General features: G+C 44.4%; 1 protein-coding gene across 1 annotated transcript; it reads right to left on the bottom strand.

The window, feature by feature from the left end:
- Positions 1-42799: 42799 nt before the first annotated feature.
- Positions 42800-52085, bottom strand: LOC110520498 (mid1-interacting protein 1-B). Its single transcript, XM_021597870.3, has one exon. The coding sequence runs from the start codon at positions 44061-44063 to the stop codon at positions 43596-43598; it is 468 nt and encodes a 155-aa protein (XP_021453545.1). The 5' UTR covers positions 44064-52085; the 3' UTR covers positions 42800-43595.
- Positions 52086-55912: the final 3827 nt, after the last annotated feature.

Here is a 55912-nt window from a genome sequence, read left to right as displayed (position 1 = left end):
AAGAGGAGGGAGACAGAAACTAAAAAGAAGAGATACAGACACACACAAACACGCCATCCTGCAGTTCAGGAACCTCTCTCCAGCTCTGCTGTGAAGTGATCGAGGAAGACAGATGAAAGTGCCACTCATTAAACACTTAAGAGAGAAGAGCAGGAGAGATGGCCGAAACACACACTGATAACACCTCAGCTACAGACATGCTAGCTTCACCTCTGACCTGGAAGATGCTGTCTCAGGCCAGGGGAAGGAGAGACCACTCCACATAGGCCGTAGAGAGAGCAGAGGGATGGCCCAGAGAGCAGAGAGAGAGGGACAGGGATGACAGGATGGAAGGATAAAAGACACACCCAGAGGCTGACTCACTTTCACAAACTCAAGGGAGGATTGATTGCCAGTCTGAAACACTGGAGTAAAAGACTCAAGAAGCAGTTCTTAGGAGCTGACATTTGAGTTCTATCAAAGACCAATCCCCCCCCCCCCCCCCCCCCCATGCACACACACACACAAGTTGGTTTTACTATCCTTGTGGGGACCAAACAATTGATTCACATTCAAATTCCTATTTTCCCTAACCCGAAACCTTAACATCTAACTCTAACTTCTAACCCTAACCCCTGACAATAATTCAAACCCGAAACCTTAACATCTAACTCTAACTTCTAACCCTAACCCCTGACAATAATTCTAACCCTAAACCTAACATCTAACTCTAACTTCTAACCCTAACCCCTGACAATAATTCTAACCCTAAACCTAACATCTAACTCTAACTTCTAACCCTAACCCCTGACAATAATTCTAACCCTAAACCTAACATCTAAAACAGCCTTTTTCCTTGTGGGGACTGGCGAAATGTCCCCACTTCTCTGAATGTTCCTTGTTTTACTATCCTTGTGAAGATAGTAAAATCCAAAACACACACACACACACAGTTTCAATTATGATATCCCTTCATGTCTGCCTCAATTATAGTGATCCAAGATGGTGGCACAGTAGGACATGTATAATCTGTCTTTGTCTTATACCGTGTCTCATCCCATGTAAATAGCCAGCCTTTTTTCGTATATATCTTAATCTCACTTTTATCTACGAACTAAATATACTTTCCTGCAACCCACCTCACCCAATGTGGTACGGATCTGCTATTTTTATTCCTTATAACTGTAACTTCCATCAGGAGCTAGCCAGCTAGCTAGTTACTAGTATTTGTTAGCCATGGCTAGCTGCCCTCGCTCTTTCGTCCCACCCCACACACATGCCTCCAGAGATGAAACCTTTCTCATCATCACGCAACGCATAGGTTTACCTCCACTGTACTCATATCCTACCGTACCCTTGTCTGTACATTACGCCTTGAGTCTATTCTGGGTGGCAGGGTAGCCTAGTGGTTAGAGCATTGGACTAGTAACGGTAAAGGTTCCAAGTTCAAATCCCTGAGCTGACAAGGTACAAAATTGGTCATTCTGCCCCTGAACAGGCAGTTAACCCACTGTTCCTAGGCCGTCAATGAAAATAAGAATTTGTTCTTAACTGACTTGCCTAGTTAAATTAAGGTAAAATTCTACCACAGCCAGAAATCTACTCCTTTTATTCTGTCCCCAATGTCCCTCATGACAATGACTTTGCATTGCTGTGTTTTTATAGCAAAGCCTCATCTTCAATCATTTGTTTTATTTGTTTGTTCCTCTTGGTGTTATTAGCAATATTAATAGATGTATTTTTTCAATATTTAAGTGATTAGCCGTACCCTTATCCTACTCCTCCTCTGTTCCTCTAGGGATGTGGAGGTTAACCCAGGCCCTGTAGCCCCAGCACCACTCCTATTCCCCATTAACTATTATTTGTTGAATTCTGTAACCGTAAAAAGCCTTGGTTTCATGCTTGTTAACATCAGAAACCTCCTGCCTAAGTTTGTTTTTTTCACTGCTTTAGCACACTCCGCCAATCCTGATGTCCTAGCTGTGTCTGAATCCTTCCTCAAACATACAAGTATTTTATACCATTTTAAAGATACACTTATTTTTAATCCTACCACAGTGTCCAATTTCAAAAAGGCTTTAAGACGAAAGCAAACCAAACGATTATGTTAGATCAGAGCCAAGTCACAGAAAAACACTAAATGAATCACTAACTTTGATGATCTTCATCAGATGACACTCATAGGACTTCATGTTACACAATACATGAATGTTTTGTTCGATAAAGTTCATATTTATATTTAAAAAAACTCAGTATACATTGGCACGTTACGTTCAGTAGTTCCAAAACATCCAGTGATTTTGCAGAGAGCCACATCAATTTACAGAAATACTCACAATAAACATCGATAAAAGATACAACTATTATGCACGGAATTATAGATACACTTCTCCTTAATGCAACCACTGTGTCAGATTTAAAAAAAGCTTTACCGAAAAAGCACACCATGCTATAATCTGAGTACAGTGATCAGAGACCAAAACCACCCAAATAGATATCCGCCATGATGTGTAGTCAACAGAAGTCAGAGAATGCATTATAAATAATCACTTACCTTTGATGATCTTTATCAGAATGCACTCTCAGGAATCCCAGTTCCCTCCAACACCACTTCCAGCAGCATCTGGTCTCCCATCCAGGTACTGACCAGAACCAACCCTGCTTAGCTTCAGAAGCAAGCCAGCAGTGGTATGCAGGGTGGTATACCAGATCATTGCACCTGTACATAGCCCATCTGTAAATAACCCATCCAACTACCTCATCCCCATATTGTTATTTATTTATTTTTGCTCCTTTGCACCCCAGTATCTCTACTTGCGCATCTATCACTCCAGTGTTTAATTGCTAAATTGTAATTATTTTGCCACTACGGCCTATTTATTGCCTTACCTCCCTAATCTTACTTCATTTGCACACACTGTATATAGACTCTTTCAATTGTGTTATTGACTATACTTTTGTTTATTCCATGTGTAAGTCTGTGTTGTTGTTTGTGTCACACTGCCTTGCTTTATCTTGGCCAGGTCACAGTTGTAAATGAGAACTTGTTCTCTGGACTGTACACCACCTCTCTCTCTCTCTCTCTCTCTCTCTCTCTCTCTCTCTCTCTCTCTCTCTCTCTCTCTCTCTCTCTCTCTCTCTCTCTCTCTCTCTCTCTCTCTCTCTCTCTCTCTCTCTCTCTCTCTCTCTCTCTCTCTCTCTCTCTCTCTCTCTCTCTCTCTCTCTCTCTCTCTCTCTCTCTCTGGTGTGTGTTTGTCTGACGTGCTTCGCCTGGGCCTCTAATCGTCTTGTTTGATGTAATTAGACTTAATGAAGATTCTCTGAGCAGCCCGTCCCCCAGGCGACCGACGGCACTATGGAAACTAGGAGAGGGAGGAGGGGGCTGATAAAAGAGAGGGAGAGAGGGAGCGGTAGCATTGCTGTCTGCGCTGATGGAAGACTATGTGTGGTATGTGTTTAGAGCCATTGATTCCTTGCTGCGAGCGCTAGCACGATTGCCTGGCTTGATAAGTGAATATGTGTGTGTGTATGAAAAATATATGAGAAGAGTAATGTAGGGTATGTAAGCATTATATAAAGTGGCATTGTTTAAAGTGGCTAGTGATGCATTACATCAAGATGGCTAGATGCAGTAGATGGTATAGAATACAGTACATACATATGAGATGAGTAATGTAGGGTATGTAGACATTAAGTGGCGTTATTTAAAGTGACTAGTGATACATTTAATTACATCAAGAGGCAAGATCCAGTAGATGGTATAGAGTACAGCATATACATATGAGATGAGTAATGTAGGGTATGTAAACATGATATAAAGTGGCATTGTTTAAAGTGGCTAGTGATAAACTGATTACATCAATTTTTCCATTATTAAAGTGGCTGGAGTTGAGTCAGTATGTTAGCAGCAGCCACTCAATGTTAGTGTTTAACAGTCTGATGGCCTTGAGATAGAAGCTGTTTTTCAGTCTCTCGGGCCCCGCTTTGATGCACCTGTACTGACCTCTCCTTCTGGATGATAGCGGGATGAACAGGCAGTGACTCGGATGATTGTTGTCCTTGATGATCTTTTTGGCCTTCCTGTGACATCGGGTGGTGTAGGTGTCCTGGAGGGCAGGTAGTTTGCACCCGGTGATGCGTTGTGCAGACCTCACTACCCTCTGGAGGGCCTTATGGTTGTGGGCGGAGCAGCTGCCGTACCAGGCGGTGATACAGCCCGACAGGATGCTCTCGTTTGTGCATCTGTAAAAGTTTGTGAGTGTTTTTGGTGACAAGATTAATTTCTTCAGCCTCCTGAGGTTGAAGAGGTGCTGCTGCGCCTTCTTCACCACGCTGTCTGTGTGGGTGGACCATTTCAGTTTGTCCTTGATGTGTACGCCGAGGAACTTAAAACTTTCCACCAACTCTACTACTGTCCCATCAATGTGGATAGGGGGGTGCTCCCTCTGCTGTTTCCTGAAGTCCACGATCATCTCCTTTGTTCTGTTGACATTAAGTGTGAGGTTATTTTCCTGACATCACACTCCGAGGGCCCTCACCTCATCCCTGTAGGCCGTCTCGTCGTTGTTGGTAATCAAGCCTACCACTGTTGTGTCGTCTGCAAACTTGATGATTGAGTTGGATGCGTGCATGACCACGCAGTCATGGGTGAACAGGGAGTACAGGAGAGGGCTGAGAACGCACCCTTGTGGGGCCCCAGTGTTGAGGATCAGTAGGGTGGAGATGTTGTTGCTGGGAGCAAGGCATCGTGGTCTGCGACGGGGCACACACACACTGTTAAGAATGCTTTTTTTAAGTGATTATTCCCTATTGGAATTTTGCCTCGAGGTACCCTCTCTCAGGCCAGTGGTCACCGTAAAGTAGGCCTCAGTAACTGGTATCTGGGCCCCTGGGCCATAAAATAGGCCATAGGTATCCTTAAGCGTTTAAGATGTTTCAAATGTATAGTCTTTTCAACCCCAAGGTCTCCACCCTGATTTGACGTTTTGGCACTGGGCACAGAAGGGTGAAACAGCTAACAGATAAGGTAAAAGTATTTAGGCCACCCCTCCCCGCTGGAGGGCGAGAGATTTGCTGCGAACCTCTTAGAGGAACGTGTCTGTCTTCCCATATGCAGTTGTCTGTCTGTGTCTATCTATGTCTGTCTATGTCTGTCTGTGTCCGTCTGTGTCCGTCTGTGTCTGTCTGTGTCTGTCTATGTCTGTCTGTGTCTGTCTGTGTCTATCTATGTCTGTCTACGTCTGTCTATGTCTGTCTATGTCTCTCTATGTCTGTCTGTGTCTATCTATGTCTCTCTATGTCTGTCTGTGTCTATCTATGTCTGTCTGTGTCTGTCTGTGTCTATCTATGTCTGTCTATGTCTGTCTGTGTCTATCTATGTCTGTCTATGTCTGTCTGTGTCTATCTATGTTTGTCGATGTCTGTCTGTGTCTATCTATGTCCGTCTGTGTCCGTCTGTGTCTGTCTGTGTCTGTCTACGTCTGTCTACGTCTGTCTACGTCTGTCTACGTCTGTCTATGTCTGTCTATGTTTTCATTATTAACATTACACACACAGGAACAAAAATCTGGCCTCCCAACACACAACCCCTTCCACTCTCTCTGCAGTGACCGACCCCCTCCTCTCTCCTTCCCTTCTACTCTCTTCCCTACATCCCTTTGTTGGCTGAGAGGTTTTCACTTAAATCCCAAATCTCCAGGCTACGTGGTCATCTGTGATTCAGCTGGAGAGAGAGAGAGAGAGAGTGAAAGAAAGAGAGAGGCAGGGAGAGAGAGATATTACAACGGGAGAGAGAGAGGCAGGGAGAGAGAGAGGCAGGGAGAGAGAGAGACAGGGAGAGAGAGAGGCAGGGAGAGAGAGAGGCAGGGAGAGAGAGAGAGGCAGCGAAAGAGAGAGGCAGGGAGAGAGAGAGAGAGAGAGAGAGAGTCAGGGAGAGAGAGAGGCAGGGAGAGAGAGAGAGGCAGGGAGAGAGAGATATTACAACGGGAGAGAGAGAGGCAGGGAGAGAGAGATATTACAACGGGAGAGAGAGAGGCAGGGAGAGAGAGAGAGGCAGGGAGAGAGAGATATTACAACGAGAGAGAGAGAGGCAGGGAGAGAGAGAGAGAGGCAGGGAGAGAGAGATATTACAACGGGAGAGAGAGAGGCAGAGAGGGAGAGAGAGAGGCAGGGAGAGAGATATTACAATGGGAGAGAGAGAGAGGCAGGGAGAGAGATATTACAACGGGAGAGAGAGAGAGGCAGGGAGAGAGAGAGAGAGAGGCAGGGAGAGAGAGATATTACAATGGGAGAGAGAGGCAGGGAGAGAGAGAGAGAGAGAGAGAGAGAGAGAGAGAGAGAGTGAAAGAAAGAGAGAGGCAGGGAGAGAGAGATATTACAGAGGGAGAGAGAGAGGCAGGGAGAGAGAGATATTACAAAGGGAGAGAGAGAGAGGCAGGGAGAGAGAGAGAGGAAGAGAATAATAAAGAGGGAATTCTGTGACTGTGGTGAGGAAAGGAGCACAGCTGTAGCTGTTAATAAACTCAGACTATAAAGAGAATGGAGCTTTGAGACTAAGGTTCTGTTCCCATTTGGATAAAAGCCCTTTGCCCCTCGTTTCCTTTCCTCATCTCTGTTCCACAATCAATCTCAAACAAAATGGATGACTAAAATCAAAGGCAAGTTGTTAGGCCGTCATTGTAAATAAGAAGGAAGGAAAAGGAAGAGGTGTCCCCAGGATTTTGTAACAAGGTGGTGCAGCTGAGTATGGCTAGAGATTTATTAGCATTTTTTAAAACACCTGTAAACACCATTTCCTGCAATCTATAGCAAAATAAATACCATATTAGGGTGTGGTGCCTGGCATTAAATGATAACAAATGACAGAGTGGCGTAGCCAGCGCCACTCTTACATTCTTTGGGAAGAACCCTGGATGAACATAGAGGAGTTGGTGGGAGCTCATTCAACTTAGATCAAAACCCAAGGCAAAAGAAAAGGACATTCAAAATATAAACAGAAATCCTGAATGAAAATGCTTTGTGAGCATGACAACAAATATTGTGAGAAACTCACCACCAAGCTCCTGCTGGGCCGTAGTAGCCACTGAACAGGGGCAGTGAAGCAATCACCAGGGACACCCCCCAGGCCAACAGTTGGTACAGTCTGGGAGAGGAAAAAAGAAGTGATTAGCTATAGACATGGCAACGGGAGAGGCCACAAACACACATCCCGTGGTCTCGATGCTGTGCCACAAATAAAGGGATGGAAATCCCTGTGGAGAGAGAGGAAACAAGAGTGGCTAATCACCCCCCCCCCCACACACACACACACACACACACACGCACACACACACATACACTCTTTTCTCTTTCTCTCCCTCATTCTTTCCCATGCGCTTCACTGAACACCAAAGAAAACAGACAACAGTGTCATTGGACAGGAGAGGAACCCATCTCTCTCCCCTGTCTCCAAGACACGGTCACACTGTCTGCTGGTGGGGAACCAATCTCTCTCCCCTGTCTCCCAGACACAGTCACACTGTCTGCTGGAGGGGAACCCATCTCTCTCCCCTGTCTCCCAGACACGGTCACACTGTCTGCTGGAGGGGAACCCATCTCTTTCCCCTGTCTCCCAGACACGGTCACACTGTCTGCTGGAGGGGAACCCATCTCTCTCCCGTCTCCCAGACACAGTCACACTGTCTGCTGGTGGGGAACCCATCTCTCTCCAATGTCTCCCAGACACGGTGACACTGTCTGCTGGAGGGGAACCCATCTCTCTCCCCTGTCTCCCAGACACAGTCACACTGTCTGCTGGAGGGGAACCCATCTCTCTCCCTGTCTCCCAGACACGGTCACACTGTCTGCTGGAGGGGAACCCCTCTCTCTCCCCTGTCTCCCAGACACGGTCACACTGTCTGCTGGAGGGGAACCCATCTCTCTCCCCTGTCTCCCAGACACGGTCACACTGTCTGCTGGAGGGGAACCCATCTCTCTCCCCTGTCTCCCAGACACGGTCACACTGTCTGCTGGAGGGGAACCCATCTCTCTCCCCTGTCTCCCAGACACAGTCACACTGTCTGCTGGAGGGGAACCCATCTCTCTCCCCTGTCTGCTGGAAGGGAACCCATCTCTCTCCCCTGTCTCCCAGACACAGTCACACTGTCTGCTGGAGGGGAACCCATCTCTCTCCCCTGTCCCCCAGACACAGTCACACTGTCTGCTGGAGGGGAACCCATCTCTCTCCCCTGTCTCCCAGACACAGTCACACTGTCTGCTGGAGGGGAACCCCTCTCTCTCCCCTGTCTCCCAGACACGGTCACGCTGTCTGCTGGAGGGGAACCCATCTCTCTCCCCTGTCTCCCAGACACGGTCACACTGTCTGCTGGAGGGGAACCCATCTCTCTCCCCTGTCTCCCAGACACAGTCACACTGTCTGTTGGAGGGGAACCCATCTCTCTCACCTGTCTGCTGGAGGGGAACCCATCTCTCTCCCCTGTCTCCCAGACACAGTCACACTGTCTGTTGGAGGGGAACCCATCTCTCTCCCCTGTCTGCTGGAGGGGAACCCCTCTCTCTCCCCTGTCTCCCAGACACGGTCACACTGTCTGCTGGTGGGGAACAGTGGGTAAAGGAGTGAGTGTCGTCGTCAACTCTTTGTGGACTGTACAGGGTTGATATGCCTTCAGTGTTATTATGACATGGTGGACATGCGGTCAATACTGCTCTGTTCCACTCTGATCCACTCTGATCCACTCTGTTCCACTCTGTTCCACTCTGATCCACACTTTTTATTTTACCTTTATTTAAATAGGCAAGTCAGGTAAGAACAAATTCTTATGTACAATGATGGCCTGTGAATAGTGGGTGAACTGCCTTGTTCCTGGGGCAGAATGACAGATCTAACCTGGAACCTGAATGCACCATCCAACCTGGAACCTGAAAACACCATCCAACCTGGAACCTGAAAACACCATCCAACCTGGAACCTGAAAACACCATCCAACCTGGAACCTGAAAACACCATCCAACCTGGAACTGAGTGAGTAATGTTAAAGTCTGAAGCTATTTTAAAGCTAAGAAGAAAAATATATTACAAGGATATATTTGACTTAATAAGAACTGAATGCAAATTTAATGCTACCAAGCTTGCTAGGACAGAACAGATACAACTTCATTTAGCACTGACGTGTGAAGTGAGAGGTGTCAAAGCCCTTCCCAGCCGACCCCGCCCAAATGCAGAGGCCTTTAAAGCCCCCTCCCGGTGTTCAGAGGTAATTACAATACAGTACCCGCTGGATGTAAAAAATGAGAAGGTACAAAAAAAGTACAAAAAGAAGGTCCTTATGGAAAATCCAGAGACACTTTTTGTTGACTATTATAAAAATGGAAACATAAGCAACTTAATCTTCCACACAGACCATCCCCTGGCATGGCACAGTGCTATATTAACACACTACCCCTCTGTTAAGAGGTTACCGATGGGTGGAAACTCAGGATAATAGACAACGAGGACTCTGAGTCAGCCAATGTGAACGTGCACAAATCTGGAACAGTAATGCCACAGGGCAACCCCAAACAGTTTCAGCTGGACTTTCACCTAACCAAAGAGATAGCTCAGCAGGATAAGCTCTCTTTGGAGAAAGATACCCCAACACCGAGCGTGTCAGACCAGACCTTTCCCAAACACACAGGGCCCTAGACCTTCTATCTCGGGTCACCCAGCCACATAATAATTCACACAGGTACAAACGACCTGAGAGCACAGCAGGATAGGGTGGCCTGGGCACTTGAGGGAGTGTTTGAAAAAGCTTCTCCCACTTCTATCTCCACCCTGCTACCACGAAAATACTTCCATCCTGCTGCCATACAGCGGGCAAATGCAAGTATTTCCTATGACTGCTTCTCAAAACCAAATGGTTTACCCGGCCCACCACTCCACCCTGAACAGCCTTTACGACCAGGTCAATCTATACAAGTTAGCAGTGCCCACCTTCGCCCGGACTCTAAAGGACATCGCTCTCAAACGCAGCCCCAACACCTCACACAGGAGCAACAGATCAATAGACACCCCACCCAGACCAGCGAGACACTCTCCTAGACCTGCGGGACCCCCCCCCCTGGACCTACACATAGAGGACCCATGCCGAGAGGACCTACATCCAGACCACAACACCACCAGCCACATACACACCCGCACCCCAACCAATAAACACCCCCCCAAGTCAACCGTACCTACACCCCATTTAGCCTCCCTCAGATCAGACCTATGCCACTCCTGCCCACCCCATACCCCCCACTCCTGCCTCAACATGAAAGTCACACATACGCCCAGGCAATAAGCAGGCAAACAGGCCCAACCCCCACTCTTACACTAGCCAAACCAATGGCATGTACCAGATGCTCAGCAGGCTCTGCTCACACTTACTGGCCTGAGGCCAAACCACACAACCAACAACATTGGACACGTTATGGAACACAAAGGCTTCACCATCTCATCCTGGAATATCCCAGGCCTGAGGTCATCTGCCTTTGGCCTAAAGAGCAGGAACCTGGACTTCATCAAAGTAGTAGCGGAAATACAGCTAATTTGGTTTTAGTCTGTGGTGACCTAAATGCCAGAACCGGACAAGAACCTGACACCCTCAGCACAAAGGGGGACAAACACCTACCTGGAGGTGACAGCATTCCCTCCCCCATATGCCCCCCCAAAGCACAACTACCACAACATAACCAACAAAAATGGGCCTCAACTCCTGCAGCTCTGTCACACGCTGGGTATTGTCATGACGTTGGCCTCTTTGGGTATAGCAACCCCATCCCCCTCAACCCTGACGCCCCTTTGCCTCCTTCAACTAGGCTGCTGTGGTCAGAGGTCGTAAATTCCTGAGAAGACCCTGCCACATGGCCACATAGTATAGAGAGAGTAAATTTTAATAGAGGACAAAGGAAATCCTTCCACCTCACAGAACTTGAGGTACGAACAAATGTCATGTTCCAGAGAATGTATAAAATATCTGTGAAGAATCCAGCTACGAATTGGTCCGTATGTCACAACTTGGGGAAGCTCATGGGAGACGGTGTGGCCACATTAGCATAACGCTGTTTATATAATAGCCTCAGATATGATTGTTGTATAAGATGAATAAGTGAGTATGATACTGTTTGTATAATTGTGTAATGTGATTTTGGACTGTTTAATGAAGGAAAACTCAAAAAGGGGATTGGAGTGAACTAAATCAAAAGACCGCCCCTGAGCCTAGTTAGGGTCAGACATGTTGGGACAGCCCTTTTCTGCCATTCCGAATAAAACCCAACTGAGAAATTATCAGCAGACCGAGCTTACCTCAATTACGAGATGGCTAAAGGTTGCAGACCATGTCTGCAGACCCCTGAAAATAAGAATTTGTTCTTAACTGACTTGCCTAGTTACAGTGCCTTGCGAAAGTATTCGGCCCCCTTGAACTTTGCGACCTTTTGCCACATTTCAGGCTTCAAACATAAAGATATAAAACTGTATTTTTTTGTGAAGAATCAACAACAAGTGGGACACAATCATGAAGTGGAACGACATTTATTGGATATTTCAAACTTTTTTAACAAATCAAAAACTGAAAAATTGGGCGTGCAAAATTATTCAGCCCCTTTACTTTCAGTGCAGCAAACTCTCTCCAGAAGTTCAGTGAGGATCTCTGAATGATCCAATGTTGACCTAAATGACTAATGATGATAAATACAATCCACCTGTGTGTAATCAAGTCTCCGTATAAATGCACCTGCACTGTGATAGTCTCAGAGGTCCGTTAAAAGCGCAGAGAGCATCATGAAGAACAAGGAACACACCAGGCAGGTCCGAGATACTGTTGTGAAGAAGTTTAAAGCCGGATTTGGATACAAAAATATTTTCCAAGCTTTAAACATCCCAAGGAGCACTGTGCAAGCGATAATATTGAAATGGAAGGAGTATCAGACCACTGCAAATCTAACAATCTACCAAGACCTGGCCGTCCCTCTAAACTTTCAGCTCATACAAGGAGAAGACTGATCAGAGATGCAGAAAAGAGGCCCATGATCACTCTGGATGAACTGCAGAGATCTACAGCTGAGGTGGGAGACTCTGTCCATAGGACAACAAATCTGGCCTTTATGGAAGAGTGGCAAGAAGAAAGCCATTTCTTAAAGATATCCATAAAAAGTGTCGTTTAAAGTTTGCCACAAGCCACCTGGGAGACACACCAAACATGTGGAAGAAGGTGCTCTGGTCAGATGAAACCAAAATGGAACTTTTTGGCAACAATGCAAAACGTTATGTTTGGCGTAAAAGCAACACAGCTGAACACACCATCCCCACTGTCAAACATGGTGGTGGCAGCATCATGGTTTGGGCCTGCTTTTCTTCAGCAGGGACAGGGAACATGGTTAAAATTGATGGGAAGATGGATGGAGCCAAATACAGGACCATTCTGGAAGAAAACCTGATGGAGTCTGCAAAAGACCTGAGACTGGGATGGAGATTTGTCTTCCAACAAGACAATGATCCAAAACATAAAGCAAAATCTACAATGGAATGGTTCAAAAATAAACATATCCAGGTGTTAGAATGGCCAAGTCAAAGTCCAGACCTGAATCCAATCGAGAATCTGTGGAAAGAACTGAAAACTGCTGTTCACAAATGCTCTCCATCCAACCTCACTGAGCTCGAGCTGTTTTGCAAGGAGGAATGGGGAAAGAATTTCTGTCTCTCGATGTGCAAAACTGATAGAGACATAACCCAAGCGACTTACAGCTGTAATCGCAGCAAAAGGTGGCGCTACAAAGTATTAACTTAAGGGGGCTGAATAATTTTGCACGCCCAATTTTTCAGTTTTTGATTTGTTAAAAAAGTTTGAAATATCCAATAAATGTCGTTCCACTTCATGATTGTGTCCCACTTGTTGTTGATTCTTCACAAAAAAATACAGTTTTATATCTTTATGTTTGAAGCCTGAAATGTGGCAAAAGGTCGCAAAGTTCAAGGGGGCCGAATACTTTCGCAAGGCACTGTAAATAAAGGTGAAAGAAAATATGTCCCCCATACATTGGAAGGAAGGAAGTGAGGGAGAGAATGAGGTTGTGGAGCTTAGAGTTTAACAGAGACAGATTGGTGGGTGGTCCCTGGGTTGTGAAGAGAAAGAAAGAAACGAAATAAAAAAAAACAAGAGAGAAGAGTGGGAACAGAGTGTCACGACTTCCACCAAAGGTGGCTCCTCCCCCTGTTCAGGCGGGGCCTACTAGCTGCCACCGATCCGTTTGTCTGTTTTGATTACATTAGTTGATTTCGGTGGGTTTTTTAACCTCCACTGCCTGCTAGTCTTTGTGCGGGATTGTTTGCTGTGGTTACTTTGTTAGGGGTACGTGTCTGTACCACAGGGTTTTCTTTCTCATGGCAGTTGTACCGGTTTGGTATGTGTAGCGTTTATTTCCCTGTGTGTGGCGACCTCGTTTGGGCGCGTGTGTGTGTGTGTTGTTTTTGAGTTGGGACTTCTGAATAAACGATAGTGCCACTGGGACTGGGACCTTGCTCTCCTGCTCCTGATTCCTGCACCTTCCTCCTTCTAGGAGGCATGTAACACAGAGAAAGAGAGATAAAAACAAGACGCAACAGAATCCAGCACCACTAATGGAATCAGCTGGAGCTGACACACTCTCCACTTCCATGGAGGAGCGCGTGCAACACCACACCACCGTTCTCCACTGTCTCAGGACCACCATGGATCAAAGGATGGCGACGATGGAGAGAGCAGGAAACCCTTCCACCAGCCACACTCCAACCGGCACCACCACCTTCTCCGGCGTCATCCGGCCCCAGCAGTATTTGGCTCGCGCTCCCGAGGGAGTAAGGTGGGACGGCTGCCGGGTGCAAGGGTTTCCTGCTCCAGCTGAATCTTTACCTGGCAACCGTGCACCCGGCTCCAACAGGAGATGAGAGCGTGAAGACCCTCGTCTCCTGCCTGTCAGGCAAAGTTCTGGAGTGGGCCAACGCGGTCTGGGATGGACCAGACTCGGCAAGGGACAACTACCCAGAGTTCAGCGCGTCTGTTCCATCTACGGCAGGAGACGAGGAACGCACAAGACTTCGCTCTGGAGTTCAGGACCTTGGCCGCCGGCGCAGGGTGGAACGACAGGGCCCTGATTGACCACTATAGGTGCAGCTTACGAGAGGACGTCCGCAGGGAGCTAGCATGCAGAGACGCTACCCTCACCCTGGACCAGCTAGTGGACATGTCCATCAGGTTGGACAACTTGCTGGCTATGCACGGGGGTCTGGATCTGGTCCTGTTGATTCCACCCCCCAGCACCTCCACTCCAACCCCCATGGAGTTAGGGGGTGCTACCACGAGGGCGATCAGAGGAGGTGCCTCCGACCGGTGCTGGAGGAGCTCGTCTGGAAGTCGAGACGGCAGGCCGAGTACTGTTCAGACACCCCAGGTGAGTCAGCACCAGGCTCACCCAGAGCCCACTGTTGGTCACATGTATGTGTTAATTTCTTTCCCTGAGTTTTCCCCCCATTCCCAGCATAAGCGCTAGTAGATTCAGGTGCTGCGGGGAATTGTATGGACCGCGGTTTCACGCAGAGGTTAGGGATTCCCCTGGTTCAGATGGACAAACCCTTCTATGTGCACTCCCTAGATAGGAAACCATTAGGGTCAGGTGGGGTCGGGGAGGCCACGGCTCCGTTGGACATGGTTACGCAGTGGGGTCATGAGGAGAGAATTAGTCTCTTCCTCATTGATTCTCCTGCGTTTCCAGTGGTGCTGGGGATTCCCTGGTGGGCCTTTCACAACCCCACTATTTCGTGGCAACAGAGAGCTCTAAAGGCGTGGTCAGAGGAGTGCTCATGTAGGTGTGTGGGAGTTTCCATCTGTGCAACGACAGTGGAGAGTCCAGACCAAATCTCCACCGTGCGCATTCCCCCCGAATATGCCAATTTGGCTATCGCCTTCTGTAAAAAGAGGGCGACCCAATTACCACCTCATCGACGAGGGGATTGTGCGATAAGCCTCCAGGTTAACGCCACACTTTCACGTGTACCCATTGTCACAGGAAGAGACAGTGGCTATGGAGACATATGTCTCTGAATCTCTGAGGCAGGGATACATTCGGCCCTCTATGTCGCCCACCTCCTCAAGTTTCTTTTTTGTGAAGAAGGAGGAGGGAGGTCTGCGTCCGTGCATTGATTATAGAGGTCTAAATTCTATTACGGTGGGGTACAGTTACCCGCTCGCTACCTCTTATCGCTATGGTGACTGAGTCATTTCACAGAGCACGTTTCTTCACAAAACCGGATCTCAGGAGCGCGTATAACTTGGTGCGTATCCGGGAGGTAGATGAGTGGAAGACAGCGTTTAGTACCACATCTGAAGAATGAAGAATGCCCCAGCCGTCTTCCAATCCTTTGTAGACGAGATTCTCAGGGACCTGCACGGGCAGGCTGTGGCGAGTTATATCGATGACATTCTGAAATATTGCGCATATTTCTCTGGTGCGCAGAGTACTTGGGCGACTGATGGAGCATGACCTATACGTCAAGGCTGAGAAATGCGTGTTCTTCCTGGGTTATCGCATTTCCACATCAGGGTGGGTGATCGAGTGTGACCACATTGCAGCCGTGCGTAATTGGCCGACTCCCACCACGGTAAAGAAGGTGCAGCGGTTTTTAGGGTTTGCCAATTACTACCAGAGGTTTATCCGGGGTTTGGTCAGGTGGCTGCTCCCATTACCTCACTGCTGAAGGGGGGACCAGTGCGTTTGCGGTGGTCGGCTGAGGCGGACAGAGCTTTTTGTCGCTTGAGGACTGTTTATCGAGGCTCCCGTGTTGGCTCATCCGGATCCCTCTTTGGCGTTCATAGTGGAGGTGGACGCATCTGAGGCTGGGATTGGAGCCGTGCTCTCACAACGCTCGGGCGCGTCACTGAAGCTCCGCCCCAGCACTTTCTTTTCGAGGAAGCTTAGCCCGGCGGAACGAAACTATGACGTGGGGACCAGGAGTTGTAAAAGCTCTGAAGGTGTGGAGACATTGGCTTGACGGGGCTCAACACCCTTTCCTAATCTGGACTGACCACTGTAATCTGGAGTACATCCGGGCGGCGAGGAGACTGAACCCTCGTCAGGCAAGATGGGCCGTGTTTTTCACCCGATTCAGATTTACGATATCGTATAGACCAGGTTCCCAGAACGCTAAGGCAGACTCACTGTCCCGTCTGTATGATACAGAGGAGCGGTCCATCAATCCCACCCCCATACTTCCGGCCTCTTTTCTGGTGGCGCCCGGTGGTGTGGGAGGTGGATGCGGACATCGAGCAGGCATCTCGGTCAGAGCCTACTCCACCTCAGTGTCCAGCTGGACGGAGGTATGTCCCGCTTGGTGTCCGTGATAGGTTGAGTCGGTAGGCGCACACATTACCCTCCTCTGGTCATCCGGGTATCGATAGGACGGTGCGAAGCCTTAGGGGGAAGTACCGGTGGCCCACTTTAGCTAAGGACTTGAGGGTTTATGTCTTCTCCTGTTAAGTGTGCGCTCAGTGCAAGGCTCCTAGACACCTGCCTAGAGGGAAGTTACAACCCCTCCCCGTTTCACAGCGGCCTTGGTCACACCTGTCGGTAGACTTCCTGACCGATCTTCCTCCGTCCCAGGGTAACACCACGATCCTGGTCGTTGTGGACCGGTTTTCTAAGTCCTGTCGTCTCCTCCCTTTGCCCGTTCTCCCTACGGCCCTACAGACTGCGGAGGCCCTGTTTACTCACGTCTTCCGGCACTACTGGGTGCCTGAGGACATATTTTCTGATCGGGGTCCCCAGTTCATGTCCCGGGTTTGGAGGGCATTCATGGAGCGTCTGGGGTTCTCGGTCAGCCTGACCTCTGGTTTTCACCCCGAGAGTAATGGGCAGGTGGAGAGAGTAAACCAGGATGTGGGTAGGTTTCTGCGGTCGTCTTGCCAGGACCGGCCAGGGGAGTGGCGAGGTATATTCCTTGGGCAGAGATGGCCCAGAACTCAATCCGCTACGCCCTTTCAGTGCGTGTTGGAGTATCAGCCCCGGGTCTGGCTCTCGACCTGAAACCTGCCCCTCCGCCTGCCCTGCCGGATGCTGGGTCCGCGGTTTGTGGGGCCATTTAAAGTCCTGAGGAGAATAAACGAGGTGTGTTATAGGTTACACCTCCCCTCTTGATTACCATATTAACCCCTCGTTTCATGTGTCTCTCCTCAGGCAGGTGGTAGCTGGTCCACTTCAAGAAGCTGAGGTGCGGGAGGTCCCTCCACCCCCCCGGATATTGACGGGGCCCCAGCGTACGCAGTGCGATCCATTCTGGATTCCAGGTGTCGGGTGAGGGGCCTGCAGTACCTCGTGGATTGGGAGGGGTACGGTCCGGAGGAGAGATGCTGGGTACCGGTGGAGGTCGTCTTGGACCCATCTCTGCTGAGTAAGTTTCACTGCCTCCATCCAGATCGCCCTGCGCCTCGTCCTCCGGGTCCTCGCCCTGCTCGGGCGGTGCTCGGCGGCCGTCAACGCCGGCCTACTAGCTGCCACGATCTGTTTTTCCTTTTCATTTGTGTCTGTCTGTTTTGTTTACACCTTTGTCCTATTAGTTGATTTCGGTGGGTTTATTAACCTCCGCTGCCTGCTAGTCTTTGTGCGGGATTGTTTGCTGTGGTTACTTTGTTAGGGGTGCGTGTCTGCACCACAGAGTTTTCTTTCTCACGGTAGTTGTACCGGTTTGGTATGTGTTTAGGAGTAGAGGTTTCTCCTCGGTGTGTAGCGTTTATTTCCCTGTGTGGCGACCTCGTTTGGGCGTGTTCCCCGCCCCATGTTGTTGTTGAGTTGGGACTTTTGAATAAACAATTGTGCCACTGGGACTTCCTTGCTCTCCTGCTCCTGATTCCTGCACCTCCCTCCTTCTAGGAGGCACGTAACACAGAGCAAGAGAGGTACAGGGAGAGAGAGAGGTTTAGGGAGAGAGAAAAATAAGAAGAAAAAGTGAAAGGGGAGAATGGAGGGAGATATAGATCTTGAGAGAGAGAGGGAGAGAGAGAGAAAGAAATAAAGAGGAAGAGAGATGGAGGGAGTGAGATGGTGGGAGGAGATGACACAAATTGTGAAATCAGCCACTCTACGCTGTATCTGCATGGGGGGGCAGTCAGAAAATCGATGCACACGCATACATACACACACATTAGAGAGATGACGAGGTCCGCAGCACAACATGGGCATAATGAGCCACAGCAGGACTGCTATGCTCTGGCTAACACACACACAAACACTTAACTCCTGGTAAATAAATATAATAGTCAGCCACACAGCAACAGAGAGAACAGACACATGAACACACAGAGATACACCAGGGACAATCTGACCAACGAGCACACAGAGATACACCAGGGACAATCTGACCAACGAGCACACAGAGATACACCAGGGACAATCTGACCAACGAGCACACAGAGATACACCAGGGACAATCTGACCAACGAGCACACAGAGATACACCAGGGACAATCTGACCAACGAGCACACAGAGATACACCAGGGACAATCTGACCAACGAGCACACAGAGATACACCAGGGACAATCTGACCAACGAGCACACAGAGATACACCAGGGACAATCTGACCAACGAGCACACAGAGATACACCAGGGACAATCTGACCAACGAGCACACAGAGATACACCAGGGACAATCTGACCAACGAGCACACAGAGATACACCAGGGACAATCTGACCAACGAGCACACAGAGATACACCAGGGACAATCTGACACACACACACACACACACACACACAAACACACACTGCCTATAGATGAGGATATTGGTGGAGTACTCACAGCTGGTAGTGGCTGGCGCTCTTCTCACTTTGACCAGGTTAGGGTAGAGGTTCATTGTGATCAGGCACACCCAGGCCAGGGCACTCCAGTCTGGAGGGAGGAAGAAGGGAGGAAGAAAAAAGGTCATATTGCATACCTGTAATGGTGTGCGTGCGTGTGTGTGTGTGACTCCTCTGTGATAAATTAGGGCCCATTCTGCAGTAATATGAGGGAAACTTGCGGCTGATGGTGATGGATGAGTAGAAGAACTGAGAGAGAAATAATGGTGACCTATGGAGAGAGAGAGAGGGATATAGACAGAGACGGGAGGAGAAGAAACAGATTAACTACAGAGACAATGGAAAGAGAGATAAGAGATGATGAACAATAGCCTCTCCTTAAATCTTTCTCTCAACCACTTGCCCTCTCTCTCTCCAAAAGTGAGATAAGAAAACACACACGCACTTGGATTCTTGTAATTTCGTGTTTGAGTTCGTGTTGTGTTTGTGTGCGCACAGAGTGTGTGTGTGTGTGTATACACCTTACATAATCACACACCTTGGCCCTGTACATCAACAATACTGTGTTGGTGTCATTGAAGAGGAACTTCCTTATCCTCTCCCCTGTATATCTATGAACAGAATGCACTTGCATACCTGTTGCAAGTGAGGAAGAAAAGAGAGACACCCACACACACACACACGCAGACACACACACACACACGTACACACACACACACAGTATCTTTCTCAGGGGGAGTTATATAGTTTACAGTCCTCTCTCGCCACTCTTCCTCTCCCTCTTCCTTTCCCTCTTCCTTTCCCTCTCCCTCTTCCTCTCACTCTCTCCTTTCATGATAAACAGAAGGGACATGCAGCCAGCCACTGACCCTGCCTCTATAGCTCGCTGCCCTTCTCCCAGTCATCCCTGTAGCATGTGTGTGTGTGTGTGTGTGTGTGTGTGTATGTTCATGTGTGTGTGTGCATGTTTGTGTGTGTGTGTGTGCGCATGTTTGTGTGTGTGTGTGTGTCTGCATGTTTGTTTTTGTGTGTGTGTGTGTGTGTGTGTGTGTGTGTGTGTGTGTCAGGTTCTGAGGCTGATAGGTCAGAGTGAAGCAGTGTTTAGTGAACTGTACAGTCATGCTTCAGGGCTGGAACCAGAGTTATATAATGCCAGAGGGAGCTGCAGAGTAGGGTGAGGTTAAGTCGAAATATGGAGAAGCTTTTCAGTAACTTAGAAGGTCATCAGAAAAGAAGATCTTACTTGACATAGTTTAAGAAGGCCCATTGAAGGTCATGAAGAGATTAGATTGTCATCACTGTCTTTTAAGGTAATCTGTAAGTTAGAAGTTCATTAGTAATTTAAGACAAGGTTGAGAACAATTCAGGAATAGAGCCTGGATTAGAAGCAGTATACTGGGAGGTAGGTCATAGGTTAGGGTACGAAGGTGATGTCAGCTGAATGGACAGTGTTAGGAAGGGGTCAGGAGGTGATGTCAGCTGTATGGAAGGTGTTAGGAAGGGGTCAGGAGGTGATGTCAGCTGTATGGAAGGTGTTAGGAAGGGGTCAGGAGGTGATGTCAGCTGTATGGAAGGTGTTAGGAAGGGGTCAGGAGGTGATGTCAGCTGTATGGAAGGTGTTAGGAAGGGGTCAGGAGGTGATGTCAGCTGTATGGAAGGTGTTAGGAAGGGGTCAGGAGGTGATGTCAGCTGTATGGAAGGTGTTAATAAGGGGTCAGGAGGTGATGTCAGCTGTATGGAAGGTGTTAGGAAGAGGTCAGGAGGTGATGTCAGCTGTATGGAAGGTGTTAGGAAGGGGTCAGGAGGTGATGTCAGCTGTATGGAAGGTGTTAGGAAGGGGTCAGGAGGTGATGTCAGCTGTATGGAAGGTGTTAGTAAGCAATCAGGATTTGATGTCAGCTGTATGGAAGGTGTTAGGAAGGGGTCAGGAGGTGATGTCAGCTGTATGGAAGGTGTTAGGAAGGGGTCAGGAGGTGATGTCAGCTGTATGGAAGGTGTTAGGAAGGGGTCAGGAGGTGATGTCAGCTGTATGGAAGGTGTTAGGAAGGGGTCAGGAGGTGATGTCAGCTGTATGGAAGGTGTTAGGAAGGGGTCAGGAGGTGATGTCAGCTGTATGGAAGGTGTTAGGAAGGGGTCAGGAGGTGATGTCAGCTGTATGGAAGGTGTTAGGAAGGGGTCAGGAGGTGATGTCAGCTGTATGGAAGGTGTTAGTAAGGGGTCAGGAGGTGATGTCAGCTGTATGGAAGGTGTTAGGAAGGGGTCAGGAGGTGATGTCAGCTGTATGGAAGGTGTTAGTAAGCAATCAGGAGTTGATGTCAGCTGTATGGAAGGTGTTAGGAAGGGGTCAGGAGGTGATGTCAGCTGTATGGAAGGTGTTAGGAAGGGGTCAGGAGGTGATGTCAGCTGTATGGAAGGTGTTAGGAAGGGGTCAGGAGGTGATGTCAGCTGTATAAAAGGTGTTAGTAAGGGGTCAGGAAGTGATGTCAGCTGTATGGAAGGTGTTAATAAGGGGTCAGGAGGTGATGTCAGCTGTATGGAAGGTGTTAATAAGGGGTCAGGAGGTGATGTCAGCTGTATGGAAGGTGTTTGTAAGGGGTCAGGAGGTGATGTCAGCTGTATGGAAGGTGTTAGGAAGGGGTCAGGAGGTGATGTCTGCTGTATGGAAGGTGTTAGGAAGGGGTCAGGAGGTGATGTCAGCTGTATGGAAGGTGTTAGGAAGGGGTCAGGAGGTGATGTCAGCTGTATGGAAGGTGTTAGGAAGGGGTCAGGAGGTGATGTCTGCTGTATGGAAGGTGTTAGTAAGGGGTCAGGGGATGATGTCAGTATTATGGAAGGTGTTAGTAAGATGTCTGTAAGATGTCTGTTGGTGATGTCAGCGTTATGGAAGGTGTGTGTGTGTGTGTGTGTGTGTAACTAGTGACAGTGACTCACTATGATGTACGTTACACTGTCAAAGAAGGCTGCTACAGTCAGACTAAAAATCATTTCTGTAGAGAAGGGGAGATGGCGAGATAGAAAAGACAGAGAGGGAGGCAGAGAGACATGGCGAGATAGTAAAGAAAGACAGGGCGATAGGGAGGGAAGGAGAGATAGTAAAGAGAGACAGGGCGAGAGGGAGGGAAGGAGAGATAGTAAAGAGAGACAGGGCGAGAGGGAGGGAAGGAGAGATAGTAAAGAGAGACAGGGCGAGAGAGAGGGAAGGAGAGATAGTAAAGAGATATAGGGCGAGAGGGAGGGAAGGAGAGAGATAACAGAGTGAGAGGCCAGATGATCCACTTATCCTGTGGTCTTGGGGATCGATCCCCATCTCCAGCCTGACCCACATTAATCTCATTACCTACAATAGAGCTGAGAGCCTCACCTCACACACACGCACGCACACACACACACACACACACACACACACACACGCACGCTGCACAAACACACACACTTCAGAGCCTCACACTGAATGTTTTGTGACAAAACAGTTTATGTGACAAAACACACAATCTATAGTGTAGAGAACCATGTAAAACGCTGTGAAATGTATTTTCGATAACCCAAAATATACGTAAGGTTAACTCTAGGTTGGGAACCATAGAAATAGTGCTTGTATAACGGATCTAGGTCTACCACTTATCAGACTTGCTTTCAATGACAATGACACTCACAGTTCAATGTAAATTTGGTCACGTCGCCCACAATGCTACAGATTGTGCATTTAATTAACTCAGAGAAGCTTGACAAAATGACAATCCTGCAGTCAAATGACCTAGTGGCCTCATGGGTGGCATTGTCTACTAGGAGTGGTGGGTTGAAGTCAGGCGCAGAGAGCAGAGGGTTCGGTAAATCGTAATTTATTATCCGGCACAAAACGGTCCACGAGGTACTGTAGGCCCCTCACCCGGCGTCTACAGTCCAGAATGGCACGTACTGTGTACGCCGGGGACCCCCCTCGATGTCCAGAGGGGGCACCTTCCTGCAGCGGACCAGCCACCACCGGCCTGAGGAGAGACACATGAAACAAGGGGTTAATGCGATAGTAAGGAGGAAGCTGTGACCTATAACACACCTCGTTTATCCTCCTCAGGACTTTAAAAGGCCCCACACACTGCGGCCCCCTGCCCGTGAAGGTCTCTGAGAATCTCGTCTACGAAGGATTGGAAAACGGCTGGAGCATTCTTCAACTCATACGGCATGACGAGGTACTCATAATGGCCAGATGTGTTACTAAACGCGGTCTTCTACTCATCTCCCTCCCGGATACGCACCAAATTATACGTACTCCTAAGGTCCAGTTTTGTGAAGAAACGTGACCCTTGAAACGATTCCACCGCCGTGGCGATGAGAGGTAGTGGGTAACTAAACTACACTGTGATGGAATTTAGACCTCTATAATCAATGCACGGACGCAGACCTCCCTCCTTTTTCTTCACAAAAAAGAAGCTTGAGGAGACGGGTGACGTGGAGGGCCGAATGTACCCCTGTCCCAGAGATTCAGTGACCTATGTCTCCATCGGCACCGTCTCCTCATGGGACAACGGGTACACGTGAATCCTGGGAAGTCCAGCGTTTTCCAGGAGGTTTATCTCGCAATCCCCCACTCCTCTGACCACCCCTGGAGAACCCCCTGTCTCCATGAAATGTCAGGATTGTGAATAGCCAGCCAGGGAAACCCCAGCACCACTGGAAACGCAGACAAATCAATAAGGAAGAGACTGATCCGCTCCTTATGATCAACCTGATCACCCTGAGTTACCATGTCCAGTGGCACCGTAGCCTCCCCGACCAGCCCTGACCCTAATGGTTGGCTATCTAAGGAGTGCACGGGAAAGGTTGGTCTAATGACACCAGGGGAATCCCTAAACTTAATGTGAGCCCACAATCCATAAAGTTCCCAGCTGCGCCTGAATCGACTAGCGCCTAATGCTGTAGAGAGGGAGAAAACTCAGAAAAGTTCATTAGTTAGAACATATGGCTAACAGGGAGCTCTGGGTGAGTTTGGTGCTGACTCACCTGGGGTGAACGAGGAGTGCTCTGCCTGCCATCCCGACTCCCAGACAAGCTCCTCCAGCACCAGTCCTCTCTGATCACACCTGGTGCAGGAGGAGCCTCCTCCTCCTGTCACCCTCGATGCAGCTCCCCCGAACTCCATGGGGATAGGCGCGGGAGGGCCTGGAGGTGGAACCAACAGGGCCCATTCTGGACACCCACGGGCAGCCAGCAGATTGTCCAGTCGGATGGACATGTCGATAAGTTCGTCGAGTGAGAGGGCGGTGTCCCGACAAGCTAGGTCCCTCCTCCCGGAGGCTACAGCGATAGTGGTCCATCAGGGCCCTGTCGTTCCATGCGCCCCTGCGGCCAAGGTCCGGAACTCCAGCGCATCGTCCTTTGCGCTCCCCGTCTCCTGTCGCAGGTGAAACAGCCGTTCACCCGAACGGACACGGCCCGGAACCGGCGGGTGAACACGGGGTAGTGATCCCTCGCCGAGTCTGGGCCATTCCACACTGTGTTGGCCCACTCCAGGGCTCGACCCGTCAGACAGGAGACGAGGATGCTCACGCTCTCCTCGCCCGAGGGAGTCGGACAAACGGTAGCCAGGTACAACTCCAACTGTAGCAGGAACCCCTGGCACCCAGCCGCCATTCCATCGTACTCCCTGGGGAGACGCAGACGCAGGGCACCAGATCCGGATGCCGGAGGAGGGGTAGGTGGTGCTGGAGGTGAGGTAAGGAGGCCACTCCTCTCCCATCGGTCCATCCTCTCCATCATCTGGTCCATTGCCGACCCAATCCGGTGGAGAATAGCCATATGATGAAGGACTCCTCCATCGATGGGAGAGGAGGTGCGGCTGCTCCTGCTGACTCCATTCAAACAGGTGTGGGATTCTGCCAGAGTTTACTAGGAGTGGTGGGTTGGAATCAGGCACAGAGAGCAGAGGGTTCGGTAAATCGTAATTTATTCTCCGGCACAAAACGGTCATGCCAAAACACAGGGCGTATAAAACAGACCAGCCCAAACACAGGACCAAACAGTCTGGAGAAAACAAACACGAAAACACATCCACAACCAACAGAGTAACATTCCCGCACAAACCTAGACGGACCTAACAGGCTTAAATAGACATAAATCAAGAAAGGAAACAGGGAACAGGTGCAACCAATAAGACGAAACGAAACAAGAAGGAAAAAGGGATCGTGGCGGCTAGTAGACCGGCGACGACGAACACCGAGCACCACCCGATCAGGCAGGGGAGCCACCTTCAGTGGGAGTCGTGACAGGCATGTTATTAATAAAGGTTAAAAAATCCTATGTTTCATGAAAGGACAGACGCTGGAGACGAGAAGCAGGTACAGACAGTGAACATTTAATCACCAACAGACAGGAACAGAATACGGACAGCATCTGGACAGGGGAAACGTAAACGACAATAATGCTGACATAGGAAACCAACAGACATATATAGCTGGGGCAATCAACAAGGTGAAGGAGGGAAGGTAAATCCAATGAGTGCTGGTGCTGTCACGATCGTTACAATGGGTGGACCAAGATGCAGTGTGGTATGGTTCCATCCTCTTTATGAAGTGAAACTCAAAGAAAACAATAAATGCAAAACTAAATGTGAAGCTGCTATAGTGCTCACAGGCTATAGTGCTCACATACATAGTCAAGATCCCACAAAGCACAAAGGAGAAATGGCTGCCTAAATATGATCCCCAATCAGAGACAACGATAAACAGCTGCCTCTGATTGGGAACCATACCAGGCCAACATAGAAATATAATCACCTAGATGACCCACCCTAGTCACACCCCGACCTAACATAGAGAATAAAAAGCTCTCTATGGTCAGGGTGTGACAGATGCACGTAATGATGGTGACAGGAGTACGTAATGAAGGGCAGCCTGGCGCCCTCGAGTGCCAGAGAGGGGAAGCGGGAGAAGGCTTGACAGTTTCTATATCAAAACGTTTTGTTATATTTCAGTCTTCTGGATGTATATAAAGTGTCATTTTGGGATGTGAACTCAAAATATAATACATTTCACCTCTATATCTATAGTTGTTTTTATGATGCGAAAGCAACCAAAAACCAGATTCCTTTAGTAATGGAAGGCACAAGTTGAAGCCAGGATTAGATGTTGTGGTCTTCTTAATAACTTAATAACACCCTTCAATTGAAGAAGCTGGAAACAAGCGAAAGCCACATCCCTCACAAAAACGGACTAAAAAAGGAAATCACTGGTAATTAAAAGGGCCAGGAGAACTAATAAATTGGCTACAATAATTACAAGGACTTTTCAACCACTAAATTTAGTAAGTGTCTGATTTTCAAGGTAGGCCTATTCCAGTACTTGCATTTCTGAGCTCCAAATTCAATTTTAAGTAGGTTACTTCAAGTCCCTTGTATTGTTAAAAATCCATTCGCTAGGGATATTAGAGCCAAAGTCGAACCAGGCACAACTGTCTTCACCTGCGTAAAGTATGAGACACCAAAATATTTTGGACAATCCTCTCAAACACCTTTTTCCAGCATTTTGGCTGTTGTCCCATCGCATGCGCTTTCACAACAGCTCTTTGTCACTTGACAATCATTGACTGAAAATCCCAATGACGTGGTGCACAAACAGTATCTGCACATATGTGACATAGTACGCAATTTTCCAGGACCACTTTTGACACGTGTGGACTACTTTCAGAACTACTGGCTAAAACAACATAAAAATACCAGAGAAATGATTTTATGTCTGGATTCTGTGATTTTGGCCCAACAGATGTCAAAATGTAGATGCACTCCTAAACACACACAGAGGCAGACATAGACACACACAAACAAATGACCTGGGCCAAGGAGTGATACCGGCACAGCAGCCAGATTACAAACAGCATGAAAAAACTGAGGAGAGAGTAAAGAGATAATTGTTCATTTGACACATTCCTGCATAGCTGTCACAATGTCCTCCAAAGTCAGTCCCTCTCCTTGCGTCACCGGTCTTCTAGCCATCGCTGATCCACCTTTCATTTTCCATTAGTTTTGTCTTTGTTTTCTACACACCTGGTTTCATTCCCCAATTACATGTTCATGTATTTAACCCTCTGTTTCCCCCATGTTTTTGTGTGTGATTGTTTCTATGTTCATTCCGTACGTTGTTCATTCGGTACGTTATGGCTGGTTTTCCACCGGTGCTGTTTTCACCTGTACGTAATTGATTACCGTTTATTGTTGGTCAAGTGTTTTGTTACCTTGTGCCTTCATTTTGAGTAAAGTACATTGCTCACTCATTCTGCTCTCCTGCGCCTGACTTCATGCACCAGCTACACCCACCATCTAACAATAGCTGTGCAATCCTTCAATATTCATGTATAGCCTGGCTTACTTTGCTATATAATTCAGTAAGTGTGGGTATAGCCTCACTTAGCTCAACATATCACATCTATTGCAATGAAAGTGCAGTGGCCTTGCCTTGGATCTACGTGGATTATTTTCAAATGCAATAATCTGAAACTCTTGACCCTTAATCCTAACCCAGCCACCAACAACTACAGATTACACTCCTCCCTGCTTGATCAAATCATCAGCGAATAGCATAATCCATGCAGGACAAATCCTTTAACACAGGGTTCTTTAATGGGGGTCCTGGGAAACCACAGGGGGTGCAGGCTTTTGACCTTGCCCAGCTATAACACACCTTATTAATTTCACGCCCTTGCCAAGGAGAGGCATTTATTCTCTATTTTGGTTAGGCCAGGGTGTGACTAGGTTCTTTATTTCTTTGTTTTATATTTCTTTGGTTTTGGCCGAGTGTGGTTCCCAATCAGAGGCAGCTGTCTATCGTTGTCTCTGATTGGGAATCATACTTAGGCAGCCTTTTTCCCACCTGTGTTTTGTGTGTAGTTGGTTTCTGTTTAGTGTCTGCACCTGACATAACTGTTTTGGTTTTTTACTTTGTTATTTTGTTCGAGTGTTTTATGACAAATAAAAATATCATGAACACTTACCACGCTACGCTTTGGTCCGATCCTCATTCCGACGAGAGCCGTGACAGAACTACCCACCAAAAAAAGACCAAGCAGCGTGGCCAGGCGGCCGGAGAGAAGGGAGTTTAGGACATCATGGACATGGGAGGAGATCATGGTAGGCGACAAAAGCCTGCCATGGAAACAGGCGGAGGCAGATAAAGAGACGGGAGCACGAGAGGCAACCCAAAAAAACATTTTTGGAGGGGGCACACGGGTTGGCAAGCGGTTCCAGTGCCATGTTTTCCGGTTTTACGCACCGTGCCTTCAGTGCACAGTCGCAGCCCAGTGCGTGCAGTACTTGCTCTCCTTACCAGCCTCGTAAAGAGGGGTATCCAGCCAGGAAGGGTGGTGCCGGCTCAGCGCTCCTGGTCTCCAGTGCGCCTCCTCAGACCAGTGTATCCTTCTTGTTAACTTCTTGGTGACAGGAGGCAGTATTTTCACGTCCAGATGAAATGCATGCCCAAATTCAACTGCCTGCTACTCATCCCCAGAAGATAAGATATGCATATATGCATATATTTGGATAGAAATCACTCTGAAGTTTCTAAAACTGTTTGAATCATGTCTGTGAGTATAACAGAACTTATTTAGCAGGCAAAACCCCGGAGACAAACCATTCAGATTCTTTTTTCTTGAGGTCACTCTCTTTTCAATGTGGTTTCATTGGGAATCCAGATTTCTAAGGGACCTTCTTGCAGTTCCTACCGCTTCCACTGGATGTCAACAGTCTTTAGAAATTGATTGAGGTTTTTACTTTGTGTAATGAAGAAGTAGCCCTGTTCAGAACGAGGGTCATTTGTAGTGTACTGTTAGATAGAGGCGCGTGACCAGAAAGCTAGCTACATTTGTTTTCCTCCTGTATTGAACACAGATTATCCCGTCTTCAATTGTATCGATTATTTACGTTAAAAATACCTAAAGTTGTATTACAAAAGTAGTTTGAAATGTTTTGGCAAAGTTTACAGGTAACTTTTGAGATATTTTGCAGTTATGTTGCGCAAGTTGGAACCGGTGTTTTTCTGGATCAAACGTGATCAAATGCGCCGTTTTATTTTGGATATATATCAACGGAATTAATCGAACAAAATGACCATTTGTGATGTTCATGGGACATATTGGAGGGCCAACAAAAGAAGCTTGTCAAAGGTAAGGCATGAATTATATTGCATGAATTATATTTTTATTTCTGCATTTTGTGTCGCTCCTGCAGGGTTGAAATATGCTTTTCTCTCTTTGTTTACGGAGGTGCTATCCTCAGATAATAGCATTGTTTGCTGTCGCCAAAAAGCGTTTTTGAAATCTGACATGTTGGCTGGATTCACAACAAGTTTAATTTGGTATCTTACATGTGTGATTTAATGAAAGTTATATCTTATAGTAATTTATTTGAATTTGGCGCTCTGCATTATCACTGGCTTTTGGCCAGGTGGGACGCGTCCCACATATCCCAGAGAGGTTTAACAAACTATAGTTTTGGCAAGTTGGTTGGGACATCTACTTTGTGCATGACACAAGTAATTTTGCACGCCCAATTTTTCAGTTTTTGATTTGTTAAAAAAGTTTGAAATATCCAATAAATGTCGTTCCACTTCATGATTGTGTCCCACTTGTTGTTAGTTCTTCACAAAAAAATACAGTTTTATATCTTTATGTTTGAAGCCTGAAATGTGGCAAAAGGTCGCAAAGTTCAAGGGGGCCGAATACTTTCGCAAGGCACTGTACTTCCAAAGTCAAGGACAACAAAGTCAAGGTATTGGAGGGGCCATCACGAAGCCCTGACCTCAATCCCATAGAACATTTGTGGGCCGAACTGAAAAAGTGTGTGCGAGCATGGAGGCCTACAAACCTGACTCAGTTACATCAGCTGTCAGGAGGTATTGGCCAAAATTCAACCAATTTATTGTGGGAAGCTTGTGGAAGGCTACCCAAAATATCTGACCCTAGTTAAAACCTGTTACGGCTAGATGTGCCGCTAGCGGGACACCTCGACAACATCCGGTGAAATTGCAGAGAAATTCAAACTACAGAAATATAAATATTTAACATTCATGAAAATACATGTGTAATACATCAAAATAAAGATTAACTTCTTGTTAATCCAGCCGCTGTGTAAGATTTCGAAAAGGCTTTACGGCGAAAGCACAACATTTTTTCAACCAGGCTGGTGCGACATGAAAGTCAGAAATAGCAATATAATAAATGCCTTACCTTTGAAGATCTTCTTGTGTTGGCACTCCAAAAGGTCCTAGTTACATCACAAATGGTCCTTTTGTTCGATAAAGTCCTTCTTTATATCCATAAAAACTCAGTTAACCTGTTATGGCTGCAATCCCCCTATCGGGATAAGTGTCATCAACAACCGCTGAATAGCATAGCGCTACATGCAATAACTATTACGATAAATATTTATATTTATGAAATCACAAGTGCAATATAGGAAAATACAGTTTAGCCTTTTGTTAATCCACCTGTCACGTCAGATTTTGAAATTATGCTTTACAGCGAAAGCAATCCAAGCGTTTGTGTAAGTTTATCGATCGCACAATAAAATATTAAGTACACTTAGCATCAGGTAGCTCGGTCAGGAAAATCAGAAAAGCAATCAAATTAATAGTTTACCTTTGATCTTCAGATGTTTTCACTCACGACTCCCAGTTACACAACAAATGTTCCGTTTGTTCCATAAAGATGATTTTTATATCCAAAATACCTCCTTTTGTTTGTCGCGTTATGTTCAGAAATCCACAGGAAAGAGCTGTCACGACAACGCAGACGAAAATTCCAAATAGTTTCCATAATGTCCACAGAAACATGTCAAATGGTTTTCGTAATCAATCCTCAGGTTGTTTTTAAAATATATAATCGATAATATATCAACCGCAAATGTCTTTCACATTAGGAGAGGGGAAAACAATGGCTGTCCAAATTCTGTTGCGGAAGCAAAACTCATGTGACCACTTGATGCGATGTTATCGTTCTGGCTCATTTTTCAAAATAAAAGCCTGAAGGGTTACGTCCGGGTTACGTCCAGACTGTTGACACCTTGAGGAAGCGATAGGAAAAGGAATCTGGTTCATATCCCTTTAAATGGAGCAAAGGGAGGCTATGGAACATGGAGTTTTCAAAATAGAAGCCACTTCCTGCTTTGATTTTCCTCAGGGTTTCGCCTGCAATATCAGTTCTGTTATACTCACAGATAATATTTTGACAGTTTTGGAAACTTTAGAGTGTTTTCTATCCAATACTAATAATAATATGCATATATTAGCAAGTGAGACTGAGGAGCTGGCCGTTTACAATGGGCACCTTTTCATCCAAGCTACTCAATACTGCCCCTGCAGCCATATGAAGTTAAGCTGGCGCGCTTCAGTCAATAATCCACCGGTTTCCCTCTATCAAAATGCATACAAAATGAATCCCAAACGTTACAAATAAACTTCTACAACCAAGTTAAACAACGTTTATAATCAAACCTCAGGTACCCTAATACGTAAATAAAGAAAAACATTTAAGACAGAGAATCGTTATTGTCTTTACCAGAGATAAATAACAAAGAACGCGCTTCCATCCACGAGCATGGAAACACTACAGCCAAAATGGGAGCCACTTAGAAAATCTACAACTTCTAACTCATTTTTCCAAAAACCAGCCTGAAACTTTTTCTAAAGACTGTTGACAGCTAGTGAAAGCCCTAGGAACTGCAATCTGGGAGGATTTCGCCTTATAATAAAAGTGACAGCCATTGAAAATAGTGGTGGGATTCTTTTTTTTTTGGGGGGGGGGGGGGGGGGTGGTTTGTCCTCTGGGCTTCGTCTGCCATATCAGTTCCGCTATACTCACAGACGTTATTTTAATAGTTTTAGAAACTTTAGAGTGTTTTCTATCCAAATCTACCAATTATATGCATATCCTAGCTTCTGGGCCTGAGTACCAGGCAGGTTTCTTTGGGCACGCTTGTCATCCAGACGTCAAAGTACTGCCCCCTAGCCCAAAGAGGGTTTACAATTTAAAGGCAATGCAACCAAATACTAATTGAGTGTATGTAAACTTCTGACCCCCTGGGAATGTTGAAATAAATCATTCTCTCTACCATTATACTGACATTTGACATTCTTAAAATAAAGTGGTGATCCTAACTGATCTAAGACAGAGAATTTTTACTAGGAATAAATGTCAGGAATTGTGAAAAGAGTTAAAATATATTTGGCTAAGGTGTATGTAAACTTCTGACTTCAACTGTACTTACATGATATTTACAAATATTAGCCTATGTGTTGATAGACCAATGAGAAAATTATGCTATTTAGGTTACTTTCTGCTATTTAGGTTTCGGTCAAACATTCAACAATATTGATAACTAAATGGAACACAATGGAGATTACTTCACTGAATCCCAAAGAAACCAAAAGCTTTTATTGTTAAATAATTAATAGGTAGGCTAATTACTATTTTACCATGTGAGTAAATACCATATTTGAAACGTAGATTGTTCTCAATTCAACTTTAAAAAAACATTTGGCCTCCCGAGTAGCACAGCGATCTAAGGCACTGCATCTCAATGCTAGAGGTGTCACTACAGTCCCTGGTTCGATTCCAGGCTGTATCACAGCTGACTGAGAATGAGGGTCCCATAGGACAGCGCACAATTGGCCCAGCGTCATTAGGGCTTGGCTGGGGTAGGCCATCATTGTAAATAAGAATTTGACTTGCCTAGTTAAATATTTTTTTTAATACAAATTCAAGACATAGGCCTAGTTAATACTATAGTGAGATCTAAGTAATGTTGTTGACTTAACCTATAGTAAACCACTTTAAATCACCCTCAGCTGTTACTCTGCAGGAAGCTTTTTTTCATAGGCATGCATGGCTATTATAACCTAGGGCCTAGGTGGGACTATGTCCTTTGGCTAGCATACAAACTATAACTATAGATGTAACAGTTTAGCTCCCGTCCCTCTCCTCGCCCCTACTTGGGCTCGAACCTGGGACCCTCTGTACACATCGACAACAGCCACCCTCGAAGCATCGTTACCCATCGCTCCACAAAAGCTGTGGCCCTTGCAGAGCAAGGGGAACAACTACTTCAAGGTCTCAGAGCGAGTGACGTCACAGATTGAAATGCTATTAGCGAGCACCCCGCTAACTAGCTAGCCATTTCAAATTGGTTACTTAGACATGAGAGAGGAAGAGAGTGAGTAGAGAGTGGAAGAGAGAGAGACAGACAGACAAACAGACAGACAAAAAGAGACAGTGAGGGGGAGACAAACAGAGTAAGAGGGGGAGGCATAGAGAGATACAAAGAGAGGGGGAGGGAGGTGAGAATGTTTAACATGCATAACAGCTAACACTAATACTAAATAGCACCCTTGAGCGTGTTGAGGGGCCATCCATTCAGGGCTGAGATAATCACGCATACAACACACAGAATAAAGATGCAAACACGAACACACACAGGGACACACACATAAAGGAACACACACAGGGACACACACATAAAGGAACACACAGAGAGACACGTCTGCACCACAGTCAGCAGAACAGGGCTTCTGCGAGTGACATTCCACAGTGAAGGTGTTCCCCATGGAAGAATGAGGCACAATAAAGACCAGGACTGCTGGAATTCAATCACACCCATCATAGCAATGTTTACACCCTGTCTTCGTTAACAAACTAATAACCCCACACACACTCGCAAACTTCTTATCCTGAAAACTTAAAGCCTTTACCTGTGGGAGACTACCTGGTTTCAGGACTTTAGTTTTGTTTCACAGTACTTGATTTTATTTGACCTAGGCCTACTGGTTAAACCACCACAACACGGGATCAATCACAGGTTCCCGAGAGGAGCAGCGGTCTAAGGCACTGCATCTCAGTGCAGTCCCTGGTTTGAATCCAGGCTGCATCACATCCGGACGTAATTGGGTTGTCCCATAGGGCGGCGTACAATTGGCCCAGCGTTGTCTGGGTAGGCCGTCATTGTAAATAAGAATTTGTTCTTAACTGAGTTAAACAGGACATATTTACATGTTTGCATTTGTGCAAAATAATCATCAGGGTTTGTTGATTCAATTTCAATTCAGTCAATTCAGGAAGAAAATTCAAATTCAACAATTGAAAAATCTAATGCCCTGTATATGGGTTAGGTTTATATTAAAAAATCTAATGCCCTGTATATGGGTTAGGTTTATCTGACCCACTTTCATCTCTGACAAAAGACCTGTTCCATCATATCTGTAATAAAATGAGGTCTAGGCCTACGTGTCAACGGGGCGTCTTCACACTGTGCTGGCTGAATGGGAAGGCAGCTTCCCATGTTAGATGTGAGCAAATGCATGTCTGGACAACATTGGTAAACATTACTGCAGGTTTTCCTGTGTAAAGTAGGCTACTGCGCTGTCTTTCTGTACACACCTGATGACAACTTGGATCTGGGGGTTTGGTGCGAGATGCTGTTTCGATAGCCTACAAACAAAGGCAGACATTACAACACAGACACAGAGATAATATTGTGTGTGTAGCGTTATATTGGTGCTCTGATAGTAAGAAAGGTGACCACTGCTGCTGTGATTCTGTACAGCCAGAGGTGCTGAGAGAACTCTACCAGGAAAACACCCTAACAAACATAACAGACACCCATCCACACACACAAACTAAAACAAGTTAAACAAATAAAGTTGTGATTCTAAATGACCTAAAACAGGGATTTTTTTCCTGGGATTAAATGTCAGGAATTGTGAAAAACTGAAAAGGTGTATGTAAACTTCCCATTTCAACTGTAAATGTACCATGTTATTTTACTATAGGCTACCATGCTTCACATTCACCCAACTGGTTATTACTGTGTATTACTGTGTAATTATTTCCTTTCCTTGTCCCTGAAACAAAACATCCTTCAAAGTGTGGGTGTTTTCCAGGACCTGCCAGTGTAAAATACAACTGATTAGATAGCCCATACATTTTATATAAGAGACTTCCTATCGCTGCAAGTGTAGATAATGATGAGTTGTTACTGTATCATTATCACTGACAATGTGTTTCAAAATCAAAGATAAACATTTTATAATCAAACACAAACAGAGCAATTGAGATATACCTTTGGCCTGAATATAAGTGACAGAGAAGTAACAAAATGATAAGCAAAGTGAAGGAGAACATAACCCACATCTTTTGTTAAACTACATGTTGCAACATTAATTAGAGAGAGTGTACGAGGAAGAACACAGGGGGGTGTGACTGCTGTAAAGGTACAGTGTATGTCTTCAGGTATTACCCACAAGCCTAAAGGTGTTGTTCTTGGCATCTAGACTTTAACCTGTTCTGTCTGTTCAATCCCACACTCTTGGCTGTCCCCATAGGAGACCCCTTTGGAGAACCCTTATTAGTTCCAGGTAGAACCTTTTGTGTTCCATGTAAAAACCCTTTCCACAGAGGGTTCTACATGGAACGCAAAATTGTTCTACCTGGAACCAAAAAGGGTTCTCCTATGGGGACAGCTGAAGAACCCTTATGGAACCATTTTTTCTAAAAGTGAATTGTGCTTCACCACAATGGAATCTGCTGAAGGGATGGGACTCAAAATATGAGTTGGTGCTTACCTCATGTCAAATTCCTTGAAACTTTTAATGAATGTTGTGCAGTCTTTCAGTCATTCACTATGCATAGGTCTGTGTGTTGTATGTAAGTACTGTTTTGCCCCATTGTAACCCCGTCTCCAGTGTGCGTGTGTGTTGTTGTATGTGAGTACTGTTTTGCCCCATTGTAACCCCGTCTCCAGTGTGCGTGTGCGTGCGTGCGTGTGTGTGTGTGTGTGTGAAATAGGTGTGTAGAAAGGCCCATTGTTGCCGCTAAGCCCCAGCTGGACTCATCAACAATGGTGGCTTCAGAGAATGTCACAGTCGTCCATGGCAACGATGAGGCAACACTGCCATGCCTCAGAGTCATGTATTTAGAGAGTTGGGCCAATACGGTTTCTGAATTATGATGCGTTCACATGACATTTCAACATTCTATGGCAGCCATGTTAGCTCCCTATTAACATTACATGGAGAATTTTAAAAAATATAATCAAATGTAACGTCTAGAATGAGCATTATGATGCATTTATACAATGATTGGATCTAATCCTGATCGCTGATTGGTTAAAAGCACATTCCAGACGGTCTATTCCACAAGTTACCACCGGAAAAACCTATGACGTTAAAATGCCTATTTACTCTGTTCCATCTGACTGCGCAATCCACTGTCTCATCAGACCTGCCAGGCAATTTATAAACTTGATCTCCACTATAAAAAGCATCTAGAAATTATCTCACATTTCTTTTAGACTAACATTTAGTTTTCACCAGCGGAGATTTGCATAAACCTTGCTGTTTGTCTCTCTGACATATGCATTGTTTCAATATTCTAATTCTATCTCCAGCTGTCCCGTAGTAATGAACGTGTAGGGGTCAGGAGTTGGGACGAGACAGACAGGCAGGCAGAATTTCTCATCCAATCTAAATCATGAATCAGCTGGCAACATTTTTATGGATGTATACAAAGCAATGTCAATTGAAAAAAAAGTCAAACAAAACATAGTGCAGCTAGTTTACAGTCTTTACAAATTCAGTGTTTGAAGCGATTGTTAGCTGTGTTGTTGGCATGCTCCTCTGAACAACAGTGTCCTGACGAGAGCACATTTCTATGCTCGGCGAAATCGCGCCTCATTAGCTCATTGTTATGGATGTATCAAAATACATGTCACTAGAAAACAGCTTAAACAAATGCAAACGCAGCTACTGTTGTTATTCTTTTTGACGTTTGACGTGACTGTAAATTACCCGTAGTTGGCTAGCTAGCAAGCAAGGGATAAGAACGTTAACAGCCAGTACGGCAATAGAACATTTAGAACGAACGACTGTGTCGCATCCATAGATACAGAACAAAAAGACTGAACCCACTGGGTCTGGCAACCAAACCAATAGAACAAATGATCAGCCGGCTTGGGTAGCAACCCTAGATTTGTGTCGGGACTATATATTGTGGAAGGAAATAGTATGAATAAATTAATCAAAATAATATTTTTTATGAAAATATGTCAATAAAAATTTGAATATGTTGGTAACCTGTTGTATGAAAAATGATAATGCCTTCGAAGCCAGTGTTTGGAGCATATATTGATTTCGTCTCGGGCCTAACAACACCCTTGCCAACATATCCTCCAAACACAGGTTTACTGGGCATTATCACTTAATTACATGACACTTCAACATTCTATGACAGCCATCTTAACATGACATGGGGAATATTTAAACAATGCTATGTAACTGGATGTCTAGAATTAGAGGGTTGTCAGAGACTGGGAGCATGAGGTGCTTCTTATGCAAATCAAGTTGTTGCCAACACCTAATGCTCGTATAACACTTACTCAACAAAAGCTTAGCTAGCTGAACATTTGACATACACACAATATGTCCAGTAGATTATACAAGGGTCACAAGTCATTTTCAACAATAAAGATAGTCCCTTTGTGTTTCTTAAATATACAACAACAAAAAAATGTTTATACAGTAGCAGTCAAAAGTTTGGACACACCTGCTCATTCAAGTTTTTTTTTGTTATTTTACTATTTTCTACATTGTAGAATAATAGTGAATACATCAAACTATGAAACAACACATATGGAATCAAGTAGTAACCAAAAAAGTGTTAAACAAATCAAATATATTTTATATTTATGGCAAGAACAGCTCAAATAAGCAAAGAAAGGAAAGGAAGACCCAGAGTTACCTCTGTTGCAGAAGATACGTTCATTGGAGTTACCAGCCTCAGAAATTGCAGCCCAAATAAATGCTTCACAGAGTTCAAGTAACAGACACATCTCAACATCAACTGTTCAGAGGAGACTGCGTGAATCAGGCCTTCATGGTCGAATTGCAGCAAAGAAACCACTACTAAAGGACACCAATAAGAAGAAGAGACTTGCTTGGGCCAAGAAACACGACCAAATTTGAGATTTTTGGTACCAACCGCTGTGTCTTTGTGAGACGCAGAGTAGGTGAACGGATGATCTCTGTATGTGTGCTTCCACTGTGAAGCATGGAGGAGGAGGTGTAATGATGTGGGGGAGCTTTGCTGTTGACACTGTCAGTGATGTATGTATAATTCAAGGCATTCTGCAGCATTCTGCAACGATATGCTATCTTATTTGGTTTGCACTTAGTGGGACTATCATTTGTTTTTCAACAGGACAATGACCCAAAACACACCTCCAGGCTGTGTAAGAGCTATTTGACCAAGAAGGAGAGTGTTGCAGTGCTGCATCAGATGACCTGGCCTCCACCATCACCCGACCTCAAAGCAGTTGAGATAGTTTGGGATGAGTTGGACCGCAGAGTTAAGGGAAAGCAGCCAAGTGCTCAGCATATGTGGGAACTGCTTCAAGACTGTTGGAAAAGCATTCCAGGTGACTACCCCATGGAGCTGGTTGAAAGAATGCCAAAAGTGTGCAAAGCTGTCACCAAGGGAAAGGGTGGCTACTTCAAAGAATTCAAAATATAAAATACATTTTGATTTGTTAAACACTTTTTTGGTTACTACATGATTCCATATGTGTGATATCGTAGTTTTGATGTCTTCAATATTATTCTACATTGTAGAAAATAATAAAAATAAAGAAAAACCCTTGAATGAGTAGGTGTGTCCAAACTTTCAACTGGTACTATATATATATATATATATATATATATATATATATATATATATATATATATATATATATATATATATATGTTGCTTAATTCTTTGCATTGATAAGAATATTAAACAAAAGGGATGACAGTATAACAAATATATGGACCTTTTGGGGGGATGCCTATCATAAAAAGCAGATGTTTTTCCCAAATAAAAATATTATGAATACACCTGGCCCTAACATGTATCACAAAAAATATAAGAAAGAAAAGGTTAACTTCTAATACCTCACAGCTGAAGTCGAGGCTGGACAGAGAACGCTACATTAAACTGGTTGTTTATTCTTCTTATAAGACATTGTGTAAACTAAACATCCCAATATCCCAAAAGCAAAGACCTACTATTTGCTCTTGGCAGCTGTATTTACATGGTCCTAATAGTCAGTGGCTGGTTGCATGACCTATGCTTGATGGATGCAGAATACACTGAGAGCAGACTCATACTATGAATGAAATGATAACTCATTCTTACTTGGCTGGATGAAAAGCCATGAGTGGCAATGTCAAATTACATGATTACTATATTACCTCAATATGAGCATATTGAACCCATGTTTACCAAAATATGTTTGGTTTGTATCATTACTGTATCCTACGAGTATTTATGTGTGCTTTAAATGTAATTATGTTAATCAAGTGGATAAACTGCATGTATTTAGTGCATTCAGAAACTATTCAGACCTCTCCACCTTTTCCACATTTTGTTACGTTACAGCCTAATTCTAAAATTCATTAAATGTTTTTATTCATACAATACCACATACAGTGCCTTGCGAAAGTATTCGGCCCCCTTGAACTTTGCGACCTTTTGCCACATTTCAGGCTTCAAACATAAAGATATAAAACTGTATTTTTTTGTGAAGAATCAACAACAAATGGGACACAATCATGAAGTGGAACGACATTTATTGGATATTTCAAACTTTTTTAACAAATCAAAAACTGAAAAATTGGGCGTGCAAAATTATTCAGCCCCCTTAAGTTAATACTTTGTAGCGCCACCTTTTGCTGCGATTACAGCTGTAAGTCGCTTGGGGTATGTCTCTATCAGTTTTGCACATCGAGAGACTGACATTTTTTCCCATTCCTCCTTGCAAAACAGCTCAAGCTCAGTGAGGTTGGATGGAGAGCATTTGTGAACAGCAGTTTTCAGTTCTTTCCACAGATTCTCGATTGGATTCAGGTCTGGACTTTGACTTGGCCATTCTAACACCTGGATATGTTTATTTTTGAACCATTCCATTGTAGATTTTGCTTTATGTTTTGGATCATTGTCTTGTTGGAAGACAAATCTCCGTCCCAGTCTCAGGTCTTTTGCAGACTCCATCAGGTTTTCTTCCAGAATGGTCCTGTATTTGGCTCCATCCATCTTCCCATCAATTTTAACCATCTCCCCTGTCCCTGCTTAAGAAAAGCAGGCCCAAACCATGATGCTGCCACCACCATGTTTGACAGTGGGGATGGTGTGTTCAGGGTGATGAGCTGTGTTGCTTTTACGCCAAACATAACGTTTTGCATTGTTGCCAAAAAGTTCAATTTTGGTTTCATCTGACCAGAGCACCTTCTTCCACATGTTTGGTGTGTCTCCCAGGTGGCTTGTGGCAAACTTTAAATGACACTTTTTATGGATATCTTTAAGAAATGGCTTTCTTCTTGCCACTCTTCCATAAAGGCCAAATTTGTGCAATATACGACTGATTGTTGTCCTATGGACAGTCTCCCACCTCAGCTGTAGATCTCTGCAGTTCATCCAGAGTGATCATGGGCCTCTTGGCTGCATCTCTGATCAGTCTTCTCCTTGTATGAGCTGAAAGTTTAGAGGGACGGCCAGGTCTTGGTAGATTTGCCGTGGTCTGATACTCCTACCATTTCAATATTATCGCTTGCACAGTGCTCCTTGGGATGTTTAAAGCTTGGGAAATCTTTTTGTATCCAAATCCGGCTTTAAACTTCTTCACAACAGTATCTCGGACCTGCCTGGTGTGTTCCTTGTTCTTCATGATGCTCTCTGCGCTTTTAACGGACCTCTGAGACTATCACAGTGCAGGTGCATTCATACGGAGACTTGATTACACACAGGTGGATTGTATTTATCATCATTAGTCATTTAGGTCAACATTGTATCATTCAGAGATCCTCACTGAACTTCTGGAGAGAGTTTGCTGCACTGAAAGTAAAGGGGCTGAATAATTTTGCACGCCCAATTTTTCAGTTTTTGATTTGTTAAAAAAGTTTGAAATATCCAATAAATGTCGTTCCACTTCATGATTGTGTCCCACTTGTTGTTGATTCTTCACAAAAAAATACAGTTTTATATCTTTATGTTTGAAGCCTGAAATGTGGCAAAAGGTCGCAAAGTTCAAGGGGGCCGAATACTTTCGCAAGGCACTGTAATGACAAAGCGAAAACAGGTTTTAAGAAATACCTTATTTACATAAGCATTCAGACCCTTTGCTCTGAGACTCGAAATTGAGCTCAGGTGCATCCTGTTACCATTGATCATCCTTGAGATGTATTTACAAAGTGATTTGAGTCCAGCTGTTCGTAAATTGAATTGACTGGACATGATTTGGAAAGGTACACACCTGTCTATATAAGATGCCATATTTGACAGTGCAGGTCAAAGGAATTGTCCATAGAACTCCGAGACAGGATTGTGTCGAGGCACAGATCTGGAGAAGGGTACCAAAACATGTCTGCAGCATTGAAGGTCCCCAAAAACACAGTGGCCTCCATTATTCTTAAATGGAAGAAGTTTGGAACCACCAAGACTCATCCTAGAGCTGGCCGCCTGGCCAAACTGAGCAATCGGGGGAGAAGAGCCTTGGACAGGGAGGTGACCAAGAACCCGATGGTCACTCTGACAGAGCTCCCGAGTTCATCTGTGGAGATGGGAGAACCTACAACACTCTACAACCATCTCTACAACACTCCACCGATCAGGCCTTTATGGTAGAGTGGCCAGACGGAAGCCACTTCTTAGTAAAAGGCACATGACAGCCCGCTTGGAGTTTGCCAAAAGTCACCTAAAGGACTCCCAGACCATGAGAAAGAAGATTCTCTGGTCTGATGAAACCAACATTGAACTCTTTGGCCTGAATGCCAAGCGTCATGTCTGGAGGAAACACACTGCTCATCACCTGGCCATTACCATCCCTACGGTGAAGCATGGTGGTGGCAGCATCATGCTGTGGAGATGTTTTTCAGTGGCAGCAACTGGGAGACTAGTCAGGATCGAGAGAAAGATGAACAAAGCAAAGTACAGAGAAATCCTTGATGAAAACCTGCTCCAGACTGCTCAGGACCTCAAACTGGGACGAATGTTCACCTTCCAACAGGACAACGACCCTAAGCGCACAGCCAAGACAACGCAGGAGTGGCTTCGGGACAAGTCTCTGAATGTCTTTCAATGGCCCAGCCAAAGTCCGGACTTGAACCCAATCTAACATCTCTGGAGCGACCTGAAAATAGCTGTGCACTGACGCTCCCCATCCAACCTGACAGAGCTTGAGAGGATCTGTAGAGACGAATGGGGGAAACTCTATCCATATACAGGTGTGCCAAGCTTGTAACGTCAAACCCAAGAAGACTAGCGGCTGTAATCGCTGCCAGTGGTGCTTCAACATAGTACTGAGTAAAGGTTCTGAATACTTATGTAAATGTGATATTTTCATTTTTAATTTGTAATACATTTGCTAAAAAATATAAAAACATATTTTTGCCTTGTCATTATGTGTGTGTAGATTGATGGGGGAAAAACAATGTTTCCTTTATTTTGGCAGTTACCTGTCCGTTACAGGTTATTTTTTTATTTAACTAGGCAAGTCAGTTAAGAACAAATTCTTATTTCCAATGAGGGCCTACCCCAGCCAAACCCTAACCCAGACGACGCTGGGCCAATTGTGCGCCGCCCAATGGGATTCCCAATCACGTCTGGTTGTGATACAGCCTGGAATCGAACCAGGGTCTATAGTGTCACTTCTAGCACTGAGATGCTGTGCCTTAGACCGCTGCACCACTCTTGGAACGTAGGGTGAATAGAGTTTGGTTTGAACAGAAATGGGTACATATTGAGTACCAGATGGATTGGTCCCTGGACAAACATGAAATGTTAGGGATATACGATATCAAACACTTGTTGAAATGTATTGGGGTCAATTGGAGGACGGTATCTGTTTGAAATATAATCCTGTTCCACAACATTCTAGGTGATGTGTTGATAGGCAAAGAACATAAATAACAAATTACTTTCAGTTATAAAAACAAGTTTATTTCTCCATACAAATATATTCAATACGAAGCATAAAATACTACATTAAATAGCTGGTCTTAGAGTTTCACCTCTCCATAATTACCATGGCAATAACACCATAATAACATGATCTCTTTGAATCATTCATTATTTCAGAAGAACCATCTGTTGATTCCAGTTCATTGATCATATAGGGTAGCATTGGGATCATAGGCAAGAATCTGTCAAGCCTCCTCCATTTAGCTAAGCACATAATAAAGACACAATAGGAAGAAGTACAAAATCTGTACAGACTATTTGACACATTGGCATCATTAGACATGCTATATCCTATGCGCATTTATCCCTTATTGGGATGTTCAAAATGTAGCCAAATGTCTGCGGTCATGCACTTCTTCAACCAGGAAATATACAGCTCTCAAACATACAGTATGAGGTAATAAGTTATACATCAATATTAAATAAAAGTATAAATATGCATTATATGTGTACCACTTGAACTGAACGCATGGGTCAAGGTTGAACACGGCTCATAAAACATAGACAGTGCGAAAAACCGAGTGCAAAACAGGGGGTAATGGAACCCAGGTATACCACATTGCAGTTCAACCACACCATTTCTTTGGATCAACAAAGGTTAAATATTACATCTCTTTTTTTCTTTCTCTCTCCATCTATTCAAAAGAATGTCATAAGTAATAGACTATTCAGTTCAGTTCAACTCCTTTGCGCTAAATAATACAACATCGATCATCAGGGAATGCGGGTTCGCTCGGGTCAATACGCTACACTTTAGTAGCATCCAATGCCGATCTCCTGCTTGTAGCGGTTGGTGAGAGTGTTGGCCTGTTGCGTCAGCTTGGACAGCACCCCGTGAAGCCCTGTCATGTGGAACTGGAACTGCTTTTGCAGGTTAACCTCGTCTTCCTCGGACGACACCTCCGATTCTTCTTCCTCGGAATCAATCCGAGAGCTGGGACCCCGGCTCTCCTTGAGCTTCTCGGCGCGCATCACTCCCCACTCGATGTCGCAGCGGATGGACTTCAGGAGCTGGTAGTAGCTGTACATGTCGCCGTCCTCGATGTCGCTGTTTCCCGAGCTTTTGAGGGCGGCCATCTCCCTCTCTTCTTCCAGTGGGACGTCCCGCAGCAGGCTGGGCACCATCACCGTCTGGTCCATGTTATTGACGGCTCCAATGAAGCGATTCATGGAGTTGAACAGGGAGTTCTTCTGCAGGTGGGATTCTGAGATTTGCATCATTTTCTCGACTCTGTTGTTGATTCTCAAACTTATTTCAGAAATAACAGTTGTAACTGTCAATCGGAGCTGGATAGTTTGTTTATCTATTTGTGCAACCCTTCTCTAATTATTTTCTAATCGCTTTGGAAAGTGGCCCCTCCTTTTTTAATGCTGCAGTAGAGACTGATTGATGTTTTTTCGTGTCAGTGCAGCTTCCCGTGTTCCAAGCTGTGGGAGAGTTCGGCAGTTATCTTGTTTGTTCTTGTGCCTGTTCCTTTTCGTTTTTGTTTTGACTCTCTCTGGTCCTCTGTCGGATCTTTATAAAGCAGGTGGTTTCGTGTCCAAGGGCGTTCCCAGCAGCTCAGAACCTGTTTGTAAGGAGTGTTCTTCCTCCACAGTTGTAACCGGACTCCAATGACCTATAATAGCACATGTTTTGCATGGTTTGCATGAAGGGGAGCGGCCTCCAAATAGAGATACTAGTCAACCCCGACCCTGCCTGTCCCCAATAGCAAGGAAATGCATCTTCTACAGACTAAATTATATGAGTTTAACTTCTTTCAATGCCCTGCAGTAAAATGTGTTAAATGTATCCAATATCTATGTGCGCATAATTGTCATTGTTGCCCATCAACCTCTGAAACGCAACACAATGGTAGGCTATGTACTCTCTGAAAACATTCACACATCAAGCACACTAAAAACTAATTATAGTTTGCCTTGCAATCAAATGCGAACTTCATTCCAACCTGGTCTCAGAACATTTCGTATTCATCTGTATTATCCGAGACACTTCATTTTGTATATGTTACGTTTTGTGTGGTATGTATTAATTTGTGGATGTCCAGCATTCAATTCTTATGGTAAATTACAAATTTCAATTCGTATTATATGTTAAGAATTTGGAAAATGCCAAGGGATGCCAAGCTTCCCCCAACAATTGACAAAAAAACGAATAAAAACAGACAAAATTATTTATCTTTAATCTCGCAGTGCTTCATACATTTCCTTCAATTCGCAAGAGGCTGAATGTATCTCACCAGAGAAAGCATCCAAGTGAAGGAAACAGCGTCCCTCTGTCTCAGTATGTGTAGCTTATCTATCGAATGCTGTCCGGTCAAAACGAGTATGACAATGTTGCCATCAGTAGCATTGAATTCAAGGGAAGCCAGCGAGCATTTGGCCTCCCTTTATTAAAAAAGTATAAAATAACAGACAATCAGCGTTGAGCTAAACAGATGAGCTCAACTGTGAATGGTCCTGGCTCAGGACCATTCACAGTTCTCACTGTAGTAGACTAATAAGCATATGTGATTGGATGATGTTGAAATGTTGAAGTTGAAATGGTGCTGGAATAGTGGGAGCAGCGCCTGTTTTCTTTGTGACTTGTGGTGGTTCTCCATGGTTCTAAATCAATAGTTGTTTAGTATTCAGAAAATGTCAGAAACATTACCTTCCTTGACCATGCTGTAGGTCAGTGGTTCCTAACCTTTTTTGGTCACTTCACAAGCAACTGAATGTTGCTTTGCCCGGATTACCCCTGAAGTACCCCCTCATGTGCGTTTTCCTAGTAAGCTTATGTTCTCATGAGTCCTCTCAAGTACCCTCTGTGGATAGGCCAAGGACTCCCAGGTGTTCTTGTACCCCTGGTTGAGAACCACTGCTGTAGGTCATGTTTGTTATAAGCAATATGTTTTGTGGATCTCACTGGACAAATGTTGCTGTCTGTTTTTTTATGAAACAAATGTGTGGTTGAATTTATTCTGTCACTGTGTCTTCTTATTGTATTGGCCTCAGGCCTATATATCAGTGTCGAGGCATATGAACAAACAGGTTGTAGATTAAACAACACAATTAACACAACAGATTGGTTGTAACATGTTGTTGTTTTTTTTTTGGGGGGGGGGGGGGGGGGGGGGCTTCGGCGGTGATTTTACCCAAACACCGCTACTGCCCGCTGGCTGTCTCTGCACTTATGAGCTATGTTTGACAAATCAGTGAGTGACTGGGAGAAGCGAAATGCTGGATTCCTGTCATTTGGACAACAGATGATTAATTAACCCAATATATTTCACTTTACCCTTTAAGAGAGACTTTCTAGTCCCCATGGGTTGTAATGTTGGGGTATAGGACAGAGTATAGATCTGAAATCTATTCATCCATCTCCTGGATCAGTGAATCTCCAGATTCCGCTCAAATCATATGCTTCACAGTCAGATGAAGTTTAAAAACAAAGTTATTCAATTGTATTTGGTATTTTATTAGGATCTCCATTAGCTGTTGCGATAGCAGCAGCTACTCTTCCTGGGGTCCACACAAAACATGAAACATAATACAGAACATCAATAGACAAGAACAGCTCAAGGACAGAACTACATTTTTTTTAAAGGCACACATAGCCTACCTATCAATACATACACACAAACTATGTCGGTCAAATAGGGGAGGGGCGTTGTGCCGTGAGGTGTTGCTTTATCTGTTTTTTTAAACCAGGTTTGCTGTTTATTTGAGAAAAATTAGATGGAAGGGAGTTACATGCAATAATGTCTCTATATAATACTGTAGGCTTTCTTGAATTTGTTCTGGATTTGGGGACTGTGAAAAGACCCCTGGTAGCATGTCTGATGGGATAAGTGTGTGCGTCAGAGCTGTGTGTAAGTTGACGATGCAAACCATTTGGAATTTTCAACACATTGTTTCTTATTAAAAGAAGAAGTGATGCAGTCCGTCTCTCCTCAAGTCTTAGCCAAGAGAGACTGGCATGCATAGTATTTATATTAGCCCTCTGATTACAATGAAGAGCAAGACGTGCCACTCTGTTCTGGGCCAGCTGCAGGTTAATTAGGTCTTTCCTTGCAGCACTGAACCACACGACTGGACAATAATCAAGATTAGACAAAACTAGAGCCTGACATGCTTTTTGGAGTGTGGTATCAAAAAAGCAGAGCATTGCTTTAAAATGGACTGACCACTCCCCATCTTTACAACCATTGAATCTACAGTACCAGTCTAAAGGTTGGACACACCTCCTCATTCAAGGGGTTTTCTTTATTTGTACTATTTTCTACATTGTAGAATAATAGTGAAGACATCAAAACTATGAAATAACACATATGGAATCATGTAGTAACCAAAAAGTGTTAAACAAATCAAAATATATTTTAGATTCTTCAAAGTAGCCACCCTTTACTTTGATGTCAGCTTTGCACACACTTGGCATTCTCTCAACCAGAATTCACATGGAATGCTTTTCCAACAGTCTTGAAGGAGTTCCCATATATGCTGAGCACTTGTTGGCTGCTTTTCCTTCACTCTCCAGTCCAACTCATCCCAAACAATCACAATTGGGTTGAGGTCGGGTGATTGAGAAGGCCAGGTCATCTGATGCAGCTCTCCATCACTCTCCTCCTTGGTCAAATAGCCCCTACACAGACTGGAGGTGTGTTTTGGGTTATTGTCCTGTTGAAAAACAAATAACAACAAAAAATCTCAAATTTGGACTCATGAGACCAAAGGACAGATTTCCACCAGTCTAATGTCCATTGCTTGTGTTTCTTGGCCCAAACAAGTTTCTTATTCTTATTGGTGTCCTTTAGTAGTGGTTTCTTTGCAGCAATTCGACCATGAAGGCCTGATTCATGCAGTCTCCTCTGAACAGTTGATGTTGAGATGTGTCTGTTACTTGAACTGTTAAGCATTCATTTGGGCTGCAATCTCAGGTGCAGTTAATTCTAATGAACTTATCCTCTATAGCAGAGGATCTCTGGGTCTTCCTTTCCTGTGGCAGTCCTCATGAGATCCAGTTTCATCGTAGCGCTTGATGGATTTTGCAACTCCACTTGAAGAAACTTTCAAAGTTCTTGAAATGTTCCGAATTGACTGACCTTCATGTCTTAAAATAATGATGGACTGTCGTTAATCTTTTCTTATTTGAGCTGGTCTTGCCATAATATGGACTTGGTCTTTTAACAAATAGGGCTATCTTCTGTATAGCATCTCTACCTTGTCACAACCCAACTGATTGGCTCAAATGCATTATGAAGGAAAGACATTTCACAAATTAACTTTGAACCTGTTAATTGAAATGCATTCCAGGTGACCACCTCATGGAGCTGGCTGAGAGAATGCCAAGAGTGTGCAAAGCTGTCATCAAGGCATAGGATGGCTACTTTGAAGAATCTCAAATATAACATCTATTTTGATTAGTTTAACACTTTTTTGGTTACTAAATGATTCCATATGTGTTATTTCATAGTTTTTATGTCTTCAGTATTATTCTACAATGTAGAAAATAGTAAAAAATAAATAAAAACCCTTGTATGAGTAGGTGTCTCCAAACTTTTGCCTGGTAGTGTATATGTTTTGACCATGACAGTTTACAATCTCAGGTAACAAGCTAATGGCATTTTCCCTTAAATACAGTAAATACAGTATATCTATGAGCTGCTCTGCATTTGACATGATCAGATTAGGCCTACTAGAAGTTATTACAGTTAAAACCAAACTGCTGCAATATACCGTCTGTCCTTACCACTGAGACTGATGAGAACAGCTGAAACTTCCCCACCCCCCTGTAGGCCTATAGTTTCTCGTCAACAGGGGGAGTCACCAGAGACGCTGATGAGGGTTGCCCTGCGTATAGAGGACTCACTGACATGGTAAACAAAACACTACAAGCAGGCGAAAATGATCCAGCCCAGCCAGTCTGAAAGCTGACAAACTCTTATGGTAAACCACTGGGGCGATCAACACATGAGATGAGTTCACACTGTGAGTTAACATGACAGAAATAGCAAACAACATGTTTTGAGTCACTATGAAGTTATTATTCCGTACGACCTGGATGCTGAATCATTGTGACTATAGCCTAATAGATTAATTAGGCCTATTCCATGTATGGTAAACCTTGACATTTTGTAAGCCTACATGGTGGGTGTTCTTATATTGTTGATTGAGTAGTTATATTTATGACGATTCTGCACCCCACTCTTTAGACTCATAAAACAAATCTATCAATCAAGAAGTCTGTCAAAGCAGTCACACCAAACAATGACTCATTCCAGATAGTGAACATTCAGTGGAAATGATTTGACCAGATAGAAATGGAAGTAATAATAGAAATATGAGTTTACACACACATTTTAATCCTAACCATTACCATAACCTTAAACCTAACCCATATCCTAAACTTATCAACTAACCCCTTCCCTAATTCTCACACTAATTCTAACCTAACCCCTACGCTTAAATTAGCCTTGTCCTCATGGGGACGTGGGACATTTTCCTCGTTTTACTATCCTTGTTAGGACTTTAGGTGTTCTGAATAATGTATCTTAGAATGGGTGGAATGTCAACGTTGATCACAAAACCTGCTTGATCAGTCTCTCTGTCTCACCCTCCAGTTCGCCCTCCCTCCCTCTTATTCCGAAAATGATACTCCACAACTTTTGCTCTGCTCTCCACCTTAGCCTCCCCTCCCGACCTCTGCTAGCCTTCCCGTTCTTTTCTAATTATTTCTCTTTCGATGACTCCGTCTTTCTCTCTCTTTAACGATTTCTCTTTTACATTCTGCCCCCCCTTGTGTAGAACACACACACATACACGCACGCACAAACACACACACACACACACATGCGCACACACACACACACACGCTACGGGCGGTGTTTTGTGTCTTCACTCAGAATCAGGGGAATGGCAGCTACGTGGAGCCTGCTGAAATGTCTCCAGGCTACCCATCAACACAACAACATTCCCAACAGGAGAGGGAGAGAGGGATGAATGGAGGGGGAGATGAGAGTGGTAAACTGAGTTTTACCCCCACAGGTGTCTAGAAATGTCTTCAGCTCTCTGTTAGCTCTATGACTGGCAAACACACACACACACACACACACACACACACACACACACACACACACACACACACACACACAAACCACACACCACACACCACACACAAACCACACACCATCCGTTTTGGCTTGATGTGACCTACAAAACAATCTATTAATATCCTGAGAACATTCTCTTACAATGTTCTCTCACAGTCAAAACCAGGAACTAGATTGAAATGTCCCCTTCCTTTGTGTTGATAGAAAGCTTTGTATTAGCTGGCACACTTGTGAGTGGTGTCAATGTGTGCATTTATGGCATGCCTGTAGATTACAGGATACATGCCTTGGTTGCATGTGAAGGGCTCAACTCCCACTGATTACAGCTGCTGTCATCATCCCACAGGCTGAGAGCGATTTGGAGACAGCAGTAGTGGTGCATTCTGTAAAATCACTGGAGAAGCCAAGCCAGAAAAAAAGCCATATTACAACCTATGTGTTGTGATAATTGCATTGTTCGTTCTATAACCTGTTAGTTCATATGCCTTGCGACTGTGATATATATAGGCCTAAGGCCGAGACAATAAGAAGATATAGTGGCAGAATAAATTAAACCACACATTTGTTTCATCACAAACTGGAGAGCAACCTCTGTCCGATGAAGTCCACAAAGCATATTGGTAAAGGGGGATACCTAGTCAGTTGTACAACCGAATGCCTTCAACTGAAATGTGTCTTCCGCATTTTACCCAACCCCTCTGAATCAGAGAGGTGCAGGGGGCTGCCTTAATCGACATCTACGTCTTCGAGGGCCTGGGGAACGATAGGTTAAGTGCCTTGCCCATGGATCAAACGGTTACATGACCTACAGCATGTCAATCAAGTTAATGTTTCCAACATTTTCGGACTTCTAAACAACTATTGATTTAGAACGATGGAGAGTTACCACAAGTCACAAAGAAAACAGGAGCTGCCTCCACTATTCCAGCACCATTTCAACTTCAACATCATCAAATCACCTCTGCTTAGTCTAATACAGCGACAACTAAAAGATACCAAAAAATGATGTATTCCAATCAGCTAAATATGATGTGGCTGTCCATGGTTCTGATTTCTGTGTGTTTGTGTGTGTGTGTGCATTTGTGAAAGTATAAAAAACATGTTGATTCACCCTTCTTGTAGAGAAAGCCAATGCCATCCTCCTCTCATGTTTACGAAACATTCTACACTCTAACAATTAGGGATTCAACAAGTTCTTTGAAGAACCTTGGGGTTCTTGGACCTGAAAATTGCACCCAGAAGGTTCTTCCAAGAACCCCATAGGAGGTGGGGTTCATCAAGGAACCTCCTTAGTTGGTGGGGGTTCTTGTAGGAACCTAACTACCCAACTGAAACATTTGGATTTGATTTTGAATGGAGAGCAGGTACAGGCACTTAACTGAAACATTTGGATTTGATTTTGAATGGAGAGCAGGTACAGGCACTTAACTGAAACATTTAAAGATCTCCTCAATTCAAGGTAAGATGTGTCCCTTGTATGAACTAAATTGATATTGATTTATGATGCCAGCTATCTTTTCATATTTTTGCAAGTCTTTCTAAAATAGAAAATGGACACAATTCAATGGATATCAATCAACAAAGAGGTAAGAATACGTATGCTTTAAGAATATGTTGAAGTCTGGCTGTATTGGGTGCAGATGACTGAACTGCTCACTTTTGTGTCTGTGTCTGCAGGTATGCAGACAAGGAGGCATATAAAGGTATGTTAATTGTTATTGGTATATTATGCAGATCACATTTACCATCCTCCTTCCTTACCTCGTCAATGAATATCCCATAGGCCTCTACATTATGGACAAGGTATGTGTATGAAAACCATTATCAAAACAGTTTTTTTTCATTCACATTCACCACAAAAATCAAGGTATGAATACTGTTGTGTGCATGTTTTGTTAATCATCTGTATAATTACACTTTTTGGGATTCACAGACTTCACCCTTCCTACACCTCTGATGAATATAACAGGAAACCTGATCGATCACCATGCACTGCAAACTCATTCTGGCTATGGATACAGAGAACATCAACACATTAACATCAACATGCCAGAGGATATACCCCTTGGACTTGGGGCTCTGCTGGGAGTTTACCTCATATGTGGATTCTTTTATTCTAATTTGCCACTAAAATCATAATAAACACTGACAAATAAAATATTGTGTTACTGTTGTCATTGTTATATGTATGATTATTAATAATAATAATAATAGGCGAGGGGGGGTAGTTAAAACATTTTACTCAAAAGGTTCATCAAAAGGTTCTTCAAAAGGTTCATCAAAAGGTTCTTCAAAAGGTTCATCAAAAGGTTCTTCAAAAGGTTCATCAAAAGGTTCATCAAAAGGTTCATCAAAAGGTTCATCAAAAGGTTCATCAAAAGGTTCTTCAAAAGGTTCATCAAAAGGTTCATCAAAAGGTTCATCAAAAGGTTCATCAAAAGGTTCATCAAAAGGTTCTTCAAAAGGTTCATCAAAAGGTTCTTCAAAAGGTTCATCAAAAGGTTCTTCAAAAGGTTCTTCAAAAGGTTCATCAAAAGGTTCTTCAAAAGGTTCATCAAAAGGTTCTTCAAAAGGTTCATCAAAAGGTTCTTCAAAAGGTTCATCAAAAGGTTATTTGAGGATCCATTTAAAAGGGTTCTTCTAATGGCTAATTTAGGAAAGGGCCAATGCTAGCTAGCTAGCCACCGGAGGACAACAACACAACGAGATGCAACAATTCAAGTTGTTTCTGTCAATAACATATTGCTCTCGATGTGATGTGATTGGAGCCAAATCCAAATGGGCTTCCCTTGACACTTTTTATTGATGCGCTAGGATCATTTACAGTTGAGCTCATTCAGTTTAGCTCAACGCTGATTGGCTATTATTTTGTACATTTAAGGGAGGCCAAATACTCGCTAGCTTCCCTTGCATTCAGTGCTACGGGTGGCAACAATGTCATACTCTTTTTGACCAGACAGCATAAGATAGATGGCCTACACAGAGGGCGCTGTATCACTCGCGCTTTTTCCTTTTATGGTGAGATACTTTCAGACTCTTACGAATTGAAGGGAAATTGTGAAACACAGAGAGACGAAAGATAAATTATTATTCTATATTTTTTCTTGGTCAATTTTTGCTGGAAGCCTGGCTTACCTTGGCATCCAAGAATACACGTCACTGTAGATAGAGTAGGTTGTCCTCACTGTTTTCTGGTAGCAGCTAGCATAAACAGTAGCCCAATAAATCAAATTATTTCTTAACTGAAATAGAGAAAATAAAACATTCCTTAACAACAAATAATAACATGGCAAACCTAACATTTAAGAATAACAACTTAGAAATAAATATGTTAACTTACATAACAGTAGCCAAGCTAGAAAGCATAATCATAGAACAACAGTAGCTAGCGTTAGCTCATAACTGTAAAAATAATGCCACAAACTTTCAACAAAAAATGTATTTAATTGTATTATATATAACAATGTTATGATAATTACAATACTATGCTTGCAAATGGCATAAATTAAGATAGCTAGAGGAAAATAAACTAAATGTAACCATTTCTGTTTTGACAATGTAGCAAGCTCTGTTTGATGGTTGACAGAGCTGTTTGTTTATGTCGGTCATCATAATAACCACATGACCCAAGGCTGCCTGCTAGCAAGGAATCTCTTGTTCTACTTACTAATAAAAACATTGGGTCTATGACAGAGGGACAGCGGAGGGAGAGAGAGAGAGAAAGAGAGAGAGAGAGAGAGAGAGAGAGAGAGAGAGAGAGAGAGAGAGAGAGAAAGAGAGATAGAGAGAGAGAGAGAGAGAGAAGAGAGAGAGAGAGAGAGAAGAGAGAGAGAGAGAGAAGAGAGAGAGAAGAGAGAGAGAGAGAGAAGAGAGAGAGAGAGAGAAGAGAGAGAGAGAAAGAGAGCGAGCATCAGATGAAAGAAAATGGAAGAGAGTTCGTTTACTGTTTCAACTCAGACAGAACCCCCAAAATATTTTGTTTGGAGGAGGAAGTCAAATTGGGAAATCCCAATTTAAACCCTGTAAAATCAGAACCCTCCTCAAACTTACTGGCACAACTGCCTTGCTCTCTTCTGTGTGTGTGTGTACCCAGTAACGGCGCATTCCCTCTTCACGAATGACAGAACACATAATACCCCCCACCCATTAAGCCACGCAGAGAGGGGTTGGCTCGGTGCCAAGAGCTGACGGCACGCATGTTCCATTAGGGACGCACTGCCATGCTGATATGCCAGTGATTTGCGTAACGAGATAAGAACTTCTCAGTTAGCTGTCTCCCTGGATAACGGCCTCCTCATCTCTCCCTGTTCCACACCACAGCCAGACACAGATGTCAGTTCTGGAGAGACTCGCAGTGTTCAGCTGCTGTCACATGGTTGACCCAAAGCCAAGGGTCAAGATTGACCAAAAGCCTATATAACCTATAAAACAATGGTTTTATTGGAGTTTTCAATTAAATGAAGGTGTTTGATGTAGGAGGATGGAGGGAGATGATAGGTCCAGAACATGCTTACTGCCTACATTTGACGAAACAGTATGTTCTAAATAGTGTAGTGTGGCTTGAAGTAAATAGTACATCATTTAGCAAAGCAGTAGCCTAGACTAGAACAGTAGCCTATTTGGTCATGGCCAATGATTAGAATCAATCACTCTTCTGACAGCGCTATTTGGAAATCCACTATCTGCAATTGTTTGAATCTTGGACTCTGATCTGACGAGGAGTTACTGATGACATGCATTACTATCTGAATACCTGGCAGGTTGTTTATGTAGTTGTTGCGTGCTCTTGCCATACAGCCTACATACTGTGTCTGACATGGAGGGATTCAGAACTGAAACTAAATTGGTCAGGGGCAACATTTCCAAATTGTTGTAGTTTGAGGGGTGGGGGGTTATGAATGAAGTAGACTAAAACAGAAGTGGCCTGTTGTGTTTTGTGTTTTTCTAGCCTGTAGAGAAAGCAGTAGCCTGGGTCATTACAGTAAAGGCCCTCAGACACATAGAAGTGTGACTTCCTAATGTGTAACCTTTATTTTTATTTCACCTTTATTTAACCAGGCAAGTCAGTTAAAAACAAATTCTTATTTACAATGACGGCCTACACCGGCCAAACCCGGACGACACTGGGCCAATTGTGTACCATATGGGACTCCCAATCACAGCCAGTCGTGATACAGCCTGGACTCAAACCAGGGTGTCTGTAGTGACACCTCTAGCACTGAGATACAGTGCCTTAGACCGCAGTGCCACTCGGGTAGCTGGAGATGACCAGCTCGGTCATCCAACATGCACCTTCATGTTGTTACAGTTCGTACTGATACCTAAACGCCATCTTGTTGTTAGTCAACAACTACTTACTGGCTAACACCAGTAAGTAGTGTCACCTCGTATTTTTGACTTTAAAGGTTCAATGCAGCCATTTTTAACTCAATATCAAATAACTTATTGGGTAACATTTAAGTACCTTACTGTGATTGTTTTCAATTAAAATGGTCAAAAATGAACATAAATAGCTTCTTAGCAAAGAGCAGTTTCTCAAGGAATCATTTATCTAGGACTGTTTGGGAGTGGTGTGAGTGGGGAGGGGAAAACTGAAAACTAGCTGTTATTGGCAGAGCTTTGGAACTCCATTTCTTATTGATCTGTTAACTAATTTACCGACTGGTGATGTCAGCAGGCAGGCCAAAACTCCCTCCCACCAAAACAGGCTGAAATTTCAGGCAGTCTTTTAAAACAACTCTTACACTAAAAGGGCATTATCATAATTTTTACAATTTCACAGTATTATTCCATCCACATAGTGTGGAAATATATACACAACACAGGTAAACCATGTTTTTGATTACACCGGGCCTTTTTTACGTTGAAAAAACCTCTGTGGTCTATGATACTTCACTCCAAATAAAATATATTTGCTTCAAAATTACACTACTTTCCTCTAAATAAAGTCTATTTGCTTCAATGTGGAAACAAATGTAA

Source organism: Oncorhynchus mykiss, chromosome 3 (genome assembly GCF_057628025.1).
Source record: "Oncorhynchus mykiss isolate SJ-2025 chromosome 3, ASM5762802v1, whole genome shotgun sequence".
NCBI classification, from domain to species: domain Eukaryota; kingdom Metazoa; phylum Chordata; class Actinopteri; order Salmoniformes; family Salmonidae; genus Oncorhynchus; species Oncorhynchus mykiss.
The sequence above is the reverse complement of the archived record's forward strand: the minus strand, read 5'-3'. Positions and strand labels throughout refer to the sequence as shown.

Coding starts and splice junctions, on each gene's coding strand:
- LOC110520498 (XM_021597870.3), bottom strand. CDS start 44,063: ATGATGCAAATCTCAGAATCCCACCTGCAGAAGAACTCCCTGTTCAAC.